The sequence below is a fragment of the Ascaphus truei genome, chromosome 21 (assembly GCF_040206685.1).
Source record: "Ascaphus truei isolate aAscTru1 chromosome 21, aAscTru1.hap1, whole genome shotgun sequence".
Classification (NCBI taxonomy): domain Eukaryota; kingdom Metazoa; phylum Chordata; class Amphibia; order Anura; family Ascaphidae; genus Ascaphus; species Ascaphus truei.
The window spans coordinates 7,995,982-8,060,561 of NC_134503.1; the positions used below are offsets into that span (position 1 = coordinate 7,995,982).

The following is a 64,580-nucleotide window of genomic DNA, read 5'->3' on the forward strand; positions in this document are numbered from 1 at the left end:
CCCGGTATGTACCTGGCAGATACCTGGAATGCGCCGCTCCTCACCTCTGACAAGCCCCGTTGCATTTGCCTTCCCAGCCTGGGTTCATGCCTGGCTGATGGGCGGCTGATCTTTTAAATGATAATGATTAGGATTTAATAGGCTGCAATGCTTCGCGTGTCTACCAGATGGCATAAATTCATGAATTGTAATGCAGTATATATATATATATACTGTGCAGTATTGCAGCCAGCGGGAATAAAATGCTTCAATCCCTGCTTGGAAAATAACTCAATGCACTCGGGCAGAAAACAGTCACAAACCTCAATACACCCGGGTATACCCGAATTCGTGGGACTAGCCAAGCTCGAATAAAGTGTGTCGCCAGTGTAACACACATTCCCAGCTAGCTAAAACTCCCACACCCACCACATCATGAATATATATTTATGTCAACAAGAGAGCTACTGAGCGTGGCAATTGTATATAACAAGAGACAGGGGGTGCCCAATGCTACATCCCATTGACAAAACATATATGGTAAAAAGTATAATTATACTGCGAAATTCTTCGGTTCCCCAACCCCCTCTAATAGCGCGTCTCAGATGTTCTGTAAGGAACCCCAACCCTCTCTAATAGCGCATCTGAGATCGGATGCATTGTAAGGAACCCCAACCCTCTCTAATAGCGCGTCTGAGATCCGATGCATTGTAAGGAACCCCAACCCTCTCTAATAGCGCATCTGAGATCAGATGCATTGTGAGGAACCCCAACCCTCTCTAATAGCGCGTCTGAGATCAGCTGCATTATAAGGAACCCCAACCCTCTCTAATAGCGCGTCTGAGATCAGATGCATTGTAGATTCTTCTGTGTTTGGAACCATTTTCCATTGACCTGAAGATTGCAGGGAACCCTTTAGGAATGCTCGGGGAACCCAAGGGCTCCTAGGAACCCCTGATGAAAAACACTTCTCTAGATAGACTCACACTTGCCTCAACCTCTCTATTACCTCCTTCAATGCAACACATTTAGCAAATTTAACCACAGACATGTGACTGCCACCACATAATTCACTACAAGTGTTTGATTAATACCCCTCGGGGAATGTGATGCAGGAACTTGATTACCACCTGCTCACCCACTCCCTAGAAGTAGCAGTACATTATTATAGGGCAGGGGGACCCTTAGAGTGCCTTGTTGCATGGAACATCTCCAGACTGTCACACACATGTTACACAACACCGGGTTTCCTGTGGTTGGTTAATGGTTAATACTTCATACTTCAGATAATGACCTCCTCCTCTTCACACCCCTCCCATATTTGCTGTCCTAGTGCTGAATCCTCTCTGTATCACTCGTACTCTGGTGTCTGTTGGAACCATTAAGGTAAAGAGGTGTCAGGTATAGGCACACCCAGAAAACTGACTGCTCACCCTCTCTGGAGCTGGGAATTGGACTCTTACTGACTATGCCACTTTGACAAACCCAGACCCGGCTGGATGCTTACCCAGCCATGAAGTTTGCTGAGCACCTGTCAGCCCATCTTACTCCTGAATGGAGAAAACAATATATATGTTACAAGGTAAAGGTGGGGTCACAATACGAGTCTTGTAAAAGGGATCTTCCTGATATATATATATATATATATCACACTTTACTTTGTGAGATATATATATATATCTATCTCACAAAGTAAAGTGTAGTTATAGGATTGTGCACTAAGCAGGGAGCTTTATAGCTGCAACAAACCATTGCAATATGAATTGTGTTGGGTACAGATTGCCTTTGTGGGCAATGTAGGTGAATGTGTTTGCTGAGTTAATGTTAATAGTGTAGATATAAGTTCAATAGTTAGCTGTCAAGTTTTATGGGGTATTTGGTCTAGCAGAATCTGTTTAGAAACATTGTGAATATGGGGCATTTAAATGGTAGTGCTACACTGCAGTTTACAGGTGCATAGTTTAAATTATGCATGCGGTTCAAATGAGGCACTTTGCCTGATTTACTTGGTAAATGCATTTTCTTATAATAACAACAATAATGTATTGCCGTGAGAAACCCGTGTTTCCGCTGCTTGAGAATAATTGGTACTGTTAGGAGATAAGGTAGGTGTTAAAAATAGGGGAAATACTCATTAATGTTTAAATAAAATGTGTTTTTCTTTCTTACTCCAGTCCTCAAGAACCCCCCTCGACCCCCAAAATGTCAGGCTTTCAGGATATCCCTGCTTCAGCACAGGTGGCTCAATCAGTCCCTGCTTCAGCACAGGTGGCTCAATCCATCCCTGCTTCAGCAACGGTGGTGCAGTCTTTGACTGAGCCACTGATCCAGCCACCTGTGCTGAAGCAGGCTCTTCAACTGAGCCACCTGTGCTGAAGCAGGGACACCCTGACAACTAGAGATGGGTGAATTCTGTTGACGGATTTGGATCCGCACCGGATCGGCCGGTTCCTTTGGTCCGTGGGTCAATCTCAAAAAGGGCGATTTGCGTTTTTTGGGGGTTTTTGTTTATTATTATTACCAATACACGCGGATTCTGCAACCCGATTCTTAAGAATCCGCCGACGGGTCACTGAATCCGCGGATTGGAATCTACCAATCCATCCACGCGTTGTATCTCATGACGTATTTTTGATGAATCCACGCGGATTAAAACCGACCAAATCCGTCTGCGGATATTACACCGCGGAATGGATTTGGAGGGGGGTGGGGGGGGGAATGTGAGAAAATCCAGGAAACAGATTCGGGCAGATTTGCCGATCTCTACTGAAAACCTGTCCTGTTGGTGGCTCTTGAGGACCGATATAGTAATACTGTACACGTCAGTAAGATCTACTTTAGGTAAGACATTCTCCTCCAGCTCTGTATGCTAATGAGAGGGGATCCGAATATAAAGTCTGGGGTCAGGGCTTATTGCATATAAAACTATTCGCAATTGAAATTCTGTAAAAGTGCAAATTGTGAACGTTGTTCTGCACACTCCATAATTAAAATGCACCCCTGCAGGCAGCTCCAGGCTGTCTCTACTAACAAGCTTAACACACGCCTGAAATTACAAACTATGGAACAAAAAAAAAATTAGAATACAGACAATAAAAGGAGGGGCGGAAAAGTATTTGAAAGGCGCGGTTACCCCTTGTGTTTCATTCACATCTCAATTGTAAACCACAAATAAAGATCTGTTTTTCAATATATCAATATATCATATAATATTAAGGGAAGGAGATCATAGCATCCCATAAATATTATCCACGTGAGACCTTATGGCTTCTATTCCACAGACAAACACATTCCTCAAAGTGCAGGTCTCCTCTAGGACAGAGGTACAAAGTAGCACTCTACTCACACACTCATAAGGCAATTCTCCATTTAATGTGACAGCCACGAACAGTGTAAACACAACGTTTCAGCTCCCACATGGACCTCTCATCAGGTGGATCAGGTGACGCTAGGTCCATGTGGGAGCGGAAACGTTGTCTTTCCACTGTTCTTGGCTGTCACATTAAACGGAGAATTGCATTATGAACGTGTGAGTGGAGCTCTGCTTTGTATCTCTGTCCTAGAGGAGACCGGCACTTTGAGGAATTTGTTTGTCTGTATTGTGTTGGCTGCACAAGTCGGATTCTCCTCGCCCGAAACGGTTTCCCCGCACTTTGGAACGTTCTACTCCATATATATATCCCCATCTTACCCACGTCTACCAAGATTAATTTGAACGGGACTTAAATCCGCGATGCCCCCTTTTCCCCCCGAAGCTAACGTGAGTTTAACTCATAAAATGTTAGTATTTTGCCCTCTGAGCATGTCCTGTGATTTTTTGTTTAGCGTAATGATCTTGATTGTCTTCATCTCCATCTTCTGCGGTTACCATGGTAACCTTTAGACCGCACTGGGCCCTGGGGAGAGCTCCATTTTAACTGAATATTTCAAATGCTTCTGTCTCCTGCATGAGATTTAACAAATAAAAACAGCTTTGGAAAGGACGTGACGAGATCTCTTGATGGAAGTAAAACAGGTTTCTGTTTAGACTGCTGCTTTAATTAATCCCGACCACAATACAGAGTCACAGGATGTTGCACAGATCCCTATGAGATGGCTATTGCTCAGCAACCTGTATATTCATTAATGATAAACTGGACATTGCAAATGAAATGAAATGTATTAGTAATCAGGTTATCTCTGACTTGTATAGTAACAGCACATTCGGGTGATAAGTAATGGTCATATAATCCCTATTTGGTGATCAACACCCTATAAATTGAACATGTAATATTAACTCAACTTGCACAGTGCCTCCCTGCATTGGGAAATGTTGCAGGCTGGGTGTGCACAGAGAGCCACAGATACCAAGGACCATATTCACTAAATGGTGCTAAGCCTAGTCTTCCCTCCCGATCACTTAAATGGTGGCGAAAAACCTCCGTCTCGTTGAGCTGCTACTCACCTCTCCGCCGACCGCTTCTCCGTCAAAGGTAAGTCCCTATCCTTACCCCTTACCTTGAAAACCCCTAAATTTAACCCATAATACTAGTACTACCCCTAAACTAAAAACATTCACCCCTTACCTTAACCTTACCCTAATCCCCTACTCTAAAAATCTAACCCCTTACCCGTAACCCCTTACCCTAAGCCCCTACCCTAAAAACCTTAATCCCTTACTCTAATCCCCTACTCTAAAAATCTAACCCCTAACCCGTAACCCCTTACCCGTAACCCCCTACCCTAACTGCTCAATTAACCCTTAAATGAACTTGGCAAAGCTGCCGACGACTGAGTGTCCAGCAGCGGAGTGGCCACGGCGGAGGGTCACTGTGGCCAAACGCCAGCGGAGACTTGATCGCGACACAACAGCTGCGACCACATGTCCGATTCCGAGCTAAAGCATAGCACCTTTGAGTGAAAATGGGCGTGAGCAAGCCATTGTGCATCCAGCTTGGGCGTCAGGGCGCTTCTTTGCTTTCAGGTAGGACACCAAGTCTGGCAGCGAAGAGCCACGCAGATAATCATCTTATGCGCTACAAATCTTGGCAATGTAATTGTCAAGTCACATAGTGATGGAGACATAGTCACCAGGTGGGTGGAAAGAAGAAACTCAAATTGCCTTTCTGATGTACCACTGACGGTGCAGGAATGTGCTCTGCAGCCCTTCTGGGTATTCTGATCCTTTTCATTATTAGAGAGTATTCAGCCCGCCCAGTGCTGATAGAAGGGAAGTTTGCAAGAGCACCACAAGCGAATCTGCAGCCTGTACCTTTTACTGCCTCAAACTGCAAAGCCAAGAGCCAGACAACACTTAGGAAGTTTCTAAGAAAGATTTCCTGGAAAGGGTCTCTTGCGGTTGTTCTTATTATGACATCCTCCCTAGCAACAAACACTCTCACTCAATGTTTTAGTAAGGTAAAGGGCAGATCCCACCCCTACAGACCCCAGAAAATGTCGAAGGGCTCCTGATAGACGCACGAGGCCAACTGATCAGAAACATTGCATCATAGATCTGTGCTTGGGCTCCCAAAATGACCTTACTCCTAGGACCTGTTGGACAGCCAGAAGGAATGTTTCATTGTATTATGTTATTAGTACAGAGCTGCAGTGTTTTACATATTATAATATATATAGTTCATACCTAAGCTTTCTAAACCTCAAATCCTAGTTTGAGGTTGCAGAACCTTATATGGAGACCACAGATAGATGACAAGCTGAAAGTAGCCGGCGTTGCTGGGGAAATATAAGAAACCCCCAAAATACTGAGATTTATCAATGGCTAATTTAATGTTTTAGTTTGTTATTAAAAACAATGTATGTCTTTTTATTCTAATGCTATTGGGTAAACTGTATTTTTGGTTTCCCCCTCAGGCGCAAGAACATACGCATTTTGTCCCAGCTCCCACATCCAACATTAAGTTGACCACTGTGCAAAACATGGATTTTCCAGATTCAGGCCAGCTACTTACAATCCCGCTGAATTTGGTTACAATCAGGGCAGTTTTTGAAAGGTTCAGTCCGACACCTTGATTAAAAATGCCGTCCAGTTGTATCCAAACACAAAAACCCTGCTCCTTGATTTCAGGAACCGTCATTTTTTAAGAGGTGTCCCAATGCATAGCGGACAGACAAACAACTTTCCGAAATATATAGTAAAGAAAGAACCGCATGGTCCGCTATCCAAAGAGACGCACAGCCCACCCAAAATGTCATTGTTTTTCCAGACGGAGCTTTGTAGGTTATATTGCTATTTGGATCATGTTGTGGCTTCCCTGCTGTCTTTTAACTGTTACTTTTTGTATTACCAGGTGCTGAGAGACATGCTGTACAAAGCCTATGATAAATCCACGGCTTCCGAAGGTAAGATTATCGCCTGCAGTTGTTCTCACGCAGAAAGATAACCACACAAAGGCAATCCAAATATTGTTCAAATATTGTTCATTCACACAGGAGGATGATTTTTTTTTTTTTTTAAAGCATCCACAACAGAACCTTGTTTGCATTCTACGGGGTAAACCTTCCACCCCCAAATATTCTGTTGACGTTCCCATTATGCAATGGGCGTTATTTATGGCAGGCAATTAACAAATGCTTTGATTAGACGTGAGGTTGATCCTATACAGTACATATGAAAGAGTGCCAGGGATCAAATAGGGCAGATAGAAAAATGGGCAGACGAGTTGAACCAAATGGTCCTTATCTGCCGTTAAATTCTACGTTTCTATGTCGTCTGGCTGTAAAACTGGGGCAAAAGTGGTGAGAAAAACAGCCCCCCCCGCATATAAGTCAAAAAATTCCAATTACTTTCAAGAAGATTTTTTTTTTTTAAATAAATCTTTCGTTGTTTTATTTTTACTTCATTGTGCAGTTGGAAGATATCATCACCCCATTAGTGAAAATGGATTACAAAAAACTTGTTTGTGTTCTTTAGAACTGCTTGAAAAAAAAACAAGCACTGTAGCTTCCAATGTAGATACACAGAGACAGTTCCCCTGGCCATGTGAGCAGCACGTCGCCAGGGACTATTTCTCCGTATAACCTCTCACCGGCGTGCGTGCAGATGTGAGGCCCAAGCCGTGCAAACTGCACATATGTTGATGTGGAATTTCTCGTCAGTGAGATGCAGTCAAATGAATGGGAACATCACCTTCTCCAGCGCAGCAAAGCGGCTTCACCGCATATTGAATAAGGCCGTGTGTGGGGTGAGCGTGACGGCACCGCCGGCACGATCAAAATGGCGTGCCTCTAAGAGGCAGGCCATAGAGCGTATGACGACGCGCGGGATGCAGAGCGCCGACGCTTGCGATGCGTGAGGACTGTCGCGCGATGGCTGGGTCACGTGAGTGATTCGCCCAATGAGGGCGAACCAGCTGCGTGATGTCATGGCCATGCCTCCAACATGCCCCCCCCCCCCCATTGCGTCTACCTAGAGGGCATAAGGCCTCGTCCATGCTCATGGCGAGCTGCGTGATCAAATCAATATAAATCCATTGGAGCGTCCATACTTCGTGCGTGCGAGACAAATATTTTTGTCTTTGTCATGTTATGGGCCGGGCCACATGCGTTGTTCAGCCAAGAGGGCGAACCGCGCACGTGATGTCACGCCTCCTGGCACGCCCCTCGCCACGCCCCCTATCGCGCAACTCTGCAGTCCAGGAATCGCCTCTGCTGCAAGTAAGCGCAACATCTTGGCGCTCCGTCTCGCACTCGCGAGCAGGCAGCATGGACACGGCCTAAATCGCTCTAGCTAGAGGCGTGCGTGAAGCCACGTGCATGGTCGCGCGTCCGCACGCACCCTCCATGGACACGTCCTAAGGGCCCGATTCCCTTTTTGTTTTACAATGACGGGAAACTGCGTTACCCGTGCGAGAGGAGATTTTAGGCCCGTTCGTTTGAATGGCGCCAAACCCTTCTCCAGCGCTGGGAAACCGCGTCAAATCATATTGCACAGGGACTTGACATGATGTAGAAAATTCGATACATTGACCCTTAAAGCTACCGGTTTCTATAACTGGGATTAGGGTGGGAATATCAACCCCAACGTCAATATTATTATTCTACAACAAAATATATTGAAGGGGAAAAAAACATCATGTTCATAAAATTAAATGGACAGGGGAATTCCCCAAATCTGCTTACCTGCTATTCTTTTAGTATATATTACCTCTGCCGCTTTTGCCAACAGCAACTTGTGCCCAATTCCCGCATCCCCCTTTGTCCCGTTGACCTGGTCCAGGTAGTTTAGGAGGAGGGGAAGGGACTCGTTCAGTTGTGCTATTTCCGAACCTCCGCAGACGGTTGTGAAGTTTTTCTCTCGGATTTGGGCAAAATGCCACGTCATAACTGTTGCAAAACAAGGACATAAAATATTAACAGCAGAGCACAATAGGATTTTAATTTAGCTCGTGAAATGAATTGGTCTGTAGCCGAGTGCCAAGTGGCAACTGTGTCTTCAACGCCGGGGATACTATTTCTAGCTCCACAATGGTGTTGTTACCGTGTATTTATATAGCAGCACCGTATAATGCAGATCGGTACTGTGTAAGGCAGCGGTGGCCAACTCCAGTCCTCAAGAGCCACCAACAGGTCAGGTTTTCAGGATATCCCTGCTTCAGCACAGGTGGCTCAATCAGTGGCTCAGTCGAAGACCACCCGTGCTGAAGCAGAGCCCTACCTGCGTTGAAGTAGGGACTGGCTGATCCACCTGTGCGGAAGCAGGGGTATCCTGAAAACCTGACCTGTTGGTCGCTCTTGACGACTGGAGTTGCCCCCCCCCCCCTGATCTGGGCAGATAGTACTGAGTGATAAGGGTGCAGGAGGTGCTCTTTAACCCTTTCACTGCCAGAGGGCCCGTGCCATAATGTGTTGCACACTCATCTGGCAGGGAAAGTGTTCATTGCGCCCCCCCAACCCCCCCCCTCACCCCCCAAAAAGATGTTATTTTTTGCTAAAACAGCAGTGGAAAGGACTCAACGCTGTTTTATTTAGAAATATATATATAGATTTTATTTTTTTTATAGAAATGATATACTTTTCAAAAGTTGGCGGTAGGATCGTTATTTTTAACACTGAGAAATAGCAGCTATTTCTTTTTTTTTCTTCTACTCCCCCCCCAGAAAATCAAATAAATACAATTAGCGCTTTAGCGTAGAAAAGAAAGTGAAGAAGAGCTGCATGCAGCATAATAAGGAGGTACTTGTGCTCCCCCTCCCCCCCTTAACGTCGCACTGTATATAGAGCTCCTGCCCTATGGAGTTTACCATCTAATTTGGAGGCGCGGGGAGATACAGAGGACTGGAATTTAAACCCGTCTCCGCTGCTTCACAGTCAGTGTGATGGAGTCCGAGTCTTTACTCACTGAGCCGCTCCTTCAACCAAACACCAGCGTCCTGCCTGACCGAACTGCGGCCCACCTGCGCTATTTATTATACAATGGCAACTGCTCCCCTCCCTGCTCCGAAAACCACTCCCCAAACGGCCACCTGAGGTACGTGCAGCAACACTATCTCAAAAATCCTCGTTGCATTGACACAAAGTGACGCTCGGTCAACCCAACCCAAAGTGGGACATCTTTGCAGCGATACACAACACCGGCTTCGTCAAAAGAAAGTTGAATGAGTTTGGTTACATTTAACTCCAGTGCATCCCGCGCGAACCTCCCCTTCCCCTGCTAGCTCAGTGACTGATACAGAATATCATCTCACATTAACCACCGCCTGTGAAACATGTCAGACTTCTGCGCCTTTCTGTTATTCATTCCCCTCCGCGACACACGGCATTTAATGCCAGGATGGCTGTGTTAATGTCTTCTTTGACATTCTGTTAAAATATGGGACAGCACTAAATAATTGAGCTGGCGAGACAAGTTAGGATTGTGTGTTTCTTCCGCAGTGTAATTAAGAGTCTTAAGATTAAATATGAAATCATTCGCAGCCATCAATAATTTAGACGCAGTGGAAGAATCGCTCCGGCCGCACTCTGCGTTCCCCTGAAATACTGGTTCCTGAGACACTTTGGGAAGAAGCAGATGCTCTCTCACCCATCTCGATTCAGATGGGCTACCTTCAGTTCCTACGTTATCCAAAGGGGTTATATGAGGATCAATCACCGAACGTTCTCAGTGTCGGATTTTTTAAATGCCGCCCTTAGGCACTTACTTGGTGTTGACCTCTTCCTCCAGCGCTGTGCCATCCGGCTGCCATGGCAACGTGACGCCATGGGACGGCACGTTGCCGGCCGCACGTGCGCGATCGGCAAGCGCCGATGGTGCATGATGCCCCCCAAAGTCTGCCGCCCCCAAATTTTGATGCCCTAGGCCTGCGCCTATCGGGCCGAGTGGGAAATCCGCCAATGAGGGGTCTGTATATCAGCGCAGAGAATAGTGCGTTTTGATACACTGCTCTGTTTTTTTAGAGCATGTCTGCGGTATCAGAACAATTTCTTACATCTGCTGCAGCATTTTGGATTTATGCAACTTCAGATGGGGAGCATTTTGGGGGACAAATTTAAGGGAAATAAAATGGTAAAGAGACGCAGAATGTGATACATCTCATTATAATCTGTGCACCATGTAACTCCTCCCCTAACTCCTCCTACTGACTCTCCCCAAGGTGCATGCTGGGGCAGAGACGCAGAATGTGATACATCTCATTATAATCTGTGCACTATGTAACTCCCCCAACTCCTCCTACTGACTCTCCCCAAGGTGCAAGCTGGGGCAGAGACACAGAATGTGATACATCTCATTATAATCTGTGCACCATGTAACTCTCCCCAACTCCTCCTACTGATTCTCCCCAAGGTGCAAGCTGGGGCAGAGACGCAGAATGTGATACATCTCATTATAATCTGTGCACCATGTAACTCCCCCCAACTCCTCCTACTGACTCTCCCCAAGGTGCAAGCTGGGACAGAGACGCAGAATGTGATACATCTCATTATAATCTGTGCACCATGTAACTCCCCCCCAACTCCTCCTACTGACACCCCCAAGGTGCATGCTGGGGCAGAGACGCAGAATGTGATACATCTCATTATAATCTGTGCACCATGTAACTCCTCCCCTAACTCCTCCTACTGACTCTCCCCAAGGTGCAAGTTGGGGCAGAGACGCAGAATGTCATACATCTCAGAACATGTGCACCATATAACTCCCCCAACTCCTCCTACTGACAAGTATAAGGTGGGATATGGGGCAAAGTCGAAGCAAAGGGGGTACATAATGAAAATACTGCAGGCTTGCACTGCAGTTGCCTTGATACTGTATATAGACCCCTGAGTATACAAGCAAGTGATGTGTTCTGCATGGCGGGCAGTTCAGAGGTAACGTGGAGTTTTACCTTTTCACATGATGTGTAGTGGATTCATGTAATAACGTCCCAGCGGAGGTGGCATTGGCTAGTTCAATAAACGCATTCAAAAATGCTTATTGTACACACCAGGCTGTCATAAATATGAGCAAGGTGAGGATTTAATATGGTGTGAGGCTTGACAACAGACAGGAAACGGCTTCTCATCTGTAATCAGTTTCTGTGTTTCTACAGTCAATGTATTTTGATGTAACGTTTTAACAAGCCCTTTTGGGCTTTTTGTACTGAATCTCGGGTTTTGCGGCAGCATTCCAGACATGTGATTGCGTTTTATTGCACTTTAAGGGAGCGAGAAAAAAATGAGATCGCGGAATAATGGTTTGCAGCCATTTCAAATAAATGTTTATTTGATTTCTTAAGAGAAAATAAAAATGTTCTCGTTATTTTAAGAGTGTCGTTGGTTCGTATGATTTTCTTTCTGAAAAAGACACGCACACACAATATATATATAATATATATATATATATATATATATATATATATATATATATATATATACTGGACACCTAACAAGCTCCTATTGAACCCACAACATATATATAAGCATATGAGTGTCACAGAGGAGTGCTCTATATATACACACATACATATATATATATACATACACACATACATACATACATACATATATATATGCAAATAGAGACTATAATCTCTATTGCTAGACATAACAGTATTTCTAACAATAGTCTATTTGATAGGAATTTACTGCCAGACCTCACACGCTTTAATAAAACAATATCTAATAAAGAAGGGAAATGGTTTATCTAAAAACGCCAGGGAATTATATTCACAGCCTTTTTTTTTTTTTTATTACCACCCAGAAATGAAGCCCTGAAGAAATACTGACATAAAACAATGTGTAAATGAACAGAGGAACAGGCGATCCCTGTGCTGTGCAGGCCTGCAAAGTGTCGTTTATGTAATATTAAATGAAATGCATAGGTTTGCCTGGTGGAAATATCCCCAGTAGATTTAGCCAACATCGCCCTGTTTATTGGCATCAAGGATGGTGCATACACCCGGCTGTCATTTCATGTCACCGTTCGGCTGCCGGAGATGTCACCGTGTGGCTTCCCAATGAGTTGGACACCCTTCTGGCAGTGAAGGGGTGTAGATCCCAGACAATATGCTACCCTTTAAATGAGCGTGTTCTCCTCTGCCTGCTGCCCGCTGGAGCGTATACAAATATAGGCGGAGGAAAGCTGAATAATAATAGATTGGGATCTTTATTGTGACTATTATGTCACCGTATCTGGCGAAGAGGGACAATAAAAAACCTGAAATGATGCGTGGAATATTCTCTCATGAGATATTGACATTATACTAATCCTCCTTTCTACTTATCTATACGTCACCCAGCGTGAATATACATAACACAGTTTGTTCGTTGACCATGTATACTGCTGCATGCGGAACCTGGCAAATCCTCCATCCTAAAACCCTCATAAGTCTTTTTTTTTTGGTCTGTCTTGGGTTCCTGCTGGTGTCTGAAATAGCGGATGCTTTTTGTCTCCGTTATTCTTTCGTCCGCCTGGGCATACACTTGGAATATGAAGAGAGGCAGTCTGCAAATTGCCAAGTACATTAAATTTTATATCGCTGCCTTGTGATGGCCTCGCGTGTACTAATGTGTAGTATAAGCTTAAAAATTAATTGCATCACCTTCCAAAGCTTCTTAACTGCTCGTGAGATTAAGCCCAGCTAATAACCATCATTTTAAAATGAATACGTCAGATTAAATACCTTTTCCTGGGCTGTTATTGTATGGTAAACGTGTGCCCGAGTTAAACCAGCTGCATTTTTTTGTTCTGCACTGGCTCAGAGGGGAGCAGAAGAGGCCTAATTTTCCATGGCCAGTTCAAGCTTTAGAGCTAGGGACTATTTAACCCTTTGGGGGGGAGGGGGGGTTAATCTAGGCCACAGTGGACTCACTGACTCATGGAAAGCTCATAACTCATATAACTTCGGACAAGCAGAAGACTTTCCTTGATGACCTAGGCCAGGGCATCTATGTCTTTGATAGCATCACAACCACAAATTAAATAAATGATGGTGGGTAAAGTAAAAGGTGACAAAACCCATCCACCGTACGGCATATAGCAAATAAAAATATCTCTTGTGAGCACATTCACATGTCTCAGATGTCTGCAGCCCTGCCTTTCCCCATTATCTCTTAGCCTACCATGCTTCGACTGCAGCCAGGGATTCTGGGTAATGACATGCAAATGAGCACACACTGTCACCTTTTGCTCCAAATTCATTTTAACATGGGCCCCTATAAGCTTATGCCTGCCGCTTTTCAGCACAGCCTGGGTTAAAGAAGTGCAGAGCCAGTAGCCCTACTCACAGACAGATGTTTTGACCGTTTAGGTCTCATCAGTGCGAGGCTGGTTACATCACAACAGACCATGGAACCAGAGTAAGACTAGTTTGTATGGCAAAAAAAAAAAGATACCTTTCTGTAAGGTTTTTTGTGTGTTTGCTTTCTGTAAGGTTCTCAGCTTTGAGAATGCTTCACTTATTAGGTCTGTCGCTATCTGTCGTTGTTCAGTTTTAATAGGCTGGTGCTGCAGGAAAGCAGCTCATCCCGCCCCCATTTCATATAACATTTGAGTCATTGAATTGTTCGTTATTTGTAAAGTCGAGAAAAAATAGAATTTGACGAAATGCAGTAGGAAAATATACAGGCCCATGTGTACTAAGTAGTGCTATTCCATAATACCCTTGCTGCCTACTCGCTGAACTGGGCCGTAAGGGGTGTTCCAGCGCACGAAGGTGTATGAAGGAATATAGCACTGCTTAGTCAATATGGCCCATCGTGCTTTTTGCCTGATATGTAATTTGCTTGTGGTAATATTTACTTGAAATGTTATTCAATCTCCTAACAAACTGATCATATTTCCTGGCATTGCCACATTGCCAGCATATCTTGGTCTGGGTTATATCAGTAGCGGTGGGCATTTTCTTTCATGTAACATATCACATTGTTCTGTATTAATTTAAGACTGTGCTGGCTCATTCATTTCCCCCAGTTTAAGACAAGTACTTAATAATGCGTGGGGTTAGGACGTACAGTATGCAGTATGTGAACTAGCAGAAGTCACATTTAACAAGGATACTCAGAGAGAACCCATGGAATACTAACTTTCTGCTGTATAAAAGCTTTTCTGTGAGTGAGGTGTTCCAATCACCCATGCATGCAGATTAATTCAATACCCATGCATGCAGCAGATTAATTAAGTACCCATGCATGCAGATTAATTCAATACCCATGCATGCAGCAGATTAATTGAATACCATGCATATACTAGATTAATTCAATACCCATGCCATACATGTAGCAGATTAATTAAGTACCCATGCATGCACCATATTAATTAAGTACTCATGCATGTAATATATTACTTAAATACCCATGTTGGCAGCAGATTAATCAAGCACCCATGCATCTAGTAGATAATTAAGTACCAATGCATGCAGCAGATTAATTAAAAACTCATGCATGTAGCAGATTAAGTACCCATGCATGTAGCAAATTACTTAAATTCCCATGTATGCAGCAAATGAATCAAGTACCCATGTATGTAGCAGATTAATAAAGTACTCATACATGCAGCAAATTAATTAAATACCCATGCATGTAGCAGATTAAGTACCCATGCATGTAGCAGATTAAGTACCCAATCATGTCGCCGATTAAGAACCCATGCATGTAGCAGATTAATGAAGTACCCATGCATGTAGCAGATTAATGAAGTACCCATGCATGTAGCAGATTAATGAAGTACCCATGCATGTAGCAGATTAATGAAGTACCCATGCATGTAGCAGATTAATGAAGTACCCATGCATGTAGCAGATTAAGTACCCATGCATGTAGCAGATTAAGTACCCATGCATGTAGCAGATTAAGTACCCATGCGTGTAGCAGATTAATGAAGTACCCATGCATGTAGCAGATTAAGTACCCATGCATGTAGCAGATTAATTACCCATGCATGTAGCAGATTAAGTACCCATGCATGTAGCAGATTAAGTACCCATGCATGTAGCAGATTAAGTACCCATGCATGTAGCAGATTAAGTACCCATGCATGTAGCAGATTAAGTACCCATGCATGTAGCAGATTAATGAAGTACCCATGCATGTAACAGATTAAGTACCCATGCATGTAGCAGATTAAGTACCCATGCATGTAGCAGATTAAGTACCCGTGCATGTAGCAGATTAAGTACTCATGCATGTAGCAGATCAAGTACCCATGCATGTAGCAGATTAAGTACCCATGCATGTAGCAGATTAAGTACCCATGCATGTAGCAGATTAAGTACCCATGCATTTAGCAGATTAATTACCCGTGCATGTAGCAGATTAAGTACCCATGCATGTAACAGATTAAGTACCCATGCATGTAGCAGATTAAGTACCCGTGCATGTAGCAGATTGAGTTCTGTTTACAATCCCCAAACCATTATCATTAAAGTTCTAATTGTAACTGATTACTCTGGTAGAATCCGTGGTGACAAAGTAACCGCGGTGGCTCTCGCTGACACCGGTACCGAGCAGTAGGAAGCGCCTGCAAATAGCATCATTACTAGGATCTCACAGCATTGCCACGGGAAAGTCCCGCAGTGAGATTAAGTGAAACACCTTGCGGGTCCCTCGGAAACACCTAAAGGATAACACGTATTCTAAACTTCATGCAAACACCCGCAGGGAGCTTGATGCACGGCCCGGTGATGTTTACAAGATGAAACAGCGACTAAGTAATGAACGAGATGGGCAAAAAGGACAAGTGTCTTCATTTAATACGGTAATGGAATGCATGGCTTTTCTTCCACACGGATCCTTTATCAGGAGATGACACATTTGGTCTTCTCTGGACCGGCCTCCACAAGACGAAGTGGCTGCTTCAGTGAAGCCTGCATTGTGTGCTCAGGATTCCTAACGCACTGGGCTCGCCTCCCAGGAAACATCCGCCTGGTCATTTTCCTTAGCGCAGGGGTGCTCAACTTCAATCCTCAAGCCCCCCCCCCCCTTAACAGGTCAGTTCTTCAGGATATCCCAGCTTCAGCACAGATGACTCAATCAGAGGCTCAGGGATTGAGCCACCTGTGCTGAAGCAGGGATATCCTAAAAACCTGACCTGTTGGGGGTGGGAGGGTGCAGGGGGGGGGGAAGAGGGGAGCTTGAGAACTGGAGTTGAGCACTCCTGCTTTAGTGAACCGGTTGAGTCACACCCACCCACAATTGGAAAGGCCGGCGCCGACTGAACGTACGCCAGTCCATGATCACGAGAAGCCGCGGAGAAGTTGTTGAAAGGTTGCACAGTTTTGGCAGCAGACGCTGACACTGGGCGGATTTGTGGATGTTTACACGCTGCCGCGTCTGACAGCTTTTAGTTGAAATCTCCATGGTTAAACACATAACAAGGCAAACGTGCCAGAACTCATTCACTGCCCGCTGAATTCCTTTATTCTGCTTTTTATATACAAAAGGTTCTAGGGCTGCAGTAGGCGCTGTTTATACAACTGAGATTCCCAGAAGGTAGGCTGGCAATTTTATTTTGCCAATGTTAAATGAACTAAGGTGGCATCAACCGCTCATGGGGAACAAGTCCATGTTAATGTACAATTTCTGTGTAGAGCCCCCTCCCCCCCAACCCCCCTTCCCCCCCTGTTAGTGAACAGAGCAGGGGCGGCCAACTCCAGTACTCAAAAGCCACCAACAGGTCAGGTTTCCATGATATCTCTGCTTCAGCACAAGTGGCTCAGTCATTGACTGACCTGTTGGTGGCCCTTGAGGACTGGAGTTGCCCACCCCTGGGAGAGAGGTTACACGTTATATTTAGAGACATTTCATGGGCAGTTAAAAACCATACGTGTTATAGATGTATAACACTTGTTGATGTCTATAAGCAAAAAGATAATGAGATCTGAAAAAACTAAAACTTTCCATCCTCACCCCCCCCCCCTTTCCCATCCTTCCCCCCCTTCCCTGTGTCTCTCCCTGTTTTAGTTTTTTCAGATCTCATTATCTTTTACTATGCATCTTTTTGCTTATAGACATCAGCAGTCATCATTCAGCTTGTATTGTGTATTGTATTGTATTGTATGTCTTTATTTATATAGCGCCAAAAGTGTACTCAGAACTTCACAAAGAATACAGTACAGGGAATTATATAAGTGCAGCAAAATCAGACAATAGGAAAGGAAATCCCTGCCCCGAAGAGCTTACAATCTAAGAGGTTTAATGGGAAACTTACAGAGACAGCAGGTGAAGGAGTAAGTGCTGTAGATGGCAGTGCTTGGTCACAATGGGTGGTAGGAGTGACTGAGTGTGGGACATTAGCCATGAGGGCAGGCTATTGGGATGCTTGATTTGTGGGGTAAAATTTAAGGAAGGTCAGTGTTAAATGAAAAAGGTTAACACCATTTACAGGGGAAGAGGTGGCAGGGAGGCATGAGTGAGATCAGGTGTGTATGCCTGGCTTCAGGCTTAGGGAAGATCCCCAGCAGCAGGAAGGAGTAGATAGAGGGTGTGAATAGAGGATTTGTGTGGGTGTTTTTTATTGAGGGGTAAAGAAGTTGTTGGGAGAGAGGTGTATAAATAATGGTGTAGTGGGGAGTGGAGATGTTGTTGAGAACAGAAATGCTCACAAAGGAGTGAGGAAACAGTAAACAGAAAAAGAAATAGGGAGGGCATAGTGAGATGCAGTAGGGAGGGCATAGTGGGATGCAGGAGGAGAGAGTTCCCAGGTACTGGAGGATTAAAGTGTACAAATAAATCACAGATGTTAAAAGTTAATGTCTCACAGTGGCAACGTTGTAATGCAGAGTCCAGATCTTCCTCTAATCTTCACCTCCAATTTCAACTCCAAAATTAACTCTTGTAGACACTTTTGATGTACACTTATGATGTGACGCTTTTGATGTTACACAGCCTTATGTATTTGTGTATTTGTTCTTTTACATATATACCATTAAATCCTTTTGGCTGATCCATTTGCCTATGCCGTATCACTTTGAGTGCCGGGAACATTTGTTTTGTGTGTATGTTTACTGGGAGAAATTAGGCTCCCCCCTGTTCCCTTGTGCACCTCCGTATTAGATTCGCTTATCCAGCACGAGTGCTGTCTAGTATTTGTGTTTACATGAAATCGTAGCTGATTCCGGGCATCTGGCTTTGACACAATTGTCTTTCATATCTTCTCTATCACGTGAGTGGAACCATCTCTCCAATATGTGGCTGCAGAGGGCATCGTGGACAAACTCATTTCTCACAGGCCAGGGAGCTAATTTGTTGACTTTTGAAATCTCCAGCCAGCATTGGCTGTGTTTAGAGAGCTGCTCTGCGTTGTGCAGCTCTATGAAAAAAACTCAGTTTGCACAAGATAACATAATCTGAAGTAAACGGTCAATAGACATTATGTTCATCTCTCTCCTTGGGCCAAAGATTGTTTGACGCTGCTGTCATATCCCTGCCTTAGATTAATTAACTGTGCCCGTTCAATGGTCTACAACAAATCAAGCCTGCAGAGGCAATGGAAAATACTAACATATATATCATTTTATCCGTAGGCCCGCGATAACATTTTATGATATGTTAAAAGTATTATTTCCCCCCCCCCCCCCCCGGTGCCAGTTAGCTCCTCACAGTCACCATGATAAATGCTTCGCTTTCAAGAAAGAATCAATTGATTATTAATAACTTAGGCCTCCGTCAGGGAAACTGCAATAAAGCAGGGGCTTGATTTTCCTCCGTGCTGGTGAATTCTGATGTACTTTTATAATGAGGAGACAAAGAATGACGTGCAATTAGATTTACTGCGGAGGTAGGAGGTTATTGATGAGTTTAATAGGGATTTGAACTGTGGCAGTTCAGGAAGAAATCTCAGGGGCTGATTTATCATTTGATAAACGCTTTGTTGCCATTGAAACTGGCCCGCTGGTTAAAGCGACAGTCGCCTCTTTCTCTACCAATGGAATCCTTTGTCGGACAGATGACCACCATTGGAAAGAAATGTGTTGCTGGCTGGTTTGGTTAAAAACAAGGGGTTAAGTACAGTAGGTGGGTGAGCAGCGCTACTGAAGAGAATGTCATTGATAGTTCAGCGTCATCATCATTTATATATATATATTTTTTTTTTAAACAAAATTTGTATTGGGGTATTTGGGATACAGAAGGGAAAAAGGGGGTAGGAGAAGCTTTTAATTATTACATTATATTAACAGCAGCTTATTAAAACAGAGCTTTACATAATACATATTTGGAATCACAGTTTTAAACAAGAATGATATAGGTCAATAAACTGGGGAGGGAGGAAGGGAACATCAATGGGGGCTAGGACAGAAATCCTTTATATTTTAAGTAAATGCAGGCCTCTTAAGGGGGCATAACAATACTTTACAGTCAGTTTGAGAACTACAATTAAAGACAATTATTTTGTTACATAAGCGACAGACAAGACAAGTCAGTTACAATAGTAAATGTTTGCATTCAATGAACAAAGGTTATACACATTCAGTTTACAGATGGACGGTCAGAGATATGATTATGGGCAAAAGTAACATTTACAGACAAGATTAAAATGGTGTTGGAAGAGGTACGATAGGCCTGCAGTGTGTCAGGAGGGGCCCTGCATCAAGGAGCTTACAATCTATAGGCTGGGTAACGGGACATTGGGTACGGGGGACGAAAGAGTTGGTGAGTGTCAGAGGTAACATTACCAAATAGCAGCACCCTTCTGCCGACGCCTTTGGGGTGACAGGTGTATCATATCCCAAATTCTTTGAGGAAAGGAAAAGAGCAGCATGGCACACATCTCAATCAGACTTGCAGGAGGGAGGCGGGGGGCTGAGGGACTCCAGGGGGTCTGAAGTGGTTCATCCTCATGCTGGCTTGGAGGACAGAGGCAGTGAAGGCATATTGGGGGAGCATATTGGGGCATATTGGAAGGCATATTTGGTGTGACACAGATGTTTCAATGTGTCTGCCATGATGGTCACTAACTATAGGGTATCAGAGGTGCAGGCTTCCGAAATAATCACTTGATGCTTCCTATTGGTAAAATCAGAGGAGTCAGATGCTGGCCTAATGCAACCATTAGAATGCAACTTTTAGAATTCCATATATATATATATATATATATATATATATATATATATATATATATATATATATATATATATATATATATATATATATATATATATATATATATAAAGCAGAAAATAGCCGTGTTAGTCCAGTTGCGATAGTGCAGAATAAATGAGTTCTTCAGTATTAGGTGATACCTTTTTTATTGGACTAACAATTTATGTCATAGGACATATATAGCATAGTTACCAGTCCGTGAACTAATAAAGGAGACAGCATACAGCAAGGAGTAATCCAAAAGTGATGTATTCAAAACACACTGTTACACGAATGCCAACGTTTCGGTCCCACAGGGAGACCTTCCTCAGGGCTGTGCTGTTTATCTCTATGGGTCAAGCATCTGCCTTATGCTTTGTATCAGTGTGCTGACTGGCTCTGTCTACTATATATATATATATATATATATCTCAAGCAGACTTTAGTAATATAATAATTTATAGAGCAGTCCTTCAGCACAGGCTGCTCAATCAGTGGCTCGGTCAACGACTTGAGATATTGCTGATAAGTGATATGTACTGTATATGTATCCCCCTCTGGGATTCCCCCTTCAGCCTATAGCAGACAGCCTATAGCAGACAGCCTGCATGAGTGCTGAAGAAGGACAAGGACAGAGATGTTATTGCAGGGTGAGGGGTTGAGTTTCCAGTCTTGGCTCTCTGGAGCAGGTAGAGATCCCAGGACTGGGCTCGCTATTACCCACACCATAAATACAGGCTGCAGCATTACAGGTAATCCCATACTTACAAACAAATGGGCCATACAGTGTCTTCTGATGCTGGAACGTGTCGTATGCACGGCTTAGTAAATATAGGTGTTGGTCTATATGCCCCCACTGAGAGGCTATTTAAAGTATTGACTACCTATTTATTTAAGAACCTTGTGTTCTAGTGCAAGGGGCTCAACTCCAGCCCTCAACCCCACCCAACAGGTCAGGGTTTTAGGATATCCCAGCTTCAGCACAGGTGGCTCAATCAGTCCTTGCTTCAGCACAGGTGGCTCAATCAGTCCTTGCTTCAGCACAGGTGGCTCAATCAGTCCCTGCGTCAGCACAGGTGGCCCAATCAGTCCCTGCTTCAGCACAGGTGGCTCAATCAGAGACTCACCAAGTCTCTGATTGAGCAACCTGTACTGAAACAGGGATATCCTAAAAACCTGAACCTGACCCTGACTGGGGGGGGGGGGGGGGGGGGGGGGGGGGGCTTGAGGACTGGAGTTGAGGACGCCTGGTCTAGCATGTCTTTGCCCCTGGAAAATGCTTCCATTATACACCTTATCTATAAGCTTGAGGTAGATGGAATGGCCCTTTCCCTCATTTAAACATTAAAAGTAATATTCAAAGAGTTTTTAACACCACAAACGGACGTGAACCCTTTCTCTGTTTCCCATCACTAGACAATGGGACCCCAGTGCACCAGAGACACCACGCATCCTTCCAGGAGAAGTTTTTTCAGGCATGTGACAAGGAGCTCATGAAGGTCAACACTTTCCATGCAGGTAAAAGGCAGGACCTCCCTAGTGATGGTCTCTCCGCTGTGGGGATTCGGTGCTTGGGGCCCCTTAATACAGCAAAGCAGATGAGTGTTATTTATTTCCTCTACATGTAAAGAAAAGCTCGCAGAAGCTCAAAGAAGGTGCACCACGTTGGGAACAGAGCTGGAGATGGTGCTGGAAGCTCACAAGGAAACCCGCTCTTCACCCTTTCGCAAACAAAAGAGGTCACTTCACAAGTCCTACAGCCACAGGGCACAGCACAAAACCCTATGTGACCTCAAACTTGCCTTCAGTGAACTGTATCTCAGCCTCGTTTTGCTGCAGAACTACCAGGTAGGATAGAATATCCCATCCGAGAAGATCAGCTGTGGTTGGATATTGGTGTTCTAAAATAATAGTACAAAGGATTCTTGTTATACACGTTTCCTATTTCCTACATGTGTAATGTGACACACTATTGTCCTATTGCCATAAACACATAAGTTAGGGAAGCAGTAATGGGGATATGTGTAATGAAGTCTCATTAGGATAAAAAACCCTTGGGATTAAATTACCCATCCCGGGGGGTGGGGGGGGGGGGGGCATACCTGCATCCTAACGTTGCAACAGGTGTTGTTGGGATACAGGCTTTGTTCAGCTGGTTGGACCAATAATTCTCTTTCTCTCAATATATAAAAAGGCTACTGAGTTCTTGGTAAGGCGGCGAGCCGGAGAGAACTGAGGAACACGGGCACCAGAGACTTTTTTTCTAGGAGCAAAAAATAAAATCCTATTTAACAATAAACAACTTCACCCACCAAGAGTCTCCCAGGTTCCCTCTTGTTTGGGGGCACTGTGCGAAGTGAGTAAGGGTCCCCTTAGGTAAAGCTTCTGCTGAGACTTGGACTGGGTGATCTTCTTTATTGAGACACAGGCAATATCTACCTAAAACCTCTGGTCTGCTTTAGGTCTCCTGGAGTCCTGCCTTCCCCATGATATGTTACGTCTGCTGGTCACTTGTATATTCTGACTGCCACCTCCGTGGCTCTTAACCTGGTCACCTTCCTGGGTCAAATGCTCCAGACCAGTTATTTTCCCCCTCCTGATTGCAAATGTAACTAAATATACAGTGTATATGCTACATATGCCCACTGCCCCTAACTAAACAGACTAATGAAAAAGGCTAAGAAGCACATTTTGTAGGTTAACCCATCAGATAGTTATCCAGATGTGGGGAGCGCTTGCGGATCTCGTTGTGAATATGTAAAATAAAAATGCAAATGATGGTGAAGCCAGTAGTGAAAAAATATATCCAGTAAAAAATGTATTTGTCCCACTCACAAGTTATGGTAGAAATATAAGCGATTCAGAGATACACCTCTCTCTGATAGGATCGCCGCGGCAAATCCTCCTCTATGGGGTATGTCTCGGGTCCAGTGTTACTCAGGAAGTAAGAGAGAGACTCACAATGGCGTAGTTTGTCTCAGGAGATATTTTTGTATAAACACAGAAAATACAAACCACACTCACAATTTAAATATGTGCAAAGTTCATTAGAGAGGACTTGAAGATGGCTTGCGCTCCGCCGCTCTCTGCCCCGCCGCTCTCTGCCCCGCCGCTGCCTGTCCTACCCCGTCATTTGTATTTGTATTTTATATATTCACAACGAGATCTGCAAGCGCTCCCCACATCTGGATAACTGCGCTATTTCGGGACCATAGGACGGTCCACAAAAGGGTTTTTTGAGTTGCTGCATTTATACCTTTACTTTATTCGGGTGAAGGTTATATTTATACATTTTATATGTATTTTTGTATTCACTTATATATTCGATTTGCACATTTAATTGCACTTATATGTTATATCTGGGTTTTAGCACATGCTATGTAATTATTGCACTTTTGTCATTGAAAGCCCACTGCATTTAGAAGCGCTCGGTTACACCCAACGTCTTCCTGTAACCCACCAGATACCACACAGATAACCAGATTAACCTTCACATGAAGTCATTGACACCCTAGTACACCTTACTTTGTAGTGTGCTGCACATGGAGAAGATTACAATTGTGTAGTTGAATGGGCTAATATTTGGGTTCACTTGGGTTCTTCATCAGGCCCATAGTAGGTCTTTGTTCCATCGCTCAACAGCTGTGAAGAATGCTCATGCCGGCTCAGTAGATAGTTCCACTACCTGAAAACCATCTCAAGTCAGCTCGATGAAAAAAGGATGTCGCTTTGAAATCAAATAATAACAGGGAGGTGTGCGGTGGCTGATGAGAGTGTTGGGTTTATTTTGTCAGAACCTGAACTACATGGGCTTCAGCAAAATTACAGAGAAACACGATAAACTCTTTGGAACTCAGAGGGGCAATGAATGGAAGATGTTCGGTGTGGACATGTCCCCGTTCTACACCAGCAAAAAGAGTGACCAGTTAATCCAGGAAGTAGAGGTAATGCAGAAATAATGCGGATGCAACAAATAAAGAAATACACACATGCATAAAAAGACAACAAGGTAATAATAAGTCCTGCCACATCTGGAGGTCGGTGTTGAAGCAGCAATCCCACCTACTCATTTCTTTTTATTAAATGGATTATTGTTTTTGCAGAATTTCTAGCAGGGAGGCCTCCGGCGCTGCACCCGCTGTTTTTAGCTCCGGGGACCGACCGGTTCTCTAGATACCTACTGATTTAGTTGCAGGTGTTTCAAAATGGCTGCCAGGTCCAATGGGCCCAAGCGTAAGCCAACAAAGTCCTTGGGGGGGGGGATGAGGTTGCGTCTTCCTACCGGATGACCAAGGACACCATCTTTTAAAATCCAGGAAGTAAATCGGTAATTAAACCGGGTCAGTATCCTGGGAAGCGGGTGGATCCTCGGAGCTGAACAGCGCTATTTTTAGCCACGACGACCCCAGTTCGAACGCTGCCAACATTGTATAGTTAAAACGGGCAGGATTGCTGGTTTAATATCATTTTAATCCTGGTGGAGATATGAAAGCTCTCTATTAACCACTTTTCTGCCAGAAAGACAAGCACAGCATTGTAAAGAGAGATAAAAATACATTCACTTATTAAAAACATAAGACAAAAATCACTTTTCTGTCATTATACCATTTCATCTACTTTTTGTCCCCTGCTGAGAATGGCGCGTGGCAGTGAACGGCCTAATTGGTATACTGTAATGTGAGCAGTAAAACGTGACCACGCAGGCGTTGTGTAGGTTCCATTCTAGAAGAATCAGACCATTGTTTTGCAACGCGATCGCTGGAACATGGAGTGGGCTGCAGTCCTGACCGGGGCTGGATTCCAATGAAATCATACATGACAAGAGCACAGAGACGGACACATCCCTTCAGCCTTAGGAGAGAATGAGAGGTGGATGACTTCTCATGGAGTTTGCAGAAGACTCCCAAGAATTTCTTTGATTTCACTAGCCGTTCTCCGTCACATCGCCATTATGTCAACCCCCACCCCTCGGGTTACTGCATGTTTTTATTTATTTATATTTATCTTTTTTCTATTCTGGTCACATTATTTGCGGTAAAACCACCTCTTGGTTATCGGATTTGTAGAATAATTGTATAGTTGCTGTGCCTCGTTTGTTAAGATGTTAAAGGTTGCTTAGACTCCTCTCCGGCAGGGAAAGGGTTAAAATGATGCAGCTGTGACCCTTCATTTTCAGCCTATAGATGTAGACGGCTTCATCGCTCCCGCTGAGAACAAAACGTATTATGTTGTAATGCAGAAAATAACTGAGTTTCCGCAGAGTTCAATGGCATAGCTAGGGCAGGGCGAGCAGGGCATGCCAACTGGGGGCGCAGAATAAACTGTCTCTTAACACCCCACGTGAACCCGCCAACGTGGCACTGCCCAAGGACTCCAGCACTGCAAAAGACAGCACTACAATCCTGCGTGCCACGTGCTCAGCCAGAACACAAAGGCAAGTGGGTGGCTGAAAGAACCCTGTGCCCCCACAAGACACAGAAAGTGTTTGCCATGGCGCCACAGATTGGGTGCGGGGGCACAGCTGGCAGAACCCACCCCGGGTGCAAAAACACCCAGCTCCGCCTCTGATAACGCAGAATATCACACAATAGCCCAGCATAACGTGCCAACGAGCGTTATAACCTTTGCTACATCTGTACGTTGCTAAGTGTGATTGGTGCTTTAAGGAATAATCCACTGTAAAACGATGGCCTACCAGGGTCAAACTCATCGGATTTCCACCGGTCACCAAACACATTAATATTCCCCTTAACTAGCAATTGTAATGTAGTCTTGGTTGGCTACTGGCAGGGTTGTGGAGGTATAAATTACAGCCCCTACACAAAGATGTGACCGGAATGAAAAGAATCAACAGACCATGGACCACTCTGTCCAACTCCTTCCTGCCCTTGAATTTACTTATAGCAGCTGTTTAAAAAAACAAAACAATATCCTGTTAGACGTAAATCAGTCATGCAATCCGCAGGCGGCGGGAGGGAGGGCAAGGCTGCGCTTTGTGCAGAAAATGCTGAATATTGTTTTTTTTTAAAACAAAGGCTAAAAGGGTCATTTTCTAAAACGTGCATTGCAGTTGCACATAATAATAATAACTTTATTTCATGTAGCGCTTTTCTCCCAATGGGACTCAAAGCGCGTCACAGTTACAGTATAGCGCGCGGTACGCAGCACATTGTTACAGACACAGTCCCTGCCCCGTGGAGCTTACAATCTATGTTTTCATGCCTGAGGCACAGGGAGATAAAGTGACTTGCCCAAACTCACAAGGAGCTGACACTGGGAATAGAACCGGGCTCCCCTGCGTCTCACTCAGTGTGGTTATCAGTCAGTGCTTTGAGCCACGTCACTTCAATCCTTGCCATGTCAGGGTTCCCATGGGCTGTGAGAAGATCTAGTTGACATGATCGAGTTAGTGACTGTTAAAGACTATCAGGGAATCTGTTTGCTGCTCTCTTGTCCAGATACCCTGTCTGACTCTACAGAGAGGAGGCATCTTTGAGGCCGACTTCGCTCATATAGGGGGTTATTCATTAAACTGCGATAGTGCCAATTTGGGCACTGGCGCATGTAAACTCTTATTTAAGTTGATGGATGTTTCCGTGTGATAGCACCCCCATTGGCACCATCGCAAATTAATGAGTGGGGGTACACATCATATTAAATAGAGAGGGGTCTTGGTGACTGCAGTCATGGAACCCCTAGAGTACCTTGTAGGACGAATTATGGGACTTGTAGTATTAACACAACATTAAAAACGACTACCTTTAGACCACTTATTGTACCATTAATATGACCTTCAAACATCCTCCTCTTCTTGGTACCTTTCCCTTCAGTCTCTTACAAAGTGATGTTCGCCTTGTAGGACTTTCCGCAGCCAAAGGGGTTATTCAAGAGTTTCAATGACAGTATAGGGCAGGATGGGTTTCACTTCTCTGCTTTGTGACAAACCTTTCAGATACATGTAACAGTTGTAAATTCACTTCACCTTCCCTTTTGACATTATAATCTCTGAATACAGCTTCATCAGCATGACAATGGCTGGTCATAACATTCACACCTTTGATGTCTCCATCTGAAAGACTACTCTACATTTGTATACTATTAAAGTTTAAATGTGTGGCTACAATAAGCTGTGCATTCATGTCTTCTAATTTTCTATCCCCTTTTATCCCTATTCTATTAATGTTATTTTGGGCACGGACAAAAGCCCTAATCAAGGCATGTGATGAGGATAGTTTTGTATTCGTTACCATTGAATCAAACAGAAGCTGAATTGCACAAGCTTTCAGCCACATAATTTATGTATTTTAACTGCTGTGCTGTTACCGAGAAAGAGATCACATCAGCTTCTGAATTAATCCATTTAAAAATAAAATAAAAACACGGAGACTATAGATTTTTTTTCCACTGCACCAACTGATCTAATTTCATTCTCAAACTTAAGCAAATGGTTTTGTTGAGAATGCTAATATCTCACTGAACTGCCAGAACTTGCCTTATTATAGGCTAATAAAATGTATTCAGGTCACTTTAGACCGTCCCCTCGCCTAGAATTTACACATCAAAAGTGTTATTCCTTGGCTTGGAATGATATTTCACTGTAGAACACTGTGTTAATTAACTGTGGAAAACTCTCACCCTGCTGTTATAAATAGTCAGCCAGGATTGAATGTGTTCTAATTGAGCAGAGCACTTTTTCTACTGATGTCTGAATGTACCTATGTTAAGCCGGAAATATTTGCAAGAAGGACATTCTCTTATTAATACCTTTAGTGATGCAGAGGCCTGAAACATATTGCAGACCAATTATTGAGCCAATGTAACTCATCACTACATTCTTTTTTTCCCTCATGGGACATGTTGGCAAAGTGATGCAGTGCAGGTCCCTTCAACGGGAACCCTGGCTATTTATTTAGCTCGAATCTGTGTTTCAGAGACATTCGGGCCCTCTGACCACACTTGTTGACATCAAGACGCCAAATGATATGATGGCCCAAGTTGCGGATTTTCATACACTGTCTTAGATATTGTGCATATTCATACATTGTCTTATTTATATAGGTATCCACCAACTCCTGGGAAAGGTAGGCTTCCATTCTTCAATTTGTGAGGCTATGATACGTGCCGTAAAATGAGATGGTTCCTGGTTTGTGTTCATGTCCTTATAACGCCAATATGTGTTGCTAATTGAGTTGTGCCTATGGCTGTCATGGTCTCCAAAATTTGGCAAGTCTTGATTCGAATGTTACTTTTCACTCCACAGTCTTGGCTTCTAGGGCTAAAGGTCCTAACATGTGTCCATGGGCCTTTAACTTTGCCAACAATGCCACTGGTACGTAACTACGAATTTGAAATGGTAACTGTGAATAGGGTTGCCAGGTGTCCGGTATTGAACTGGACTGTCTTGTATTTGGATACTCTGTCCAGTAAAAAATGAGAGGTGCTGTAATACTGGACATGTGTGTGTCCAGTATTTTCCTCCCTGGACAAAGTGACCTGACGCACCTTTCACCATTGAGTCCAGTATTTTTGAAGAAGCCGCCTGGCAACCCTACTGGGGAACCCAAACTGGATGAATGCTATTACATATCATGTTTATCTCTGAACATTTACTGCAGGTTTTGATATGTTTCAATGGACCATCATGGGGTTTCCTTGTACACAAGATTATAGTTGACAGAAACCTTCAAATCTGTGCAGGTATCTCCTTCAAGTGGAATTTATATGCCATTTGTTAAGAACTGTTATTTTGGCCCAATGAGAGGAATCACAACCTTAACTTAACAAAGGAGGGAGAGGGAATAGGGGTTAGGATACCTTTTATTGGACCAACAAGTAGTTTATATGTTACAAGTTTTCCAACCTCTTAAGGTTACCAGATGAAGGACAGTGAGAGGTTGGAACACATCAACTACTTGTTGATCAAATAAAAGGTATTATAACACCTACTCCCTCTCCTTCCTTTGTAACTACACGGAAGAAAGGATCAGCACGGCTACCCACCTTTCTTTGCCCACATTCACTTAATTTACACTTCTCCATGATCAATACCGATTCTTACCCTTCTGTATGATTACCTAGGCTCTCCAGGGATATCGGCTTGCAGTTCTGTAAGGCTTCAGTGACAAAACGAGATGAACCCAATTTCTTCTGTAATAAATAATGGCTCTTTTTCAATGCAACTATTACTTTGTGCTCCTTCAAAGGATCTAAGAAAAACACTGGGTTGTGATAAATGCAGTATGGATGTTACAAATAAATACTGATTCTCTCTTTGTTCCCTCTAAGTCACTTTTTATTAATCAGCTGGAAGGAGGAGACAGACAGAAAGCTATGAAGAGACTGCGGGTACCTCCACTTGGGGCTGCTCAGGTAAGTTCCCAAAGTGTTGTCACCCGTCAAATTCAGTTTCTATATTAAAATAAACCTGATGCTATTAACCGCATCCACGAAAGGGTTAATTTCTGGATACAGACCAGAATCCCTTCTGTTTGTAGTTGACGTGTTCATTATATTGCAGTTTTCTGGTCTGCCGGTAGATGCTGCTGTGACCTTGAACTCTAAAAGGACACGAGAGACAGTGGGAAAATATAAAGTATTGTACAGGGACACAGCCCTAGAATAGAGCGTTACAAGATCTTGTTCTGCAACTCCCACCATGCTTTACTGCCGGAAGATCCAGCAATGGATAGCTTTGCAAAGGGTTAATTGTACATGTAGTATAAAAGCTATAATCACAATGATAACATAACAATGCGTAGCTCATCCCAACGGAGGTCAAGATGGCTTAAAAAAGTTTTGTGGCAGGTTTAACTTAAAGCTGCAGTTCAGTCAATATCCTGCATGTGTGTTTTTTTTAATAAATCAGTTCTGTAGTAAGAAAAAATACTTTTAGCAATTTCTGTTTTAAAAAACAACAACTTTTAAAGACCAATTTTCTTGTATTCTATTTTAACAGCCATTTGCTAAGGCACTGCCCCTTCATGTCCTATCACAAGCCCTGGCACACCCCTTTGTCAGCCCTGCCCTCCCTCTAGCACATGTCAGTGCAGGAGTGCTCATGAATATTCATGAGCTTCCACTGACAGACAAGCAGAATATAAACAGATCCCTTCACTAATTATGTCACCAAATTTCGACCTATCAATACATGGAGAACGAATTGACCTGCAGCTATACAGTTCTTTAGGTAATTAGAGATTGCCCACGTGAAACTATTGAAGTAAAAAAATGAATTAAAAAAAAAAGAAAAAAAAAAGACTGAACTGCAGCTTTAAATAATAACATTTACAAAACATTGAGACACAGCTCTTTGGGCGAGAGATGTGGGCGTGGCTTCGAATTTTCTTTGCAAAAGGTTTTGCATTTTTTTCCCATAATGTAGCATTTTTTGCTACATTTTCGTGAAATTTCACAATGCTCACAATTTTGACAATTGTCGCCATTATTTCACCACTTTTCAATGGAATTGAGCAGAAATAGCAGTAAATGGCAATATATAAAGGGCTATGTGGCCTTGAAAAGTAACTAATACTTAGCACATTTTTCTTGCAAAGTTTGTCAACTTTTTTTTTCCCCCTGAAACAAAATAGCCAAATATTGCTGGTTCTCAAACTTCTGCAGAGATGTTGCACATCTCTACGTTGGACCCTTCCTAAAAATATATTTGGTATTTATGTTATAAAACAGCAAGAGAGGCTGTTTACATTAAATGCCCTTTTATTTATTGGTAACGTAGAACATGCATGTAAATAAAAAAAAACCGGTAGTGGTTCTCTGGGCCTGCAAATAAAAAAGTGTATATCCACTGTATAATCTAAGTCAGGGGTGCACAAACTGGGGGGGGGGGGGCACGCAGTTTTGTAAGGAGGGCACCGCGCTTGTAGAGGCCCCATGCCGGGGGAGAGCGTGGCGCCTCTGTAACTGCCTCTAACCTGCTCTCCAGCTTCTCCAGACACGCACCGCCATGACAAAGCAGCGTCGAATGGCAACTCGTTAGGGCTTGACCCCGCTGCCTACTACAGCGTCCGCTGTGGCGGATGCAGCACGGACGAGAGCCCTCCCCTCAATGGCGCCGGGCCCGCTGCGAGGGGGGGCCGCAGCGCTGAGGCGAGAGCTGCTCCTGCTCTCAATAGAATTGAGAGCAGGACTCGCGTCGAGCGATACGGCACGCCCCCCGGCGGTTCAGCCAATGAGGGCGAACCTGCCGGGTGATGTCATGGCCACGCCCCCGTCACTCCCCCCCCCCCGGTCTCTCTTCCTGCAGTGAGCTGCAGACCAGGGAATCGGCTGCAACGTGCCGCCAATCTCGCGGGCGCGCGTTGCAGCTGAGTTAACGGGGCCTTAGCCTTACCACGGGCCGTCACGATGTCAGAGAGAGAGATGCCAGACAGCAGGGAGGGGGCGCGAGCAGGTTGGAGAGCAGGCAGGGGCGCGCGACTTAAAAGTTTGCTCACCCCTGCTCTAACTGCGTACCCACTAGGACCGTGACACTCTGACCAACGCCTCTTTGTTTTACCAATGACAATTACAATTCAGAGGCATGCAAGCAGCCACTGTCATGCGAGACCAGGAATATCTCAGCACGGATCAATGCACCAGGCAGAAACACAATTTTATCAAATTAATTTATTGGAAAAAGAAATATCCACAACTATTTACAGTAAGTCAACACACACACACTTACAACTGTGAAACTGGGGTTACCCTATAAACCTATGTGAGAGAACAAACGTGGGAATAGAACGAGCACTACAAAAATTAAGCTGGCTGGAAGCACAACTTTAAAATCAATTCAATTTATTAGGCATTTAGCCAAAACACTAACAAAACAAAAAATGAGTCCTGACGCGTTTCCCTCCTTTTGGAGCTTTATCAAACCGTAAACCTCTGTGCAGAGACCTCCCTAAAGAGATTTACCCTGTGCATTCGTCCTGCAGAGTCCACTGCAGCGTCTCCCAGTAGCACGCAGCTTCTTCCCAAGCTGCTTCCCCAAAGGAAATCTGCTCACAGCTAAAACACTCTCACCTCACAGCTAACAAAGAGCTGATCTTATCTCCTCCAGCCAGGTGTTTGCAGTATGACCCAGACCCTGACTGGTGGAGGGAAGTGCAACAACAAAGACAGTTACTTGGGAAGATCTCAGCCCACTTTACAACATTACCAACTGAAAACAAAATTAACCCCTGGTCCCTGAAGTGCTGGAACCAGGCTACAGAATACATATACACATATAATATAATACCAATGTATTACTGACAGGTAGGGGTAATGGCAGGCTTGACCTTTATTAAAAGCAGTCACATTTCCCTCTACCGTCACAGCCACCTCTGGGATGGACTTGTGGCTCATAATGATGATTGTCTTCATTTACCATTGAGTAACCAAAGGCACATGGAAATCAAGGGATTTAACCGAAATCACAGACTTGACATGTGGCCGATGTAAGAGTTGCACCGGCCACCTTCTACATCCAGACCAACTGCTCTCCGTATCTGATTATCCTAATGTATCAGCATGTAGTGTCATTAAATAATGACTGTGCGGGAACAACATTCAAGGCTTCGAATCTGCTCCAGTGAGGCATGTAAAGATCTGCCTTACTGTCAGATGTGATAATCAGGACCAGGTTGCTGTTCTGATGCTCCAGCAGCAATCTTCTTATCATAGATTAAAATGTATCCCAGTAAAGAAGGCAGCAGGTACTCCGCACACACTGTCGTGACAACGCATGAGTTGCCTGGAGATTGACCAAGGAAGGCTCAGCCAGTCCTATTTTTGGCATGTCCCATAAAATAAGTTTTCCCTTGAAGGTAACTATACTATTTTAATAATGGTTTTTCATTAGTATTGTATACTTGTATGTACATAGCCCAAACCATGTACATATAGATAGTATACAAGGCATACTATATACGAGAATAGTACAGGGTATGAGGATAGTGGGTGCTCAATAGTTCCGGAATGTAATATAGAACGTCAGTGAATACAACATATGAGTTAAACTCTTGCATCGAGCGGGTATAGTGATGGGTTAGTATCCAGTGTACAATAATGACAGACTCGCCTGAAGGAAGGAGTACTGCTTGATAAAGCACATTCGTGTGCGAAACGCGAAGGATGGTCCTACACCTCCTTTGGGTGATGCTGTTTATTCAATACATTTTTCATTTTTATACCACCTGGCTCCCTGGGCAGTGCGCTGCTATCCTTTTTTTTTGGTTTTTTTGTTTCTATCTATATACGAGAATAATACACATAGGAATAAGTGTGTCAAATATAAAGTAAACCCTTTCTACATGGACAATAGGGGTACATGGAAGTTTTAGGCATGGTGAAGAATGTTACAGAGGATGCTGTGGGTTATGCTGGTGTGTTACAGAGCTATGGAAAGACTTCATTATAAAGGTAAACGTTCAGGAAAGTCCTGAAGATATGAAAAGAGGGAGCTTGGCGGATAATAAAGGAAGGGTGTTCGGAAGGGTGAAAGTGATATCAGAGAGAGACTTCAGGCTGGACAGAGGATGAGAAACATGTGGGGCAGGAAGAATATAGAATGTGCACTTATGCATAGAGACTTTTTCAGAAACAAACCTATGCCCCGTAGAGGTTATAACTAAGTGACTTTCCCAAGGTCACAAGGAGTGAGTTCTGTCATTCAAACCAGGTTCATCTACTTCACAGGCAGGGACATTACCACTAGGCCAGGGGTGCTCAACTCTAGCCCTCAAGACCCTCCCAACAGGTCGGGTTTTAAGGATATCCCAGCTTCAGCACAGGTGGCTCAATCAGTGGCTCAGTCAAAGACTATGTCACTGATTGAGCCACCTGTGCTGAAGCTGGGACTGATTAAGCCACCTGTGCTGAAGCAGGGTCTGATTGAGCCACCTGTACCAAAGCTGGGACTGATTGAGCCACCTGTGCTGAAGCTGGGACTGATTGAGCCACCTGTGCTGAAGCTGGCACCGATTGAGCCACCTGTGCTGAATCTGGGACTGATTGAGCCACCTGTGCTGAAGCAGAGATACCCTAAAAACCCGACCTGTTGGGGGGGTCTTGAGGACTGGAGTTTAGCACGCCTGCACTAGACTACTGTATTCTGCAGGGACTGACAGACCCAATCTGAACTCTCTTGCACTAAGAAGTAGCAGACACGGGGGGATATATAATGTGTGCTGGTTTAGTTGCCTGTCGCAAACTTTAATGATCATAAAATTCCCTCTGCTTCTTGTATCGTTCCCTTTTTTAATTTGCATGTAGCAGCACTTCGACGCTGGAAAATGCTGATGTGGCGTTATGTTAATGCCTTTCTGCATGTTAGACTCGCTCATAAATAAGGAAAAAGAAGATTTTAGTGCCCGCTTTTCTAAAAAAAAAAAAAAACGAATAACCTATTTTGATTTACCTTTCATTGCTGAAGGCTCCTGTACCGAGCCCAACCAGAACGGACGCGGTTAATATGCTGCATTTACATTCAACTGTTCACTATAGTCCTATCATGGAAGTGCGAATGCAGCCACCTCTTGGGTGGAATCATGGCAGTACATCTCTAGGACTTGGTGATGTAAGGGAGGGGAAAGGGAGACCGACACATTTGCTGCCTCATCTCAGCTGGGGAATCTTCGGCGATGGGTGATGGGGAGACTGGGCGAAGATCCAACAGAGTCCAAGTCATTGAGGCAGCCGACTCTGGTCATCCCTACTGTACACCCTGCAGTGTGCATGTATAGCATAACTTTATTATAGATATCACCGCTTGAACGACACTGAGTGATTCACTGTGTTTTCTTGGTAGTCTGCTCCAATCTGGACCACCTTCCGTGTTGGGCTCTTCTCCGGCCTCGTGATTGCCTTCGCTTTGCTGATCTCCGTCACAGGTATGAGTAGACGGCACGAGCAATCCGACCTGTTGAGAAGCTTTTCATTTCAATATGAATGGCAAGAAGTCCATCGCTGCTGCAGTAAATCTGAGCTGCACCGTTCTGTGGCTGATCAAACCTAACTCTACAAGTCATGGTATTCACCGAGATACCCATTCCAATGGCTTGACACAAAGCATGCGTAGGGGTACAAGCAACAAATAGCCTGTGTACTCCTCAGCCCAACTACCAGTAGAGTAGGTTTACTGGAAACATCCCATTGGTAGCTGAGCCAAGAGGAGGTAAAGTAGGTTATTATGTGCAGCAGAAAAGGGATGAGGCTCACAAATAAGCATGAGCTGCATTTATAAGCGGCAGGGCATTTTGATCAATACAAGCAGCGCCAGTTAAGAAGCTATCAAAACGGAGGTGTTTGGCTCCGGTCCTCAAGCAACCCCAACAGGTCAGGTTTTCAGAATATCCCAGCTTCAGCACAGGTGGCTCAATCAGAGGCTCAGTCAAAGACTGAGCCTCTGATTGAGCCACCTGTGCTGAAGCAGGGACTGATTGAGCCACCTGTGCTAAAGCAAGGACTGATTGAACCACCTGTGCTGAAGCTGGGATGTCCTGCAAACCTGACCTGTTGGTTTTGGGGGGGGGGGGGGGACGACTTGAGGACTGGAGTTGAGTACCCCTGTATTAAAACATGGCAGCACTAAACATATGCTGGTAGTTATTCACCAGAGTGAGCAATGGTTAGAGGTATCATATTTTTGAGAGTTAGCCTAAATTTCCAACTTTAAAAAGTTGTTAAGTAAATAAGTATAGCCATGTATTTTCCTTGTGTAGTTCCGCAGCGTACATACCAAGGCGCTTAGAGGGTTTCAGGCACAAGTCCTTGCTTATCCTATATCTGCTGAAGCGGACGGTCGGGCAATATTCCCCATTGATTTAAATGGAGGATTTTGCCTGAAAATGGCTTGGTCGGCCACTGTGGCAGATATAGAAGAAGCCCCTTAGCATTGCCAACCAAACTCCATGTCATCATCCTGTTTTGGTTCTGCAAGTCTCCATTCCCCGAAGAAATCCGGGTGTATCACAAAGCATAATGCACAGGGATTGGAGTTAGAATGATAACATGGAGACAATGCTGGACATGCCAAAGTCTACCAGTGATGGTAGCAGTTGTGCTGCTTCTCCAAACAATACATCTATAACCCGTGGCTGAAGGGATTATTCCATGTCTGAGCCATATGTTCTTACTATACAATGCTTTGCGAGCCTCGATGATAGTGGCAATATATGCATAATAACTTCTTGTTGCAGCTTCGGTTCTCTGTGGTGTGTTTTCTTTGGCAATTACCATTAAATACGTGTGTGTCTTAGTCTTTCACACATCCAGGGTGATCACCATATGGCCACTACTGCGGCTGTACAGAGGGGGGTTCCTGATCATTGAGTTTATCTTCCTTTTGGGGATCAATAACTACGGATGGCGGAAAGCTGGAGTGAACCACATACTGATATTTGAGCTGGATCCAAGAGACAATCTCTCCTACTTGCACTTGTTTGAGGTAAGGTGAAGATAGCTGGTAGTTTATCCAGAGGGGCCAGGAAGGAATTAATTGTTCCCCTTATGAGACAGCTTTGGATGATGTCACTGGGGTTTTCTGTTTGCCTTCCTCTGGATCAATATACTGTAAATACAAATATAGGATAAAGTATCTGTCGTCTAAATTTAGCATAGGGTGAACTCGATGGACGTATCTCCTTTTTCAACCTCATGTACTATGCAACGCACATACTGAACGATACGCATTGTTTGTCATGAGCTAAGGAGAGTTAATACAACATTAACACATTATAGGTACAACTCCTTCCATAACAATGTGCTGCTGCCCCTTCTACACTTAAGGGGTTCATCTAGCTTTGTCAGGGGTGGGCAACTCCAGTCCTCAAGGGACACCAACAGGTCAAGTTTAAGTATGTCCCCGGGCTAAGACTGAGCCACTGATTGAGCCACCTGTGCTGAAGCAGAGACTGATTGTGCCACCTCTACTGAAGCAGGGACTGATTGAGCCACCTGTGCTGAAGCAGGGATATCCTGAAAACCTGACCTGTTGGTGGCTCTTGGAGTTGGTCTCGCCTGGGCTAAGCTATTTCATTTCCCAATAAAATACGTGACCAACTGTTTATATAACACTTCCTATTTCACTCGGTGGAACTGCATATACTGTAGGTGGTATACCACATGAATGCAAAGTCTCACACTTGTTCTTGGTAACTTTTTCAGGCTTGAATCCAAAATGATCCTAGGTATAGATTTGCAAAATGTTCTCTGAAGTTCACGAAACGTGTGAAATGTTTCCTTCCTTTCTTCTTTTCCGCAAAGAAAATTCACGAAAACACGTTGAGAGTTCCTCCCCCTCCCCCATAAAAATGGTCAAAACAGTCAATTTGCAGGTTACATTACCCTAAACTCAGGTCACATAAACCTTTCCGTACTGCAATTTGTGTGCAACTCTGGCTAAATTGTCATGAATTTTGAGTGCTGTCACCTTTGCTAAAACGTCACCAAAATGTGAAATGTAGGAGAAATTAGCAAATAAAAAAATATTGCAAAGCAGATTTGAAGACGTTGGCGCATTTCTAATCGCAGGTACTGTACTCCAAAAATGTGAAAATAAACAATTATCCTTCAGGACTGTGTCTGTGGTTCCATTTCCCTACGCCCTTATTAAAGCAGCAATACTACATTACCCCTTTTATGCTATTTATTTTTTATTATTTGTAGATGTAAATCATGTGGCAATGTATAATTATACATTTTAACCTAAGCTGGCAATCGCTTGGTCCTGTTATAAATCTGTAAAAAATCCTTATTGGGTGCCTAACATAATGGCCGCCTTTCAGTTTCAATCAATCCTTCATTCAGCGTAACTCAGCAGCTACAATGTATTCTTATATCACGAAGGTAACATTATCTATTGTTACAGTTTGCAGCTCAAACTGCTGGGAACATTGGCAACAAATGATCACAAACAGGAAAGTGTTGCAGAGATCTTGCACTGCTTGGGAGGTGGGTTAAAACAGCGGTGCGCAAACTGGAGGGTGCGCCCCCCAGGGGGGGCGCAAGATTGTCATGGGGGGGCACGGAATTTGCAGAGGCTCTGCGCTCTTCCCCCAAGGCATTTAAATTAATGCCGGGGGATCGCGTGAGGCCTCTGCAACTTCACTTACCTTCGGCAACGAAGCGTTAAATGACGCCGTAGAGGAGGTAAGGGATGGGGGGTGCAAGCAGGAAGGGGGCGGACGCTGAAAAGATTGCGCTCCGCTGGGTTAAAACTTGCTATCGAAATCAAAGGATGCTTTAAAATGCATTAAAAGCTGAATTTTAAAAAAATTATTTTAAAAAAAGAGGGTAAGATTTCACATGTTTTGCTGCTTTAAAAACATTTTTAAATAGATGTTTTGTGTGCCAGGAATCGGTTTGGATACACATCATTCTGCTTGGAACTCCCAGCTTCAATGCTCTGTATGTGTATCACTTGCACTTGTATCGCTGTACAGCAGTAACAGTGTCTGATACCCGGCTTGTTGTCCTGTTTACCTCTGCAGCTGGCTGGGTTTCTTGGTGTCACCTGGTGCGTCAGTGTTTTAAACTGCTTGCACAGCGCCTTGCTCCCACTACCTCTGCAGGTGAACCCACTGGCCTTTTACATCTTCCTGGTCCTACTTCTGCTTAACCCAACCAGAACCTTTTACTACAAGTCCAGAGTGTGGCTGCTCAAGTTAATCGTAAGTTATCCTTATACTGTGTTTCGCAATGATGCGTGTGTCTTAGGTTGCGCTTATGGTACCGGTGACGTCACCCGGCGCCACTAGCGAAAGTTATATTTCAGTTTTAAGGGACGTCGCTGGCGACAAGGCCAGTGACATCACGAAGGGGGCAGCGGGCAGCGCTCTGATTGGTTTAGAGACAGTCACATGTGGCGACTGTCTCTAAAAAATCCAATTTACCCGTCTTCAACATTTTTGGTCGCTCCGTCGCGCTTATTATTAGCGCTTGCGACGGAGTCAATGTATTTGTTTTGGAGCGACATTGCGTCACAAGGCACTATAAGCGCAGCCTTAGTGTGGAGGCCCAAATCGGCCTCTAATATTAAAGGAGCAATCCAAGAAATATCCTACGTGTGTTTTTTTTTAAAAATAAATCAGTTCTGTAGTATTAGATAAAACATACTACATTTTGGTTATTTTAAAATTCAACTCTTAAAGCCATTTTTAATGAGTTTTAATATACTGAGCATCATTTGATTTCTATAACAGGTTTTAGCCACTTCCCCAGCAGTGCAAGATATGTGCAACACTTTCAACACAATTTGTGATCACTTGCTGCCAATGTTCTCAGCAGTTTGAGCTGCAAACTGTAACAACAGATAATGTTAGCTTAGTAATATAAGAATACATTGTTGCTGCTGAGCTACACTGACTGAAGGATTAATTTGCAACTGAGCGGTAGCCATTTAGTGAACCATGGGAAGGATATTTGCTGATTGATCATGGGAGAACAAATTGATCGGCAGCTTAGGTAATTCGTTTTCAATAAAGGTAATCAAAGGCTGTGTATATTTTTAAGATGCCTGGACTGCCTCTTTAAATGCATCAATTTCTATTAATTTTAAATAACTTTTTCTTAATTGTATTATGTGAAAATGCCCCAGTCCTTATATCCTCCCCCCTCTTCCATGTTAGTTAGGGCGAGCATACTTTCAAAAGTAGAAACAAGGACACATTAAAAAATTATTTATAAAACAAATTACACCACTTAAAAATAAATATTAAAGTGGCATTTGTCTAATAGTGTCCCTATTTATGCTGTTTTCTTGATTTATTTCAGTTTCCTAACATAACACAAATTCTCAAGTGTAGCAAAATGACGGTTTGGTTCATAGCAATAAATCTTTTAATTCGAGTTTACCAATATATTTCAAATGTTTACTCTTCCATATGATCGGTCGCATAAAAACACGCCGTGTCTATTTTTTTTTTAATGATTTTAAGAGTTTTAAGTGAGTCCAAATGGAAAAGCTAAAATCCCGGGACATTTGAACGATTTTTTAGAAAATTTTCGGGACTCCGGGGACGTTTAATATAGAATCAACGGGGACGTATGATCACCATAGTGTTGGGGGAAACACTGTTCTAATGCTTCTAACTCTGGCATGAAAGAGTTAATCAGACACATGTCCGTGTCGCATGCTAACATCTCCAGATGCTTTTGCACAGCAAGTATCTCTGGCGATGGTTCGCTGTTAATATACTACTCTGCGTTTGTTTTAAACAGTACAAAGTAGGAACCGCACCTTTCCACAAAGTGGGCTTTGCAGATTTCTGGCTGGCGGACCAGTTGAACAGCCTGACTCCCGTGTTTGTGGACTTCTGGGGGTTGTGCTGTTTTTACATATTTGATGTAGACTGGCAGAGCCTCCGTGCGTTGTCGCTGTATCCCGCAGGTAATTCTCACCCCATCCATACTCTTTCCATTCCAGTTCTCTTGAAACTACGACAATAGGGTTAAAAGTGCAAAACAAAAATGAGTTCTCTTTAAAAATAGTAATGCCGGTTTATTACCCTATTTGCACCAGGGCAGCCTCTCTGGCTGCAAAAAGGGGCTGAACAGCCATATATGATCGTCAACCATTAACCTTCAATTAACAATTCAGCTAAGTACGTTTTTTAATTAGATGGCGCTGTGCTTCATATACGTTTTGCAGCGGTGATGTACTTTCATCAAATACGTAATGTCTATGCTCTCTAAACAGAACGGTAGAGTTGGAAGGAAAAATAAATAAACTGTTTTCAAATCAAAAAGTAGCTTGACTTTGTAAATCAAAATGTATTTCATTTATTTATACAAGTATTTATTGACCCTCGTTACATTCCCCCCACTGTCAGCGCATGGTATACACGTCCACATCTGAGCAGATATAAAACCTGTCTGCATAAAAACCGTATGTCCTAATTAATGCAGATGTACAGGACAGAAGAGCAACGCGAGGCCGCGCTGAGATTCAGCGTCACCCTTTCAGTAGGTTTCCGTGCAACAATAAAACAAAAACCCCACGCAGACCGGATACAAGGGTCATATCTGAATTTGTTTTGCACGTCTGTGCTAAAAAAGGAGGGCGAGCCTTTGTAAAATGGGAGGCAATAGTATGAAGGTTTCATGGGTGTGATGCAGAATTTGGTTTGATGTTGAATATCTGATTGATATAATTTTCATTAAATGATGGGATTTTAAAAAAAAATGTAGAACAAGTGATTGCAACTATTAATTATTAGTGGAATTTTATCTATAATACATTTTGTTTGCCTATGTAACGAAACATCCCGGCTGCCTCAAATACATTTTTGAGTTTATACAAACTGTAGCAACTTAATTCTGCACCAGTGCTATTAAAAGACTTTAGGGCAGAGGCGGCCAACTCCAGTCCTCAAGGGCCACAAACAGGTCAGGTTTTCAGGATATCTCAGCTTCAGCACAGGTGGCTCGATCACTGATTGAGCCACCTGCGCTGAAGCAGAGACTGGGCTACCTCTACAAAAGCAGGGACTGATTTAGCCACCTGTGCTGAAGCAGGGATATGCTGAAAACCTGGCCTGTCAGTGGCCCTTGAGGACTGGAGTTGGCCACCCCTGCTTTAGGGTTTACGTCAAGCTGAACTTGGTGGGTGATTTTGACTCCCTTTCTATTTTTTGGGGGGCGCACAGACACATTCTTTTTTAGTACATGCCGCTAACATCTGTACGCCTAGCGAGATTTCATAGCTATGCACCAAAAAAAATATGTCGCCACTGATCGCGCAGATGGAGAACATTCAGGTTGGTACCGAGGCGCACACAAGCACAGTTTAAAATTTCTGTGCACCAGCTTTGCACCAAAAAAGCGGTTTCCGACACTTACATAGTTACATAGTAGCTGAGGTTGTGATGCCTCATTATCTGGGAATTACCCCATCTCTTCCCCCCATACTGACTATGACCCTCTGTTCTCCCTACACCGTTTACCCCGATCAGTATAATCTCCCGGGGTCACTTGTGCTTGTTTGCAGATATACAATGTACCGGCAACACTACAGGAGTAACAAGTTTCATCCAGTGTATCCCGGCCTGGCTAAGGTTCGCTCAGTGTCTCCGGCGCTACTGGGACAGCAGGCGTATATTCCCACATCTGGTCAACGCTGGAAAATACGCCACCGTGTTCGTCATGGTGGCGTTCGCTGCTCTGTTTTCCAATGAAAAAGGTAATATTTTAAGAAGAGAAAAAGTCCGTCTGTGAGCATTGAGCTGCTTCTGAGTGCATATGAATTATGTATGAAATTGGCAGTTAATTCTGGCTTATTGGTGCCTTTCAAAACACACTGGTTAATTACAGGACTAATTTCACTTGTCAGGATGTTGTCGCAAAGATTCTTTAATTGGCATCCAAGAGAAAACACACAGTGACTCCTGATGGAAGGTTTGTACAGGTTCTAACCTCACTGATCATTTTTTGTGAGTACAATTTAAATACATATATAACCACCTCTGCATTATCCCCTTTCTTGCTAAAAGGGTTAGTCATGGTATTAGTATACTGTAAAATAGAGGTGGCCAACTGCAGTACTCAAGGGCCAGCGACAGGCCAACTGTATGGTACCGATTACAAAAAACATATACACACATTTATAATAGGAAAATCAATGATGGCAAAAAGTCCAAAATAATTTCTGTGCAAAAAATAAATAAACACACACACACACACACACACACACACACACACACACACACACACACACACACACACACACACACACACACACACACACACACACACACACACCTTCATTCCTAACAGCACCTTACTAGTCTGCTGCTTATTGGAAAATGGTTTGTTGCAGAATATGTATATAAATAAGAAAAGTCATGAAGTGAACATGCCTCAGGAGCAATCAATAATCCCCTGCACTGATTTATACCTCAACACAATATTCCTTTCTGCGATAAATCTAATTCTGCATTGTTGGCTGTCAGTGTGCGCAGGAATAAGAAGCACGACGTGTGGTCTAGCTCCGGCTGGTACTTTCATGTCTTGCAGATTGGCCCTCAGTGACCGTGGGAGTGAAGTTTTATTTCTACGCATGGATAATAACGGCGTGTGTGGGCACAATATTCACCACCACGTGGGACCTCAAGATGGACTGGGGATTGTTGGAGAGGAATACCCAAGAAAACAAGTTCCTCAGGGATGAAACGGTCTATCCAAAGAGGGTAAGGAGCCCCAAAGTAGTGGTGAGGAAGAACTGAAGTCTGATAGGGCAGCTAAGCCAGTGATGGGGGCGGGGAGGGAAGGGGGAAGGGGTTGAGGGGGGGAAGAGAAGAGGGTAAATGGGGAAATTTGGACAAAGCAAGTGCAGAGGAGATTGGTTCGGAGTGAGACGGGGGATAATATCTGATGGAAAGAGATTTCCATACCTCAATCCACTCAGTAAAATGTATTTCCATCAACCGACCAAGTGGGGAATGACGCAGAAGACCTGAATGTTTGAGACATCACCTGAAGTTATGGGATGATGCTTCCAATAACTCTTCTCCTCCTTACAGGTGTATTATTATTGTGCCATCGCTGGAGATGTCATCCTGCGGGTGTCTTGGGCAGTCAACATCTTTTATGCTCAAGACAGATACTCTGAAGTGGCTGAGTTAGTGACCAGTGTTCTGGCTCCCCTAGAGGTCTTCAGGTATGAACAGAGGAACCTACCAAGTTAGAGAGAAAGGCAACTTGGTGGCTAACACACTGAGACTTCTATCAGGTTTTTCACTGTTTGTTTCCCCGCAGTATTAGTGCAAAATTTTATTCACTTTACTAGTTTGGCGCACACCTTTGAAAGGTATCTGTGCGATGGCCGTGTGGCATCCCGACTGAATAGGTGTGTCCTGTTTCTGTTTAAGTAGACGGTTTATATGGAATTTCTTCAGACTGGAGAATGAGCACTTGAACAACTGCGGGCAGTTCCGGGCAGTCAGGGACATCTCCGTCGCCCCACTGCACGTGGACAGCCAGACTGCCCTGGAGCACATCATGGATCAGGAGGGTGGAGTAAGAAGCCACAGGAGAGGCAGAGGCAGCAAGAAGAAAAACAAGTTCTCTCTTAGAAGAGTCAAGTAAGCATTACATCTTTATTAATCTGTGCTGACTGGCAGGGGGGGGATCTGCTAAGAACTGTGCTGCTGGTCTGTGTGGCAGTGAAGAGATAAATCATCGCTGTAGACTGCAGCAACGAGCAATACTTTTTGCAAAGTATTATAAATTGACCTGTGGCTAGTTATTAAAGTTGCATCGCTCTTAATTGGGATTAAAATGAAAGTTTTAAAATTCTACAAAGTTCCAGAAATCTGTATCCTTGGCTGCCATATCTGAGTCGGTCGGTGCACTTATTAGTCAGAGCACGTCATTAACCCTTTTGCTGCCGAGGGGCCAGCAAGGCATTGCAGGCCCTTCTGACAGGGGAAGGGTTAAGTGGCTCATAGCATGAACGCATTTTCCTTTTTGGATGGCGCACATGTAAGATGGCTTCCTCCATAGGATTTCAACTCTTCCATCACAATTGATCTGGTTTAGAAAGTACGCCTCAGAATTTAGGTGATGCAGGTTATTTGTGATCTTGCACGTTAAATGCCTTTAGGAAACCATCAAAACCAACCTTGTAGGGGATAACCAGTGGATGAATTCTTCAATATCACTGTTGTACTAGGGCAAAGTACTCAAGTAACAATGCACTACTTGTGCCGTTTCCAATGGAGATACAGAGAGAGTTGTTTTCCTGGAGTAGGTATTATTTGCCTCTTGCGAGTGCCCATTGACCCGCCCAAGCTCGGGCCTTAGGGATAGTTCATAGTACTGTTTCTCTTACCTATAAAACCTGCTGTCCCTTTGTATCTTCCGAAAATAGGGGGAGAGCTCGAGAGACCAGAATCTGTGTGGAAGAAATGGACGAGGAACCCACAAATACAAGGCAAAGAACGGGCTCAGAACCAGCAAGCTGTAGAACTGTGAGATGTTCTATGGATGTGCAACCATGACATATGTTTAGTGGTGAAATAATAAGTGCAAATAGCGCTCGTGCAAACAAAATACAGTGATATACAATATATAAAACCTGTGATACAGAGTACGATGAAGGTAGTCCTTTAGCTGCCTGGAAGGTTAATCTGGTATCTCCCAACCAGATGAGAAGTCTGTGGAAAGAAACCTCCTATGGCGCTGAGGAATGAATGGAAGTAGAATCTTGTACAAAAGTTCTTGTCTTGTGCTATTGACCTCAGAAAAGGAAGACAAAAAAAGGCTAAAAACACTACAATAGTATATTACCCAGGGACATAGTATGGTATAATAATAAGAGCATTTATTCTATAAAACAATTAATATACGGTGCTACGGTGTCCCTGAGTGGCCAAAAACCTTAGGAGTTTCGAAACGCGTTAAGGTTTTTGGCCACTCAGGGACACCGTAGCAGTGCTATCCAGGTGGTGACGTCAGCGGAGGAGGCGATCGACCAAACTCTGTCGGCAAGGAGTCCATGAGTACTGCAGGCGGTCCCCCCGCATCAACAGGCGGTTGCACCCCACGGCGAGCGGTGTCTTCTGAAGATAAAGACCATAAACCATTGCGCATGTCCTACTCATGTCCGGTGAGTAGGATTTCAATTTTACCACGGCGGAGAAGCTCATCTTCCTTAAGCACAAGCGCTTGGAAGTTTTTTATGCTAATACATCTGTTTGATTAATTGTTTTATATTAATTGTTTTATACTAATTGTTTTATCGAATAAATGCTCTTATTATTATACCATACTATGTCCCTGGGTAATACACTATTGTAGTGTTTTTTGCCTTTCTTTGTCTTCCTTTTCTGAGGTCAAAAGCACAAGACAAGAACTTTTGTACAAGATTCTACTTCCATTCATTCCTCAGCGCCATAGGAGGTTTCTTTCCACATGACATATGTTTGCTGCCATCAAACTAGGCTGGGAACTTCTAGATCAGTGAATACCAACAGGGGCTTTGGGAACTCCTAGGGGTTCACAAGGTGTCTCCAAGGGAATCGCCCCCAGAAATCTGTAATGGCGGATCCCAGGCAGTATTGAGCCCGTGTGGGGACTATGCACTTAGTAAGGCCCCAAACTGCACATTAGCGTTGGGGGTATAGCTGTCTATTACAGCAGGAGCTTCCAAAGCCGCTCCCCACAATGCTTTGCATCCACAGTGGCAAAGCATTGTGGGGCGTGACTTTGGAAGCTCCTGCAGTAATTTGCAGCTTTACCCCGTGCTGTCTGCACACACTGAGGGGCAGTTCGGGTCTTTATTAAGTGTCCCCCCTCAAAAAAAGCTCAAGACACTATCCTGCCTGGTATCGGTTAAGCAGTCTGATGAATAGGCAATACAATATATTAATTAGGGGTTCACTGAACAAATATTTTTCTTGCATGGGGTGCGCAATATAAAAAAGGTTGGGAACAGCTGCTCTAGATTATGGAGTACATGCAGTAAAAGGAAATAATCTGCTTTATGTTTTCCGTTTACCTGATCCCATTAACACAATGATTATTTATCTTTTATATCGTGCTGTTTGTGTACAGTAAAACTATTTTCCCCGGCTGTCGCACTGCAGCGTTTGCACAGTGATTCTCTGCCTCAAACAGCCCGAGCATAGGGAGTTAAACAGAGGCCGCTAGGTGCTGGAATTAGTACTTAATCCGGGTGCTGCCAGATGGGCCCACAATACCAGATCCCTCCGGGACCGAAGGGGTTAAAAGTGGCATTTTCAGAAACGTGCAAATCAGGTTTTTATTGGGATAAAGTTTGCAAAAAGACGAGCGTCACAAAAATATTTGCCACGGCGTTACAAGTCAAAGTGCCAGGTCCCGTGGCCCTTCATACACTGCCATTTACGCTAAACGCGGGCGCCAAAATGGCAACACACACGGGGTGGTGTGAACCTTTCGCAAAAGTTTCCGGGAAAACGCTGAAGTTAAGGGAAAAAAACGCTGAAGACACTCTCGTGTCTCTACTCTGTGCCAAAGCCGACTTCAAGTCAACTCCTCCGGCTCACAATGTCTATTACATGTGATCCTTGTTTAGAAAGATTCTCCAAGGTAGCGTGGAATTAAGCCAAGAATAGGCTTCTTGTTGGACCTCCTGTATACATAGCCACCGATGCGTGCTGTTGACAGTGCAGATGGCATTCTACCAGTTCTCAGTGGGACATTCTTTGGGGTATAATAAAAGACAAAGAGAATGTTGCAGCAGGTACACAATGTTAGCCAAGTATTGCAGAGGTAAAGTCACTACCTTAACTTCTAGCTCTAAAAAGGGTACCTCCTTTTTTCATCTAGGACCTTCAAAGTTTTACTTGAAGGGCACATTGATTGGACCTAATGTATCTGTACCACAATTGAGGTAGATCTTTGCATGGGAATCGCCGTCTGGCAGTCAGATTCTTCAATTCCACTGCCCACAATCACAATGTCCTCAATACTGTCCTCCAGGGTAGCACCCCGCGGTCCTAGGCAGGACCAAAACGGCGCGGCCACAGCTTTGGCGCCACTCCACAGCATGCTTGCAAAAGTCCCTTCTGCCGCTTGCTCTTCAGTGGAACGCATGCCACGTGCACTCCCTCCATCTGCCTCTGTCCGCCATCTCGGACCTTCCGCGCCGCACGGATCCTCCATTCTTGCGGTCGCCATTTGGTTACTGTATATGTTTTTATTGTACATGGAGCTCCTCTCTGAGGCGCAGCTGCCATACCGGTACAATAAAGATTGCCTTGATGCACCACCTTGTGTACCTAATGTAGGTCTGACTCGTGTTGCACTACCTCAGGCTAGGCTCACTCTCTCTGTGTATGCTGTGTCTCCTTCCTCCCAGTCTGTGCTCCCTTCAGTAAGTGGTCTGGAATGGACTAGAGTACTCTGGCTCTTCCATGCAGTACTTGGGCGTCTACCTCTCTTGGTCAGCCTAGCGCAGACCCTCTCCAGGATTCCTGACCACGTTAACAGGCTATCCCTTTAGGCATCCTACCACTAGCACTACCTCAAGGTGACTAGGACAGCTATTGCCCGGCTCCACACTCCCAACTCCTCTCAGGTTTCCAGGTCGTCCCTGCGGTCTGACAACTCCATCAGCTCCCCTGACTACCCCTGGGTCCCGTCCCAACACAGCATACACTCTCCCTGTTTCCTAGTGTGCCTAGCAAAAGCCTGTCCTGTTGACAGGTATCTCAGCAGCGCCTCCAAATGTAACGGATTTTCTGACCTGGCTGACCCACCCAATCTCACATTGGCCCCTGTGGTCTAACCAGTCCCCATTAGATGGTCGTGTCTGGTGGTGCACCTGTTGGCAACAAGACTCCTGAGTCTCCCGCATGATGTTGTGTGGGGATTGCCAACCCAGACAGGCAGCTAATGTAGTGTGCATGAGTCCTACCTACATACAGTGCAGCGCCTCCACCTCATCAGGATCTCTGCGTCTGCAAGGAGATGGTTCTGATGAGGAACTCCATCTTGGTGGTGCTTTCCACTGTGGAGTAACTTCACACTCAGTGGGGTTGTCGTGAAACAGGGCATCTTCATTGATGATGGTATGGGCAGACTGCCCCTTGCAGCAAACAGCTCAGCCGCTCATCTCTCTGCCGCACTCCATCTGGAAGGTTCCTCCTTCTCCTAATGGAGTTGCTTTCCACCTCTCCCCTAAGGGAGATTCACCAGCTTGTCTCTCTTGAGCTGCCCAGACTCACAGCTATTGCATCAGCCTCTGCAACACTGTTGCAGACCTCCACATGACTCTCCTGAACAGAGTCAAAAAACCAACTGAACTGCTAACTTTAGGCAGTGCTGTGTCTTATATCACCTTCAGAAAACAGACACCCTCTGTGTCACTAAGGGTGGACACAAAGCATGTTGTCACTTCCTTTGGGACATATGACACCTCACCAGGGTTTGAGGGCAAACCTCCATGATTGTTGCTGGCAATCCTGAATACTTACCAGGTTTACTGCCAGCATGAGAAAGAGATATGTACACCAATTTTACACATGGCTACATATCATTTTTGCTTTTCTTTTCATGTATACTGTACATTGAAAGACCTTTGCCTTAAATGTATTAAACATGAAAAATATTCAATACATGTGACACAGGGGTGGCCAACTCCAGTCCTCAAGGGCCAACAACAGGTCCGATTTTAAGGCTATCCCTGCTTCAGCACACCGAGCCTCCTGTGCTGAAGCAGGGATATCCTTAAAACCTGACCTGTTGGTGGCCCGTGAGAACTCGAGTTGGCCACTCCTGTGATAAATAATGGGTAACATTACTGGATATGCCTTAAACCTTCCACGATACATGGATACACACGATACATATGGTGAGTACAAAGCTCAATTATCAAACATGCATAAAAAAAACAGACACTTGGAATCTCATCTCAGGCAGTTTTCCATTTGGAAATATACACACAGCAGTAATTAGCCGTTCATACGAAATCATTTTTTTTTTGTTTTTCATTGCGATTCAAGAATTTTTTGTTCTCTGTTGCATGTTTCCAAAATGTCACGTCCCTCACTCCCCATCTACCAGCTCGAGTTGTTAGTCAATTACAAGAGACCTCTGGGGGAGCTTGCTGTGTTGAACATGATAATTTCCAACGTGAGTGTGATACAACCGCATCATGGCACACTGTGTTCTGAAAGGCATGAGGTTATAGTTCCTCACTTCATTCTGAGACGACATGTAGCATCTAGCTCTGGTTTTGAAAATGACCTAAGATCCACAGAAGTCGTATTTCAGAGACAAGAGTATCTTGATTATTTTGGGAGGGTTGTTTCATGCATTGGTCAAGTTGCTCTCTACTGTCGCTGAATGGTGTCATCTCTTCCAATGCATTTGGTGAGAGTATGAGATATGGCTTCACTGTCTACGTGTGGGGAATATGGTGTTACATGGGGAGGGGGTGGGTGGAGAAAGAGGTCTATGTCCTACGTGTGTTTCTGAGAGCTAGTAGGAGACGCGTGTTCTTCACGGCTGGTAAAACCTATGCCTCTTGGATGTCTATGTCTGAAATTCAGAGATACAGCAATTATGGATCTAGGATGTGTGTAAGATTATATGTCTTAGGAAATGATGACGGGGTTGATTCACTGATCTCTTTATCAGAGTTATACAATTTGTGGGCTGTTGAGAAGAGCGGAGTATGGTCCAGCATAGCACCTTTTTGTGCACCTTGGCCTGTGTCTCCTCTATGGAAGGAGTGGGAGGTAAGTGGCCCTGTAACTCTATGGGGAATGATGAGAGGTATGTGCTCTCATCATGCATCCCACAACCTTTCAGAGTAACACACTGCAGGGAAATATAGTTCAGCACTGAAATGGTTATCACGTAAAGGCCATATGCAATGTACCTTTGCAAACAAGTCTAACCACCTTTTACTAATGTACAGTGCTCTGCGAGATAACAAATAACAACTTCAGTTCAGACAGCCAACGGGAAAGGAACATTGAGGACATTTGGAGTTTCTGCTGATTCAATTACTTATATGTTCAAGGAGCCAAACAAAAGGTTCCAAAATGCAAATGCCAGTAACTCTAGAATTGATGTTGACAGGGGCTTGTTCACTGAAAGCAGCTAACGTTACATGATTTAACTGCATTGCTTAAAAACTCATTGGGGCTGCACACCATCCGTTTCCCTGATCGAAAAACACCCTCTCTAAAAGCAGCAGAGCCTATTGGAAGTGAAGCATTCAAATTGACTTCAGCAAACAAATCTATGTGGCAAAATAAATGTACAATACTTAGAATAGCTTTACATTATAATGAAACATAATATTGCTATTAAAGGGGCTGTTTTCACCCACCGCATTATAAAGCAATATCTTTCCCTTCTTCAATACGCCATTTATCTCTGCTACCCTCGGCAGATCATAATACACCCACACTTACAACAAAAGCGCTAATTTTGGAAATGGTGTTTACGAGTAATCATGTTGAAATAGTGGTGCCGCTATGCCATCGTTTGCAAAAAAACACTGAGTCGGCAAGAAAGATGCTGTTTGAAGGGAAAATTCAGATTAGAAGCGCTCATTTAGTATAAATCAGCCTGGAATCGTGGTGATGGGCACGGCGCACACGCTGGCACTGCCCTTTGTTTCAATGAGTTGAAACGAAATGAAATCCCAAATGTTCTTGCTTAATGCGAGGGAGGAGAGGGGCCGCGCTTTTATGGTAAGTTGGAGAAGGGAATGGGTAATAGATGGAAAGCGTACACACACAAAACCAAACGATTATCGCCTCCTCGCAGCCTGCCGTCGCTAGATATTTAGAATGGGTGTCTGAGAAAAGGCACGTTCAGGCTGCGAGCCAGTGCAATACCCTCTATCTTCGAAATATGAGATAGCCAGTCCTCAAGGGCCACCAGCAAGTCAGGTTTTAAGGATATCCCTGCTTCAGCACAGGTGACTCAATCAGTGGCTCAGTCGAAGACTGAGCCACTGATTGAGCCACCTGTACTGAAGCAGAGACTGAGCCACATGTCATGAAGCTGGTACTGATTGAGCCACCTGTGCTGAAGCAGGGCTAGCCTTCAAACCTTGACCTCTTGGTGGCCCCATGAGGACTGGAGTTGGCCACCTCTGCACTAGATTAAACTTAAAGTTACATAAAAGTACTGAATGTTATGGGCGCGCTCATTAAACAAATTTCCCCCCAATGTTAAGATGGCCTGTGGGCAATTATCCACATAGTGCTTCATCTTCTGCCCCCGTGCCTCTTCCACAACACCTACCGCCGGTTACCAAGAACACCGTAGACCAGCTCCTGGCTACATGGCAAAAAGCATAAACATACCAACCTCCTTCTCCTCCTGCACCTTATCGTTCCACTCGCCCCTCCTTTTTTGATTGTCAGCTCCTTGGAGAATGAATTACCGTATCGGTGCATGTGAATATATTATTATATGGTTACTGTAAACGCCAACCCATTGTGTTGTATTACAGAATATATTGGTGTGTTGTAATTAAGCGATGACACTACACTCATATCCACACAATAATAGCCCAGCACAGATCCCAATGTCATTACTCTTTCAGCGCCCTAGTGGGAAACCCTTTTAAATCATGTCGTCTTCTTTGTACCCAGGGATGAAAGCAGGGGGTCCCCGCTGCTAAGCGACATTAATTTCAGCTCCAGGAGGTTTTGGCGATACATAAGCACCACTGCTTCCATGTATTTAAATACCACACGTGACGGGGGGTCACATTTCGCAACGGATAATGCTGCGGCTTCCTACTGGTGCCGTGTAGAGCGGGAAATTTAAACCACTATGCTTCCCTTCCATGTAATGATTATGTATTTTATTCTTTTTTCCTTTTAATATGGGCATCAATACAACCCGCACAATGATAAGTAATTAGCTGAGTTGCTGATCGATCCGTTCTCCTGTGATCGATCGGCGAAGATTCGGCTCGGGGGTTCACTAAATGGCTGTCAGCGCAGCAGAAGAGGACCAAAGATGCAAAGTTCTGTGGGGAAGATCATGTGAGCAGTCAGTCATTAGATACAATTGGTGCACTGCTAGAGAGAGGGCAGGGCTCAAAAAGGGGTGTGTCAGAGCCTGTTTCAGAAGAGGAAGGGGATGTGACTGTGTAAATGGTTGCTATAGAAACAAAAATGCTTGTTACATTATAATACATAAAAAATGTTATTCAGTTGTTTAAAAAATAAAAAAAAACTCCTACAAGTATTTTCTCATTGTACAGAACTGATTTATTAAAAAAATAAAAACACACGTAGGATATTGCCTGGTCTGCAGCTTTAAACGATAACGCGCGCGTGTATGGGAGGTCATAGTTACTACTACTTTTGTAACGCCCACTATACTGCAAGACCAGTGTGTGGAGAGCCGATGTGTGGGGACGTTCGGAATGCCTGTGTCTGGTCTAGAGTCGATGATAACACTGATGTTGAGTGAGAGGTTACAAGTACAAACACCTCTATTATAGCTGCAGACCAAGCAATATCCTACATGAGTTTTTTTTTTATAAATCCGTTCTGTACTCCAAATTACATTTTTAATGTATTATAATGTGACAAGCATTTTTTGTTTCTATAGCAACCATTTACAAAGTCACATCACCTTCCGCTTCTGAAACAGGCTCTGGCACACCCCTTTTTGAGCCCTGCCCTCTCTCTAGCAGTGCACCAATTGTACAGTATCTAGTGACTGCCTGGTCACATGGTCTTCCCCACAGAACTTTGCACCTTTGGTCCTCTTCTGCTGCACTGACAGCCATTTAGTGAACTCCCGAGCCGAAACTTTGCCGATAGATCTGCAATTTAGCTAATCACTTATCATTGTGTGGATTGTATTGATGCACATATTAAAGGGGGGGGAGGTAACATTTAAGACGGCAGCTTGGACTGCTGCTTTAAAGCTCTCAAGCTGGAAGATTAGCATATGACATCTGGGGATGTTCTTATGCCCGTGCCCGGTCATGCCTCCCTGGTTTAACATTCAACGGAGAGGAGATGGCAACAGGTCAGGTTTTCAGGATATCCCTGCTTCAGCACAGGTAGCTCAGAGTCTTCGACTGAGCCTCTGATTGAGCCACGTGTGCAGAAGCTGGGTTATACTGAAAACCTGACCTGTTGGGGGGGGGGGGGGGGGGGGGCTTGAGGACTGGAGTTGAGCCCCCCTACATGAAATAGTCACCATTTTTTTGTTGCTACAGCAATTCTGCTGCCGTCCTGAACATGAACTAGATTATAAAGACACACGTTGTCGTTTTACTTTGTAAACGGTTTTTATAATTGCGTTTTGCATTTCATTCATTCTGCTATGTATATTTATACTGGGATCGATGCCATTGAATTTATAAATGTAATAAATAAGTATTATTTTCATGTTTTTGTCAATGGTTTTGCTTCAGGGAGGTTTCGAGTGCCCACATTTCAACCCATTGTTTGTTTGTTTTTATCGCACCAACATCTTGTCTATTAGTGCTCTGTGATACGCACATCCAAGGGCGCTCCCGTGAAAGTCCTCGGATGCAGATAATTACTGCCCTTTATCCTTGGAGAGAGTTATCCTAAAATTACAATTTGTTGCATAGAAATGATATCTCTACTAGCAAATGTATTATCTTTGCGAATCCTTCTGGTTCTTTTCATACAGGTATGCGCTATGCCACTTCAGGGAATAATCTGCAAAAAAAAATGTGGATCAATTGTTCCAATTTTTACCCATATCCAAGGATATGTGTAAACCAAGTACCATCTGCGGTTCTAGTGTGGCAGATATACCCTGCTCAAGCGAATGAAGAGGGATTAATACCCCAAACAGTATAGGGGAAGGGTGGTGCCCACAGGGAATAAATAATAGACTAAGTGAGAGGAAAGACAGAATCCCTATATTGTGGCACTAAGACAGTGCACCCAGATTAAAACGTAATATTTATTGATTAATCTTAAAATGAAACTGTTTGGGGTAACCATAAATGCAGGACAAATTATTGATTAAAAATAGTAAAAAAAACAGAGAGGTGGGGTAGTACATAGGGGAATTATATATAAACCCTATTGTCGGTCTGTTAACTCTGTGATGGTTTGTAAGTGTAGGGTAAGTATGGTGAGGATACTGTTATATCACTGATCCCTTGTGGGAATAGCCATAAACGTACATAGAGTATGAGAGGAGAGAATGATTATAGCTATGTAGATAGACATCTATGTCCAGGGCAGCCATAAATATAGCCCTAGGTCTATCTAAGTAGCTAATCTCTAATTAAATAGATTCGGACACAAACTCTTTATTGATACAGACTGACACTAAAGTCTGGGTGCTGTTGCTGCCCACGAATGCAGTCTACGAAGCACCCAGAGGGTACACAAGCCCTCACCACTCCGATGAGCCGACGTCACGTGACTTGATTTATGGTTACCCCAAACAGTTTCATTTTAAGATTAATCAATAAATATTAAGTTTTAATCTGGGTGCACTCTCTTAGTGCCACAATTTAGGGATTCTGTCTTTCCTCTCACTTAGCCCATATCCAAGGAATCCAATCCTCATCCCATCTTCCCAAAGGAATAGCCAACTGTGAAGCTTGGGCTATGAAGGCTACTGCTATAGAAGTCTTCAGTGTTGGATTAGAACGGTCAGTCATGAAATATCTCTCCCATATCAACCGCAGCCCAACAACTTCCAGTTAATAACCATGTATAGGGGAAGTCTATAGGTGTTACAGTATAATCATTAAGTAATGCAACTTAGGTGTGCAATTGAAGGCTAGTCCAAAGTAATTTCAATCAATGAACTGTGCTGCTAATAGAACAAAGTGCCCATTTGGGTGCCACAATGTGCTATATCACACATCTATGGCTGTAGCAAGACTTACAGTATCTGGACCAACAGCTGAGAAAGCTTGGAGCCGCAGCTCAAGAGATGGCGCTGCCGCAGTCACGCCGAGTGGGGTCCATGCTTCCAGATCGGACCGTCCACAGGGATAATCCTCCAGCACCGGGGCAGTCCCGGTCCTGCGGGTTACCCCGGTGCAGAAAACAGTAACCGTTTGTTACATCTGTATATTACTTTCTTGTACCAATCCGGCCACAATGCAAGACTTTGGCAGCTGTGCATCAAGTGTTGCTAATGGCTCTTTGGTCATCAAGTTAATTGTAAGATTTACTTTCGTATTGGGTTTCCAAATGTTGCATTGATTTGAGACATGGGCATAGTTTATAGGGGCAGTTAAAGTTACTCAGCAGGATTATAGTGGGCATTTGACATCAAACCTCAACGTTTTTTCTTCTCCGTTGATTAAATAACGTCAGGGCTCAGGTGACATTCGCTACTGCACTTAGGAGATGTATCAGACATACACACAACTAGCAAGGTTCTCACAGTCAACAGCCGTGCAAACTGACACGAGAAGTGCATCATAATAGGTCCTTCATTGTGCATATATCAGCATCACAAACACAACATCAATGGTGGGCATAGGTCTCACAAGAGCTCTGAAAACCTCCACAGGGTCCAACTTGGTCTCCCCTCAGTTCATCCTTATACTTCAAACCCTGTAAACATATTTACTCGTTTACTTACATTCCTACAGGGGCGAGAAACGGTTGGTGAACACCAACGATAATTACAGAAATTCTATAGTTTAGCTTTAGAATCTTCTTGAACCAAAATCAGTCTTTTCTTAAATATCCAATAGGGTTTATACTAACCAATTCTATGTCTGTTGAAACAAAATGACGTACAGTATGAATTAGGCAAACAATGAGTAATTAAGAGTCAGGGTACGTACAAAAGTTAGTGAAACCCTGGTTTTAGCTGCTAAATTAAAGAGGATAATTAGAATCGGGTGTTTTAGGTAGACCTTCAGGGGTGAGTTTGGGAGGCCGCACTCTATATAAAGTCCAGAAACTTTGTGCGTGAGGTCTTCACCACACAGGTGTGTGGAAACACGTTATGCCAAAAGCAATCTCCGAGGACCTCAGAAAAGCCATTATTGATGCTCATCAGTCTAGAACAGGTTACAAATCCATTTCTTAGTATTTGGGGCTGAACCAATCTACTGTCAGACAAATGGAGAAAGTTGAATATCACAGTCACTCTACTCAGGAGCGGTCGTCCTACTAAAATCTCTCCAAGAACAAACCGACAAATCATCCAGGAAGTCACAAAGTACCCCAGAGTAACATCTACGGACCTGCAGGCCACTCTCGCCTTGGCTAATTTGAGTGTTCATGACTCAACTATTAGAAAAACACTGAACAAGAATGGTGTTCATGGATGGATAGTCAAATAGTAGGGGAGCCCCTGCTGCTGCCTCATATATGTAATGAATGAACGGTGCTTTGGGTATAAACACAATGGAAAATGGAGATAGAAATAGAACCCAATTATAGCACTCAAGTTCAAGATCTGAGTGTGTAGTGAATGATTTAAAACGAAACTTTATTATATCACATAAATAAAATAATGGGTGTTAAAAGACTGACGACCTGAAGGAGTGACCTTCAATACTAGAACCATATAGGTTTTAGGGTCTAAGAGTATAGATGTATTCTGTAAGATAAAGATAGCACAATTGGCTGAAAATCCTGATAAGGATCTGTCCAATCTATGTTCACTGGCTCTGAGGTAAGTACTAATAACCGCAAACGCCTAAAGCAAACCAGGTTTGGCTAGATAGTTAATGTGTGCTCAGAAACTGTCAGGTAAGTAGCTGCCGGACACTCACAAGAGTTATAAGGTAGGTGAGGGGTTGAGACCCCAATCAATGATAATAGTGACCTTATATTGAGGTGCAGTGCTTGGTCTCGTTGACCTGTGGTGCCCTGCTATAGTATGATGCACCACACATTAACTATCTAGCCAAACCTGGTTTGCTTTAGGCGTTTGCGGTTATTAGTACTTACTTCAGAGCCAGTGAACATAGATTGGACAGATCCTTATCAGGATTTTCAGCCAATTGTGCTATCTGTATCTTACAGAATACATCTATACTCTTAGACCCTAAAACCTATATGGTTCTAGTATTGAAGGTCACTCCTTCAGGTCGTCAGTCTTTTAACACCCATTATTTTATTTATGTGATATAATAAAGTTTCGTTTTAAATCATTCACTACACACTCAGATCTTGAACTTGAGTGCTATAATTGGGTTCTATTTCTATCTCCATTTTCCGTTCATGGATGGATAGCCAGGAGGAAACCACTGCTCTCTAAAAAGAACATTGCTGCAGTCGGACGTTCACCACAAGAGCATATAGATGATCCACAAGACTTCTGGAACAATGTTCTCTGGACAGATGAGTCAAAGGTAGAACTTTTTGGCCTAAATAAGAAACGTTATGTTTGGCGAAAACCAGAACTGCGTTAGAACAGAAAAACCTCATCCCAACCGTCAAGCATGATGGTGTGTGTGTGATGGTTTGGGGCTGCTTTGCCATCATGGGCACAACCATGAATTCTGCATTATAGCAGAAGATTCTAGAGGACAATCATCCGTCTGTGAGCTGAAGTGAAAGTGGGTCATGCAGCAAGACAATGATCCTAAACATACAAGCAGATCTACAAAAAAATGGCTGCAGAAGAAGAAATTCCACGTTGTTGAATGGCCTAGTCAAAGTCCGGACCTAAACCCCATCGAAATGTTGTGGCAGGACCTGAAGTGAACTGTCTATGCAAGAAAGCCCTCAAATGTCACCGAGTTGAAGCCTTTCTGTAAGGAGGAATGGCCCAAAATTCCTCAAAACCGATGTGAGAGATTGACCAGCAGGTACAGAAAACGCTTATTGATGTTATTGCTGCTCAAGGGGGCGCCACCAGGTTCTGAATCTATATACTTTTTCACACATGGAGATTGAATGTTGAATCATTTGTGGATAAATAAATGTTGAAAAAGTATAGTGTTTTTGTGTCACATTTTTCACGAGGTTGTCTTCATCTATTATTAGGACTTCGATTAGGATCATTTTAGGTTTGAAATATATGAAATATTTGAAAATCCGAAGTGGTTCACAAACTTTTTCTCGCCACTATATGCAGTACCCAGAATCCTTTGTGGAGAACTTATATCCTGACGCGAACGTGACTCTTATTTGTTTTCCCTTTCCATCATTGCTTTTATCAGTTTAACAGTTTATAATTCTGCTGTCACAGAATGAGGGTTAGTTACTTCTAAAAACAAATAGGAAGTCCATACAAGTTATCTCTTCTTAAAGGGCGCATAGTTACGCAAGGTCTCGCCTTGACACAGGCCCTGTGTGTGATTAAATAAGACTCGTGTAATTAGGTTACATATTAACTTCACCAGCGTAGAAGTAGTAATACTTTGGTGATCAGACCCATGCGGCTTGATGCAACAATTGTACATTGGTACACTTGGTTTGAGGATGTCATGTCTTTCAACCATTTTTGAGCAGGGGCATCTCAAAAGGATTTTAAAAGACATGGGGAACCCCTGCTCTTGAGACCTCACTGATGCCCCTCCTCACTTACACGCAACACACTCACGCTCCTTTTCACAAGCACACTCCCACCTCTCTTCTTGCACCCTCCACATTCACACTCACCCTTTAACACAACAGCCTCCACTTTTACCCCCTTCTCACACAGCGTTCACCCTCTTTCTTAATCGTAAACACTGCATACTCCCTCCTTCTCTTACTTACACCACCCCATAAAAAGCACTAACCTCATACGCCCCCCCACACAAATCCATTACACTCTCCTTCTGTCAGGACCCGTCGTTGCAGCCTCTCGCATGAGGTGCCGGCGCATCCCTGAAAGTCTGACATCTTAGGTTTCACTGCCTCAATCAACATGGCTGACAATTGAGGATGTTTTCCCTTCGTCTCTAGCAAGATTGCCGTCTATAGGAAGTGACCTCATTCTCACACTGAAGCAGTCATGGCTATCTTGCTTCTTGCCAATTCCTTGCCTCATTTCCTAAAGAGGAAGTCAGCCTCTGTTTGAGCTGGAATTGTTCTCACCTGTCCGTACCCTTTATAAGTCTGTTATTTTTCTCTCACTCCTTACCTGTGAAAGGTAGTCTTATCCGTGTGCTCTTGGACACTGCCTGTTTTTGCCTCTCCGTACCCTTGTGTTCCTGTGTTCTAGTCCTGGTACTCACTACCTTGTCTCCTGTTGGAACCTCTTGTTGAAGCTTTCGATCTATATTCCCCACCCCTGAATAGTGGGTCTCCCAGGCAGCACAAGCAACGTACGCAAATATAACACCTTCCCACACAAAGCCCTCACAATCTCCATCCCACACAAAGCTCTCACACTCTCCATCCCACACAAAGCCCTCACACTCTCCATTCCACACAAAGCTCTCACACTCTCCATTCCACACAAAGCCCTCACACTCTCCATCCCACACAAAGCCCTCACACTCTCCATTCCACACAAAGCTCTCACACTCTCCATCCCACACAAAGCTCTCACACTCTCCATTCCACACAAAGCTCTCACACTCTCCATTCCACACAAAGCCCTCACACTCTCCATCCCACACAAAGCCCTCACACTCTCCATCCCACACAAAGCTCTCACACTCTCCATTCCACAAAGCTCTCACACTCTCCATCCCACACAAAGCCCTCACACTCTCCATCCCACACAAAGCCCTCACACTCTCCATCCCACACAAAGCCCTCACACTCTCCTCCCCACACAAAGGAGGTCTGTATCTTGGGAAGCAGGTCGTCTCCGGAGCTGAAATTAACAGAGAAACTGGAACAACATATTAGGGTTCATAAATGGTCCGGGATGGAGATCTGATCGTAACTCTCAAAGGTATTAACAAGGTACAGGAAGGAGGCATATTTCAGAGAAAGAGAAGTGCTAGAACAAGAGGTTGTTCTCTGAAGCAGGAGCCTCATGGGAATTGTGAGGAATTACTTCTTCACCAGAAGGGTGGTGGCTTCGGGGAATAGCCTCTTGGCAGTGATTATCGAAGCGAATACAGTGAGGATATACAAAAGTGCTTAGGATACATACACACAAGGGTATCCCAAATGTGAAACAAAGCCAAGGATCTAACTGTGTTTGAGGTTACACAGCTGGTAGGAAAATGGGCAAACTAGAGCAGCCAAGTGGCTCTTTCCTGCCACTAGTTCTAGGTCTCAAGTGAATACCATCAAGATGGAAGAGAACCCAATAATTCTGAGGAATATTTTGAGAAGCCGCTCTCGGTAAATTAGGCGGCGATACAACAGATATCAGGTAGAAATATATTCTTAGCAAATCAAAAAGAATTAAAAACACACGTAGCAGTGTAATTTCAATTTACTTTATTATTTTGTAAATGTGAATTTTACAAAGCGTCTTACAATTAAATGGCCACATCATTTTTATGGAGTTGTCTCCCCCCCCCCTCCTATCCCCTCCCCCCTCCCCCCACCATGATATGAAAACAGCTATGAGCATTCGTTGAAATGTTGGATTTTTCATTATTGATATATTAGGACAGGCATGGCTACAAAATAACAGTCTTAACTATACATAGTAACAGCACAAAGTACCAGTGGATAAAGCACAATTAAAAAAAATAATGTTTTGTGGCTGGAAAATAACTCACAGTGGTACCGAGAAGTCCGTTTGACAGCACAGACAAAAAAAAGTTAACAGTCATGAAATACAGTACTACTTAATACCCTAAACAGGCTCTTTAAAACAACCTCATACTTTCAGTCTTGGATTCCCAAACATTCTGTCCAAAGGATTAATGTTCTATTTGAATCAAATGCCATCCAAATGTTCAAGTCAAAAATATTTATACATCTATACGCCCTTTCGTCTGCTAAAAATAGTATCGCAAGTTTTGGCTTTTTTCTCTTTAACATTGAAGTCAGAATCGGGCAAAGTGCTTTAAATGGAAGAGACTGATCAAAATACTTGCAGTTTTTTTTCCTTCATTTTGAGTGCTTTAGACCAGGGGGGGGGGAGGGAGGGTGCTCAACTCCAGTTCTCAAGACCCCCAAACAGGTCAGGTTTTAAGGATATCACAGCTTCAGCACAAGTGGCTCAATCGTTTCCTGTTCAGCACATGTGGCTCAATCAGTGGCTCAGTTTTGCCACTGATTGAGCCACTTGTGCTGAAGCTTGAAACCACACCTGTTGGGGGGGGGGGGGGTCTTGAGGACAGGTGTTGAGCACCCTTGCTTTAGACTATTGATTTTGTCTGTTGCTTAAAGGGGCAGACCATCGTAGGAGCGACGGGATCTAATGACACTGAGGGGTGCAGTGTGTTAAATATGGTTGATTGATGCTCATTTCAGAAAATCAGACGAGATATATGTGCTTAAAGGGGTTTCTGAAAGATTTCATAACAGCGGGGAGTCTGGGGGCAGGTAGGAGTTATTCTATAACATCTTCTACCCCACTGAGAACATAATTAGCTTTATACACATCCCCTATGTCAAAGAACAAGATAGTTGAGAGGAACGAGGGAGACGACTTCTTAACATGCAGGAAGACAAACAGAGTGCAAAAGATAAGGGAGCTAAACCAACTCCCAGGCCCCCATTCAAACAGCGCTCATAAGTTAGTAGTGACTGAAAGCACAAGATGCATATTATTTTGAAATGGGCATCAATCAACAAGATTTAACTGATTACACATCAAACTGCCAGTTAGTTCCTTTTGGTCCTAGGTGGGACTGCACCTTTAATCCATTGGCTGCCATTAAACATCACATTGCCTGCCTGGCAGTTAGGGGGTTAAAAAAAAACTTTCATTGCAATCATTTCTGATAGGAACCCAGGTAAAACATGGCTGAAACTACTCTCCAGTACAATGAGTAATACTTACAACGGGAACTATCTCATTGGACAGATATGGCACCAGTGACTATAAACTCAACTTTTCGTGCTAAGAATGTATTGCTAGAAGAGGCACCGGCGGGGCAGCCTGATTTGCAGTTGGCTAATGGACAAGTTACCTTTCCCCACTTGCTGCTACGATAGGCAGAAACATAGGCAGAGGTGCGGGGTCGTGTGGTTCTTAAATGTTGCCAATTTCTATGTTCCTATGTTATTGCCAGTGGGGTTTACAGCAATAAAACAGCTTGGTCTTGGTCTTTTTATGGTCAAATGTTGTTGGTAGGGAAAGGTAAAGAATTGTTACCTAAAGAGTGGATATCGAACTAGAGCAGCATTCCAGAACCATTTTCACACCCATTTAAAACGAAATATGCTGCAATATAAAACCACACTGACGATGGCTACACACTCCCAAACTTCCAAAGCTCCCTCCAAGTTCCTAATGCCTAGTGCACCTATTACTTTCTAACCTATAGCCAGTTGATTCTTACTGATGGTTATGGGGTTCGACTATGTTCTCCAAAGAGAGGGAGATGTAGGATCTGACAATGTCTTTGTACAGTAGAGCATGTTCATTTTTAAGATCGTATTTTAAGATGCAAGCTCGGTCCAGATGCATGGAGTAGAATCGGAATATCTAATTTACAAGTAATGACCAATTCGAGCTCGGGTCGCTATTTGCTACCTTCTCCAAAGGACAATGCAGATCCTACTCGGCTCTGGAGAGACTCCAAAACACTTCTCTGCCTGAACTAAAGGGTGTAGTAACAAAGGAGGGAGAGGGAGTAGGGGGTATGATACCTTTTATTGGACCAACTAGTAGTTGAGATGTTACAAGCTTTCCAACCTTTCAGGGTCCTCCATCAGGTACTCTGACCCTGAGAGGTTGGAAGGCTTGTAACATCTCAACTTCTTGTTGGTCCAATAAAAGGTATCACACCCCCGACTCCCTCTCCCTCCTTTGTAACTACATGGTAGAAAGGACCAACCCGGCTCCCCACCCTTCTTTGCCAACCAGTTTCTAAAGCATTCATGGCATTAACATACATTTTCAGATACAATAGCAATTGCAGGACAAGGAGACACAGTGAAGTGAGGCAGAAGGTCAGGGTGCCCTTTAATAATGCAGCATAGCTATAAAACAATCAGTGCTGTGTAATTACAAGTGTTTGGAATTCAAGCTACAGAGAAAGGAGAGAGTTTCAGTTACTGCGTCAGCCAACCATGTTTAATGGTAAGATTCCTAACAAGTTCCGGAGAATGTGCTATGCATATCGTATAGATCTTATGTATTGCTAACAGCCGGGCTTCAGAAAAAAGGTGCAATCGAATACGAACACACTGAATTTTGGACAGACCTTGTTTTCAAACTTACAGTATTCACATTATCAGTCTGCTCCGGTTTTGATACTCCGATATCTGCTTGGAACAGAAGGGAGTCAACGGGTCCCCCCCCCCAGCGTCTTCGTAACAGGAGGCACTTTCGATGTGTTATCACGGAAGAATAATAACAAGGCCCCTTCTAGTCGTTAACAGTTTTCCATGGAATATTAGCAAAAATCCTCTAAGGCACTCGGGAAAGCCCCATAAAAATCGAAAGACTGTTCCACATTCTCTGTACATTCAATATCTTCAAGGGACTACTCTTATTTCCCCCTCTCTAAAGAATAGTCATCATCATCCATACACATTTTTAAACATCATTAATCCTCCACACACAGAAAACATTAGTGCAAAATGCCTGCTCTCCTTTATCGGATAAGAGCAAGCCCTAAACCATTCACATTTTTTTCCCCCTACAAATCCTGCCTTCCTACACCAAAA

At 43.8% G+C, this 64,580-nt stretch overlaps 1 protein-coding gene across 1 annotated transcript; it reads left to right on the forward strand.

Moving 5' to 3' along the window:
- Positions 1-4,382: 4,382 nt before the first annotated feature.
- On the forward strand, positions 4,383-45,604 carry LOC142472436 (solute carrier family 53 member 1-like). The gene is made up of 16 exons (XM_075579525.1): positions 4,383-4,451; positions 6,270-6,321; positions 7,078-7,227; positions 21,886-21,987; positions 22,100-22,317; positions 24,264-24,413; positions 29,755-29,838; positions 35,261-35,342; positions 36,711-36,898; positions 38,943-39,122; positions 40,672-40,840; positions 42,440-42,631; positions 43,465-43,637; positions 43,971-44,107; positions 44,322-44,531; positions 45,320-45,604. Exons 1-16 carry the CDS (start codon positions 4,383-4,385, stop codon positions 45,447-45,449), a joined length of 2,286 nt encoding a protein of 761 aa, XP_075435640.1. The 3' UTR covers positions 45,450-45,604.
- The last annotated feature ends 18,976 nt before the right edge of the window (positions 45,605-64,580 follow it).

Bases quoted from the DNA above. Each gene is read 5' to 3' on its own strand.
- LOC142472436 (XM_075579525.1), top strand. From the start codon at position 4,383: ATGGTGGCGAAAAACCTCCGTCTCGTTGAGCTGCTACTCACCTCTCCG. The intron at 6,322-7,077 runs GTAAGATTATCG...ATTTCTCGTCAG, and splicing joins TAAATCCACGGCTTCCGAAG to TGAGATGCAGTCAAATGAAT. The intron at 42,632-43,464 runs GTAATATTTTAA...CATGTCTTGCAG, and splicing joins TCTGTTTTCCAATGAAAAAG to ATTGGCCCTCAGTGACCGTG.